General features: G+C 34.7%; 1 protein-coding gene across 2 annotated transcripts; it reads right to left on the bottom strand.

Moving 5' to 3' along the window:
• Positions 1–29,541: 29,541 nt before the first annotated feature.
• LOC136036413 (homeobox protein araucan-like) lies at positions 29,542–67,609 on the bottom strand. 2 transcript variants are annotated; one of them, XM_065718628.1, is made up of 7 exons: positions 67,394–67,609; positions 57,614–57,781; positions 52,144–52,299; positions 39,525–39,658; positions 37,553–37,709; positions 35,476–35,605; positions 29,542–30,105 (listed from the first exon to the last, which is right to left on the bottom strand). In XM_065718628.1, exons 1-7 carry the CDS (start codon positions 67,427–67,429, stop codon positions 29,795–29,797), a joined length of 1,092 nt encoding a protein of 363 aa, XP_065574700.1. In that variant the 5' UTR covers positions 67,430–67,609; the 3' UTR covers positions 29,542–29,794. The 2 variants fall into 2 exon arrangements, with proteins under 2 accessions (XP_065574700.1, XP_065574701.1); XM_065718629.1 differs by lacking the exon at positions 67,394–67,609 and adding an exon at positions 60,886–60,968.
• Positions 67,610–72,089: the final 4,480 nt, after the last annotated feature.

The following is a 72,089-nucleotide window of genomic DNA, read 5'->3' as shown; positions in this document are numbered from 1 at the left end:
TTCTATTGTATAGAATGTTTTCTATACAAACTACTTCTCCTTTGAAAAACACCCACCCCCACACCCTCATAAATGTAATTATTCGAAAATGCCTGGTTTACAGGGTCCAGGGATTTTCATAGAAAGTGAAACATTGAGAAAATAAATCTTTTTGGGGTTAATGGTGCATCTCAAACTTATCGATAAAAGACTATTCTACGTCTACAGATGGATAAGAATTTAATTTAAGAGAAGGAGGAATCTTTTCTCTTTATTAGTGAGTTTTTCCGAAGCCAATGTTTTGGTAGCTTTACCCAGTTTTGTCTTATAGCAAAACAGGAAATTCACGAAAGAAATCCAGGAAATTCAAAATCCATGAAAGTTTATGCACCACTCTACTTATCCTTATCCTGTTAATAATTAGTACATAATGAACTCATTTACTGTTTATCATAGCTGCCAATGTTGTAGGCCTACATAAATTTATGGCTATATTTTTTAATGTCTATAATGGTGGTACCAATTCACAGAAATATTGAGGGAGAGAAGAGGCTTTTTCTTTTTAATGAAGATAAAAAAACGCATTTTTTTTTTCCAGACTTAGGGGGTTTGTGACTTCTGTTTCATTTCTAAAGAAAACACCAAAGAAGGGTATCAAACCTTAAATTTAACCTCAAACCTTAAATTTCCTTGAATTTCTGGTCTGCTCTATCTGTAAAAATTTATTTTGTTGTCCTCTTCCCCCCCCCCCGAAAAAAATCCGGTCTTCGTGCCTTGCTCTCTCCCATAAAGAATAATTATTATATACGTTATGTAAAAGAATTTGCTCGTCTCAATCAGGATAATGAACATGTCTGAAGAAATTCCACTGGTTTTACTAATAATAGTGTTAATACCTTGGATGATGACAATGAAACTGCAACCCAAAGTTGAGGCAACGGGAGGTCTCGCATTGTCCGGAATGAACAGCAGCGAATTCATTGATAGCACGAAAAAGATACAATACTGTTTGCAAGATATTGTGTTCCCAGACCTATATGAATGAATGACAACTATTATTCAGAAAAGACACTAATCTGACAAAAGCCAATGGTAGATTGTGATGAATGTGATGTGAAGTCATTCAAGACCATGGCCCGATGACTTGGCGTTTGTATTAGAACATCCATAAATACATTTTAATTACTACAGCTGGACTTTTGGGATTTTTGCAGGAAAGAGTTAAATTCATGTTTATAAGATATATTCAATAAGCAATTGGAGCAAAAGGTGTATTCCTTAGATTTGTACTTTTTTATGTATTTTCATTTATATACTTTTTTTATTTATATATTTTTCATCTATTTTAGGTACGGTCAAGGGTTATGAATAGCAAGGGGCCATCCAGTCTTAAAATCTATTTAATTATACAATTTTCCTAGGTCCTACATAATTTCTGTAAAGTTCATTGTTCTCATTAATTTGCCCCTCCCTCTTGCTGGGGCTCTTTTTCCCCTCCAACGCTCGTCTAACTTCAAAATAAACCTATAAAACGTATATAAGAGGAGAAAAAGGTGCAGTGCCAATTTCCCCTTTCAAAATATCCATTTTTACGACTTTATTCCGATACTTTACACGCATATATTGTGTTTTGTGCAACTTCGTTTTTTATTCAGCTTCTGACCCTCCAGCCCCCCCACCCAAGATACTGGAGCCGTTCCTTCCAAGTGCTTTAAAATTTTCTTTCGAAGCTAGAAAGAATCTATATCATTAGTTTTTTTCAAGTTTCTTGCTCTTTATTTCAAGTTCCTTGTTCCCTGAGTCTTTATGAGGTAGTTTTAACGTTCACAAGCACGGTAACTTTTTTTTCCTTTATATACGCATAAATTTATTTCGGAGAAGAATGACAAAATAAAAATAAATGTAAACGATATGAAATAAATATGGATCTTCTGTACAAAGAGTAAAAAGCTCGAGAATTTATGGAGGGAGCACCCAGTTAATGTTTAGAGCCGTCCTGGCCAAGTGGGTTGGTGTGCTGGATTCGGGATGCTTCGTCTGAGAGGACGTGGGTTCGAATCCCAGTGTACCCAATTCTTCAGTTTGGGACGGGGGTCAGTGGTGTGACTCTGTAAGCTTAGCCAGAGTCGACCCAGCTCTAAATGGGTACATGGAGGAATCTGGAGAAGGTAAACAGGAAGGGTGTGCGAAAGCACAGAATGGCTGGCCCCCAGCCCCCCATTGCACTTCCTGGGTGAAGGGCCAAGAAAAGGAGATCAGCACCGCCGGTACGGACTGTAAAGTCTAGTGCCGTATCCTTTACCTTTTTTTTTACAGTTAATGTTTATCATGGCTGCTGTTTAAATGAATTGAAAAAGAAAAAAAAAATCAAAGAAAATATTTCAACGAAAATAAAAAGTACTATTAAATCCTAAGACGAACAGAAGCGAAAAAGAATGGTAATGTTATTAAAAAAGGACTAACCATATGCATTTACTATATGTTCTAGAAATCTATGAATGGAAGAAATCTAGTCAGCTACGTGCACTGACCTCGTCTAGTGTAATTTTGCCAGTTGTTTTCGCTGTTTGAAGAATTTGGCCTTCCCTTAAACTAAATTCTTTCGTTCGGGATTGGTTGCTATTATCCAATATAGTTTGGTTATATACTACAGAAGATTTTATTGTCAAAATACTTAGTTCGTCTTGCCATTTTTCTTTCTTTTCTGAAAATCACTGTATTTTAGTAAGGTTGTATCCAGAAGTTTTGTTCGGAGGGAGGGGGAATTTATTTTTTATGTTTTTACGAGTTAGGAAAAAATTTCGGGGGGGGGGGGGTACTAACTACAGAGATGTGGCCGTTATTTTGTGCAAAAACTGATGTTTCTGTGTTTCATATCCAAATATCATTCAATGAAAAAAAATTGGAAACGTAAACACGAAATATTTCCATAAAAAAGGAATGTAAACACGTAAAATATAACTGATAACATTGAAAACTCCCGCCCCTGGATACGGCCTTGATTTGGGGGGATTTCTTTCTTTTTTTATCATGGAAAGGCGGAGCCGTCATTATTATTGTATATATTTTTATGATTCTCACTAATGTAAAGAAGTGTCATTATCAAAACAAATGCATCGCTCAGAGGCCAACCATACCTCCATCCAACGAACTACAGAAAAACTTAAAAAATAAAGGCCATTGACGGTTAATTTTTAATCCAAAGACCAAGGCGAAAGAAAAAATATGTGGCTTGTTCATGTCTTTGGCTATGTGCCAAAGACATGAACAATGTAATATATATTAGAGCGAGTTTAGTCAAATTGATCGTATCGTAGAATATATGCTGCTGAACGGAAAAAGTGAAGCATCAATCAAATACTTGGACTGGAATGGCCTCTACTAATGGATTAATTACAGAATTATAAGCAATCCTGTATTTTTCAACTAATCGTAGTTAAATCGTAATGGATTTTCACTGCTCAAAAATCATACATATAGGTTATATAATAGACACTCGGGAAGTGAAGTTCGATTAATGCTAATGAAATGAAACAAAATATGATAAATATATAATAGTTTAAAAACAAATTTGGTCTATATATTTGCACCTTAGGGGAATGGGGGTAAAGCATAGCATATATTAAATACGTAAACTAACTATTGCTGTATTTAATATGTGCTATGCTTTAACCCCCCCCCCCCCTAATGTGCAAATATATAGCCCATATTTGTTGCATAAACCAAACCAAATCAAAATACAAACTAAATGCTTAAATAAAATATAACTACACTTTATTTTGCAACCAAACCAAAGCTAATTGTGTGGTATAAAGAAGTTGCTTGACCAGTTTCTTGTGTCATTCTCGCATCATTCGCTAAAATATTTTAACGTACGATAAGTACGTTAAAAATATTCGTGACGGAATCGTAAGAGTGTGTTTCTTACAACTAATTTGTCAATTATACATAAAATAAAAACAATTAATCTTAAGATGTTATCTTAAGGTTCATCTGGCATGCGCTTCAACACTAGTCTCCTTGCAACCTCGGATAACCTTATGAATATGCACATATTTTATTATTGAAGTTTTCCTGGATATTGCAGAGTTCGGATTATTGGGGTAATAAAGCTGGGTGTTGGGACTCTAACAACCTTCTCAAATCTTGAGATCCGTTTACTGCGTTTTAATTTACTTTGCACATTCAATTGAAAGGCATTTGATACTGAATTAAGAGATTGTACTGATTGAATTGTAATTACATGAAAAAGCATACGGTAAACAATAATTGAAGGGTTTTTGTTTGAAAATAACAACTTTAATCGCTGAATTTACCAACTCAAGTGACTCCTCAATTGTACGTCCTTAGCTTGAACCCTAATCTGTTGCAAAATTTAAAAAGTAAACTGTTTTAATTAACTATCTTGTCTGCAGTAATTCGATAATGTTGTTGCACAACATAAATTTTACTAGAGAGTGAGTCAAACACCTGTGAAGTATGTTTTTGATTGTTTTAATGATATTCATTAAGAAATTTGGGGTAAAAACAAGATATTTTTTTCTGGTTTTTGGCATCTGAAATGCGGCAAAAACAGTGTTAATTTCGAAAGCTTCAATTTTGGACTATTTGGACTCCTAGGGCAAAATATTGATTAGTGCCCCCCCCCCTGTCTCCCAAAAAATTTTTAGGCCAAACTTTAACAAAATTCTCATTGTTGAAAAAATTTTCCTCTAATTCATCAGTATGAATTCCTCTAATTTCCATTTATTTACTCTTCCCTCTAGTTTATAATAGTATAAAAGCAAAAGTTAAAAATCTCAAAATGATCAAATTTGTTAGATTATTTGATTGAAATTTGGCACCCCTAAGATTTCTAAGACAAGGGCAGGTGTCCCCTCTGCCCCCCTAAAACCGCCACTGGGTAACCAATTATGATAAGAGAAAATAAATTTAACGAATAATTAAATTTCACTTTGTGTAAGGGGATGGAGTTGTGTCCTTTGCCCCCCCCTCAAACAAACAAAAATATTAAGCCTCTTGAATAACCTAATCTTAGAGGGTCACATCTGAGACTTATTTATTTTATTATTATTAATTGCTAACTAATAAAACAAAGGTGAGAATCGAGACACAAAGGCCCCATGTTTCCACCTCACAAAAATAACTATCCCCACCTGAGGCATTAAATATCTGAAGTATTGGGCAAATTTAAACCTTAAATATATCCATTTCATCTGTCTTTTAAATTTTGAATTTATTCAAAATAATTTCATTGTGTTATTACATTAGCTTACCTCTGAATTCGACATCTTTGCGTATTTAGTATTAATATACTAATCCGAGGGATTATAGCTTAAATAAATAATATTATCATTGAATCGGAAAGTACATTTTATAGATAACAAGTCTTGTTAAAACTATTTAATTTTGCTCTAAGGAAATCACCCTCATTAAAATTTAAAGCTAATTTTTTTAGCTGGCCAATCGTTTGGCGAAAAATGAAACTGCAATAAGGATCTCAGTATGTCTTGCCCTTCATTTGTGTCCTTTGGAGATGGTAAATTAGAATATATTTTTTTTTGACGGTCGTGCGGAGGATTTGGTATTTACTAGATAATAAAATTCCTGTCTCTAAAAATCGTTCAAGCATACACAGGATCAGGCCCGTATCCGGTGGAGGGTTCGTCGGTTTGAACTTGACTTACTTGACTTAGGTCTCCTGCCAGGTGCTGCTCAGCATAGAGAGTAACTTCTGCCTCCTCCATGCTTCGGTCCAGCGCGAGCGTTTGTGCGTCGCTCGGTATGAGGTTTGCCATTTCCAGAAACTTGGACAAGCTGTCGGACCATCGTTTCTTCGGTCGGCCATGGGGTCGCTTCCAAATGGCTTCTGTAGGGTCAAAATCAAAGACATTCTGGAGCATTCGAAGTAAATGTCCGAACCATCACAATGTAGGCTCAGCTGTATAGATAGAAAACTGAGACTGCTTGGTGAGCTGCAGCAGCTTCTCATTACTCATTAAATTGAACCACCTTAGACCTTCGATTCTTCTCAGGCTCTTCGTTTGGAATACATCGGTGGCCTTTTATATTACGGTTGATGCAGGCCATCTTTCAGCTCCGTAAAACATTATAGAACATACCAGAGCGTTGAAAATTCACAATTTAGTTGAACGATTGGTGTTCGGTTTTGGCCAAAGATGACGGTTCAGCCAACCCATGGCAGAAAATGCTTTGAATATCCTTGCTTGCAGCTGGAGGAGAAGTGATCCCTCTGATGAGATTGTAGAGCCTAGGTAAGTGAATCTTAAAAAAATATTCCCGACTCGCCAAAAAATAACAAATGCATATAAGCCAATTTTCCATGCACTTTGCAAAGTTCCCCCCCCCTCATGAACAAAAATCCTGGATCTACTCCTGCACAGCATGTACAGCGAAATTTTTCAGTTAAATACAAATTATTATACAAATTCACAACATATCCAGAATCACATAGCATTTAACTACTTCTTTTCAGTAGAATTTTGAGAAAGTATCCATGCGGTTATGATTCAAATATTTTAAAACGACTTACCCGTAGAAACTAAAATTATCCACCCATGTTGAACGCTTGATTGCAGCTTCGAACCGTCCTTTATCTTCTCATTAATCACAAGTTATTACCGGTTAAAGTGTTGCTTAAATTCATTTCTCTTCAAAGTATCAAACTAAGCTGAAACAGCAGAGCAGGGGACCCCCCCCCACCCCAAAGTCTTTGGTCACTCGGTAAAAAAAATCTGCTAAATTTCTTTGGTTAAACCACAAAAATACTTCATAAAGACCACAAAAATACCAACATGTCATCTACAGAAATTTTGAACTTGATCGGTAAACGCAGCAGTGTCATTAACTCCTGCCGTGATTTTACAGATGGTGCCGCGTCTTTCAATTTTTCTGAAATAATCAGTATTAAAATAGTGACATGATATGTACCGAAATCTAAATTTCAGTTGGTAAACGCAGCAGTTTTACCGACTCGTGCAGTGATTATGCGTATTGTATTCGAAACGGACATTATGCTAGCTATTGACAAAAAACGGTCGGTAAAAATGACCACCAAGTCGGTAAAATTTCTTGCCCCCCTCCAAAAATTTTGGCTAGTAACAACACTGAGAGCAGGTATTATTTGCATGTCAAGTGTACATAAGCCGTAGGGTGAATCTAAATTTAATTTTGGTTTATTATTATCAATTTAATTTGAAATTTTATTTGAACATTAAATGGTTTTACAGAGATAAATATAACTAGTTTATTTATTTCATTTTGAGAATACATAAACTACTCTGCACCGTATGATCTACTCTGCACCGTATTTTATTTTAGTACAAGGTTGGTATCCTTTATTTCCCTTTCGTTTGTCTTTGTAGTTTACAGTTGGTTTATTTTAGTAAAATAATCCCTTTGTAAGGTTAATTGCTCAATAACTTAATTCAAACCCATTGATTTTAGGGTATTGTTTACAGTATTTTTGGTATTATTATATATGGAGTATTTTTGGTACTATTAGAGCATTACCGGAGAGTTATTTTTAGAGCCTTATAGTTTTTTAGATCCTCTTCATAATTTAGAATTTATTATTTGGGTCTTTTCTATACGGGCTTAGTTTTGGAAAAAGTATTTTTGAATATGGGTTATAAAGTTGTTAAATTAGATTTGCGAATTTTACTTTTGGTTGAAATTTCGTAAGATCAGTAAAATTATAAAACCCGCTTACTTGGCTCCACTCCAATGGTTTCTACAAATTAACATTCTGAAGTCGGTGGCATAAACTAGAATTCTTTTTATTGGTGGGAGGGGTGGGAGGGTTCGAAGAAGTTCAAAATTTCCAAAAAAAAATTGAAAATGTGACTATTATATTTTAAATAGGCTATGGTAAGTCTATACTAATAATAATGGATTTCGACGCTGTGGGGAGAAGGGATACTGGTCAGAAGGGACCTTTCCCACCGTATGTAGGCTACCCAGACTATGATTGTATTTTTTGTCATAAAGGTTTGGAAGATCCAGTCTATGTTTTACATGTTCAACTCTTTCAGGACATTTAACAAGTTATAACTCATAAATATACCAACATATTTCAGCGGGGGGTGAAGATAGATTTTTCAGCATCCAAAAACACTGCCGATTCCCTCTCCACCTCATAACATACATAAGTGGTCCTGCCTTTCCTGAAATATATGTAAATGGCGTCCAAAGGACGATGCGCCAGGTAACAAGTGTACCTTATTGTCTCTCCCCAATTGCCCCCACTTCCTGCTCCTGATTAGCTGAAGAATCAGATAATTTTGTGTCGTGACTAAAATAAATCGATTTTGCATGGTTATTTCTCAATTTATTTTTCTCATCTTTTACCGAATAAATAAAAAAACAAGTTTTTTAAATGAAAGTAAGGAGCGACATTAAAACTTAAAACGAACAGAAATTACTCCGTATATAAAAGGGGCTTTTCGTTCTCAACGCCCCGCTCTTTACGCTAAAGTTTGACTCTTTCTCTTAACTCTACATTTTAAAACAGTAAAAAACTTTAGCATAAAGAGCGGGGCGTTGAGAAGGAAAAGCCCCTTTCATATACGGAGTAATTTCTGTTCTTTTAAGTTTTAATGTCGCTCCTTATCATTTAAAAAACTTGATTTTTTTATTTAATTTCTGAACGTTTTTGAATCAATGCATGTTTTGATTTTGGCTCTCCGCAGAGGAATAATTAAAACGAAATTTGTATATTTATTTTTTTTTGGCTAAATGGCTTTCTCATAATATTGATCAAATGATTTTGAGAAAAAAAGAGCGGGGGAGAAAGCCTGGTTGCCCTCCGATTTTCGGTTAATTAAAAAGGCAACTAGAACTTTTAATTTTTTACGAATCTTTTTATAAGTAAAAGATATACGTAACTTATAAATTAGCTTACGTAAAGAACTTTTGTATTCTCAAGTTTTTATTACATATATGAGGGGGTTCGCCCCCTCGTCAGTACATCGCTCTTTGCACTAAAGCTTAAATTTTGTCCCAATTCATTAAGAATGACCCCTGAATCACAAAAGCCGCAGAATAAATAGTTAAAATTGCTAAAAATACTTTAGCGTAAAGAGCGAGGTATTAGGAGGAGGTGAGCCCCTCAAATGGTTAATAATTTCTGTTCGTTTTAAGTTTTAATGCTGCAGCTTACTTCCAGCTGAAAAAAAAACTTTTTCATATTTATTTTTTCCTTGTTTTTTTAAGTAATGTTAGTAAATCCTGCGCTCCCTTCATGGAAATTTTCTTCCCCCATGAAAAATTCCTCGATGGAAAGTTCCCCCAGCATATCCACCTCTTCTCAACCCCTGCCTCCATCCAAAAAATCCTCCTGAAAACGCCTGTACATTTCCCAATAACCATTACTATATGTAAGCACTGGTCAAAGTTTTGAACTTGTAACCCCTCCCACGGGGACTGTGGGGGTGTAAGTCGTCCCCAAAGACATCGTTATAAGGTTTTTCGACTACGCTGAATAAAATGGCTATCAGAATTTTGATCCGTTGACTTTGGGAAAATAATTAGCGTGGGAGGGGGCCTAGGTGCCCTCCAATTTTTTGGTCACTTAAAAAGGGCACTAGAACTTTTCATTTCCGTTAGAATGAGCCCTCTCGCGATATTCTAGGACAACTGGGTCGATACGATCACCCCTGGGTAAAAAAAACAAAAAAAACAAAAAACAAACAAACAAACAAACAAACACGCATCCGTGATCTGCCTTCTGGCAAAAAATATAAAATTCCACATTTTTGTAGATAGGAGCTTGAAAATACAGTAGGGTTCTCTGATACGCTGAATCTGATGGTTAAGATTCTATGACTTTTAGGGGGTGTTTCCCCCTATTTTCTAAAATAACGCAAATTTCCTCAGGCTCGTAACTTTTGATTGGTAAGACTAAACCTGATGAAACTTATATATTTAAAATCAACATTAAAATGCGATTCTTTTGATGTAGCTATTGGTACCAAAATTCCATTTTTTAGAGTTTTGGTTACTATAGAGCCGGGTCGCTCCTTACTACAGTTCGTTACCACGAACTGTTTGAAACATTTCATTTCGTAGCCATAGCTACTCTAGGACCTACTTCTCATTCCAAAACCGACCTGAAGACTACTCATAGTTTTCACATAATTATAAAAGAAATTCTGGGACTCAATTTTAGCTTTTCAACCTCGAGCCTATGTCTTGAATTATTTTATCGGAATGTATCCAACTTAAAAAAGACTAACAAAATGCCACTGAGCCTTGGGAGTAAAAGCTTATCTATCTTACTAAACGAACAATAACTGTACATATGTATATCTATAAATTGTTTCTCAAAAGCAGCATTATATTTTTTCTTAAAATTGCCATAGGCCACTACCACTTTATTTTGTAAAAAAAAAAGATCTAATTGGTCACGACTTCGAGAAACTTCTGTCCCCTGTTCCAGGTCCCTTAATATTTTTCATAAATCGTGTGCTGACTGAAATTAAAGTCTCTTAAATATTGAAAGCCCCGAGATTGAACAGGAGTTTCAGATTTCAAAGCACAATCTGTTTATTGACAAATCAGTTGATTCTGATTTTTTAGGGAGAGCCATTCCCCTTTCATAGCTCTGAAGATGGTTTTATATGTTATAGCAAATATAAATAAAATAAAATGAAAGTCGTTTTAAAAAAGAGATAAAAAAAACTGTCTTTGTTTTTACCGAGCAAAGCTCGGCCCCCCGGCATACAATATACCTATTTTTATTTGGAGTAATATTTTGTACTTTCTTATATTTATAAAGAATATGCTGGGCTATTTAAAAAAAAATTATTGTCACTGATGATTCAATGCCAACGAATATCTATATGTAAGCAAGAACAGGCACCAACACAAAAGAAGAGATGCCAACTGGTAGGGAAGGGATTTCCCTGATCCACCCCCACCCCCAGTTTTTATATAAAACTTTTTGTATTTTGATTGTAAAAAAGCTCTTTCTGCATTTTGAAAAATACATTTTGCCCCCATCCCTCCTAAATCTTCCGGAAATCGCATCCCAGTTGAGAGGAAATTGTACGTACATTGTTCAAATTTGTAACATAACCCCCTCCTCCCTGGGAATCAATTCACGGTTACACTTCTAGACCCTAATGTTGAATGCTCTTGTTTATCAAATATATTTACATTCATGACAAAAATGCGTAAATCAGAGCCAAACACGCGTTCCATTATAACACTTCAAAGTTTACACAGTGATCTCCCATACCGATTTTATTATTATCGGAGAAGCCATGACCGGGCTTAAAGCCATTATTCAGTTTCTTCCCATTGTTGTCCTCACTGTGTCTGTTTACTCAGGACAAAGTTTATGAGCTCCGCGAGTGTCATTAGTTTAACCGTTTATTGCGTTTAGTAACACAAGTAAACTGAATTCCAATTGTATGTGAAATAGTCTATTTAGTTTTTATTTGGTCATCGGTCGATAAAAACTGATCAGGAAGTTTGATTGCCTCAGGATGCTAAACTGTATGATCTAAACGAAGTAGGATGAAATTCTCAATGAGGGAAGGGATACTGACTATCCGCCCCCTGGCCTACATCTCAGCATGCCACTTATGCCATATAGTTCCGCCACGCTTGGGACGCACAACCAGGAGTACATGTTTTCTAAGAGAGAGAGCGACACTTCAATATTAGGATTTATGCTAAGATACATTTTCCAAATTATTTAAAAACCTTTTAAATAAGGGTTTAGCAAGGTTAAAACATTCAAAAACAACCTTACTTATGTCTCATTTGTACTGTAAATCTCTTTCTGAAAGTTTCACTTGGGGAGAGTGTAGAGTTAAATACTTCAAAAGACCTTCCCGGGACATAATTTAGATTCGGGACTTGCTGCTAAAAGTTGCATTCACTTACCTCAGCTACTTTCTAAGATGGTGAAAAGCCCGTCATCTTAAATTTTGTCAAGACAACAGGTTAAAGAGAAATATTTTGTAGACATCGGTTAAAATAAGCCTCAAGTGAATATTATGACTGTATGACTGCTATGATTGTATGTACAAGGAAGAGACGTATAAAAACATCTAACTTTCTCTAAAATTCTTCGATAAAACAACCATGAACTAAAAACTAGAAACTTTGAATTTGCTGAAGTTTTTTCCTCATTACCTCATCGGGCACTTTAGTGCTCTCATTTAGCCTATGTGGTGCTGAATTGTAACAGTACCTATAGCATATTATTTTTTTCATAGTTTTAGACTTTATATTCGTTCTTTGCATTGAAGTCGGCTTGCTTTACACAAGCGAAACCTTCGCGTCGTTTTAGTTTGTCTTTTTCTTCTACTGGTCATAGTCCCGTTTGTTTCCTTCATCTTGAGAATTTTTTCTCTATTTGTTTTTATTACCTCATAAGAAACTTAACTAAGACTGATAAAAGGGTATTGATTCATGGCAGGGCCGTAGCAGTAGTACTCCCAAGATAGCTTTAAACGAATCCCTATCCCTGCTGTTAATTGTATTCCTATCCTTGGATTCCCTATCCTGCCATTTCATGAAAGCCAGCAGGTGTTTCTAAGTAATAGGGATTGTTTTCTAAACAAACCATGTGGTAATACCTAATAGTTTCTGAGGGCCAAGATTTCCTTGCTCTAGGATTTCTAAGATTATTACGTAATAGAGAGTCTTTAAAAAACATCAGAGGCTTCTTTACCCCAGGATTTCTCGGAATATTCTTTTGAAAAACTACGAGACCTTGCCTAATCAGGATTTCTCTAGGTGATACATAATAGTTTCTTTAATTCTTAAAAAAAACCTTCAGGGCTTCCTTACTCTAGGATTAGTGTGATTGTTACTAAATAGAGTTTAGGTGTTACGTAGTAGGGTTTGTATGTTACCTAATAGAGGGCCAGGAAAAAAATCTGCTACGTAATAGGGTTTGTTTACTTTTGGTTGTTATGTACTAGAGTTTGTTTCCTTTTGGTTGTAACGTAATAGAGAATGTCCACTATCCAAGGCTCAGGGTGCTTTGTTAACACATTTTTATTCAAGACATTTTTCAAAACGTTTCAAGACATTTCAAGACATTTTTTTAAAAGACATTATTCTGTAAGACGTTTTCAAGACGTTTTAGACATTTCAAGATATTTTTAAGACATTTTTCTTTAAGACGTTTCAAGATATCACAAGACGTTTTCTAAGAAATTTTTCCTCAAGATGTTTTCTTCATGATTTCTTTTGTTCTCACCTAATACTTTCTCTTCTTAAAAATCTTAAGGGTCCACTAGTAGGAGACCTTCAAGATGCTGGACGATAGTGAGTGATTCCAACGGGACCCCTAGCATCCGATTTGACCGGGCCCCCTAACCTAACGTAACAACTTGGAGCTCTAGCATTCAATTTCACTGGGGGGAAGGCTAGCATTAAATTCCATTGGGGACCCTAACCTAGCCACCAAGGACCCTAGTAGCCAGTTCAACCGAGGGTCTTAGGAGCCCTAGCAGTCAATTCCATCAGGAAGGCCCTAGCAACCAATTCCAGGAGGGGTCCTAGAAGTCAATTTCAACGCCCCAGAATCCGATTTCAATGGTAGCCCTTGACCTAGCCTCGCAAAACGACCCTAACATCCAATTCAACTGGGCACCTAGCAACCAATCCCAGCGGGAGACCTAGCAACCAATTTCACTGACAAGCCGTTTTTCAAGATGTTTCAAGATTTCTATGGTTGCTATGTAATAGGGGACTGTTTACTTATGTTAAGGAAATGCAATCTCGCGTGATATGTTAGACTTCCGGGCCCATAGGAGACCCCCACTTTTAACTGAGCAAAGCGCACTCGTGGGATGTTACGCAATGACGGTGGACACGTGGGATGTTACATAACACTCTGAGGGATTTCATTTTCTTTCAGACGTTTTTCTTAGGAAACCTCTATATTCTAATGATTTTTATGCCTATTAGGATTCAAAATGGCATTTTCATCCAATGGAATGGAATAATAACCAGGTCGATTTTGAAAACCTTTCTAACATTCTCATTAGGGAAACAGAATCTAAGGAAACCAACTCCACACGCGGAGAATTCCTATGTCAAACTTAATAGAATGATTAAATTGCTCGAATATTTCCAACTCTTTCCATATTAGAGCGGAAATGGATCCAAATACTATTGGTTTTTTCTCCATTAGATGCACCTGCCTAATAAAGTGGTATTAACTTTCTAGTGTGATCTAGACAGGTTGAGTTACATAGCAGATGCTATATAGCATTGATTTTAGATATTTCATTACGTAAATGATTCCGTATTGAAGATTCACCCCGGAAAAAGTAATCCGAAAAATTAAATTCTACTGTAAATAAAAGTTTTACTAATAGAAAAACCTTATAAAATTATGAAATCGCAGAAAAAGCAGTAAAAATCAGGAAACAAAAAAACAAAACGTGAAAAAACCTGTTATGACAGAAAATGTAAGTGAAAAGAAAAATGAAATCACAGAACGAGAGTTGATATTCAACGAATCGATAAACAACACGTGAAAAAAAACCGATAAAAGATAAAATATAAGCAAAAAAACAATGAATTAAAGTGAATTAAATTAAAGCTCTAGCAACCAAGTCCAGAGGGGGTGGCTTGTTATTAGAGGTAAATTGAAACCATATTAATAGCCATTTCAGAGAGGTAATGGAAATGCCACGCTTCCTTGAGCAAAGACTATGCATATTTCACGCCACCGTACACATATATGGCTAACCCACCCCCTAGTGAGAAATTCCAGCAGGGCCCTCGAACATCCTATTCCAACTAGGGCCACCTAGCAAGCAAATCCAGAGAGGAGAGGGGATTATTATTAGAGATAAATTTAAACAAAATTAAGTGTTATTTCTGAAAGGTTTTAATTGAAATGCTACCTTTTTGAGCCAAATCCATGCATATTCACTTCACTGTGGCAACATATCCCTGATCTAGCCCCTAGATAGAAATTCCAGCAGGGCTCACTAACATCCAATTCAAGGGGGGCTAGAAACCAATTCCAGAGGAGGGGTATGTTATTACAGATAAATTTAAACAAAATTAAGAGTTACTTATAAGAGGTTTGAATAGAAACTCTACTTTTTTTTAGCCATATCTGTGCATATTCACGCCACCTTGGCAAAATATCCCTCACCCAACTCCTAGCGAGCAAATCCAGCAAGAATCCCTAACATCCAATTCCAACAGAGGCCCCTTAGCCACCAATTCAAGAGAACGAGTATGGCATTTGTAATAAATTTAAACCAAAATTAAGATTTATCTCAAAGAGGTTTTAATGGATAGGCTGCTTTCTTTGACCCATGGCTATGCATATTCCTGCGTCTGTGGCAATATGTGGCCGACTCACCCCCTAGTGAGCAATTCCAGTGGGACATCTTAACATCCAATTCAATAGGGGGGCCTAGAAACTAAATCTAATGGGACCAGAGCGAGTAATTTCAGTGGATCTCTAACATCCAATTTAGAGAAAAATTTAAACCAAATTAAAAGTTGTTTCTTAGAACATTAATGGAATTGCTACGTTTCTTTCAGCCATGCCTATGCATATTCACGCCAGTGTGGCTATATTTGGTTAGCTTACCCTAGAAAGCAATTTCAGACGGGGGGGGGGCTTGGACCAAATTATGAGTTATTCCTATGATGTCTTATTGAAAATACCTCATTTCTTTGACTGGATCTAAGATTTCAGTCCCACCACCGCTTAAAAATTCTTTTAACACCTCCCACCTTAACTTTAAGCTGTAAAACATGTTAGTCTAAGTAATTAACGTTACCATGTCACACAATGGATGGCATATGGCGCCCTTCAACACCAATCAACGTGATGGCCTCCACGGCAATTCATGTCACCTTGACATTATGGGACTGCCCCCCTCCCGTGACAACCCTTTGATGCATATTATCATTCCTAAGACATTTTTCAGGTATTTTCTTAATAAAGATATGCTAAAAGTCCATTGGTTCATGTTTTTTCCAACCCACTCCTCAATGTGATACCCTCCATGGCAATTCACGCCACCATGCCAATACGTGGCTGGCTCGCATCATCCCTATGATACATCTTATCATTCATAAGACATTTTCCAAATATTTTCTTTTTAAAAATTATGCATGAAATCCATTAATTCGTGTTTTTTCAAGCCAACATTCTGAAATGTACCACGTCATTTCACGCCATTGTGCCAAAAAATGACTGACCCTCCGGCACCACATCACCATTCTTAAGACATTTTTTTTGAAAAAGTGATATCCAATTCCCCTTCCCCCACTTCTGACCCTCTGTTACAACAGTTTCACCTACGAATCTATTCTTTTCGACCCTGGATCAACGGATACCAAACCTGGCTCCGGTTATGTCAGTTCCACTTCCCCCACTACCGTCTCCAATTCCCCTATTCCGATTCCGTCAACTCCACTCCAAGTTTTGTCAATTCCAAGACTTTTTATGCAGCTGCCTCGGTGGTAATTTATGGCTGGTCTTCAGCAATGGGTAGTTTATTATAGGTTTTTGATCCGAATGATTTTTAGATTGGAAGGGTAAACACCCACATGGAACTTGTTGCACGCTAATTTTTTCTTTTTGAAACCTGTTGAGTGCTGATTCTTTTGTTCGTGGAACTTTTTGCATGTTGACTTTTCTCTTCATGATACTTATACATTGATTTTTCCCCTCGTGGAACTGATTTTGTTCATGGAACTTGTTGCGTTTGATATCTGTTCATGGAAATTGTTGCAGTCTGATTTTTGTCTGTGAAAATAATTGCATCTTGATTTTTCTCTTCGTGAAACTTATAAATTGATTTTTCTCCTCGTGATACTAATTTTCTTCATGGAACCTGTTGTCTGCTGATTATTATTCATGAAACTTGTTGTATGTTAATTTTTATCATCGTAAAATTTGTTAAATGTTGATTTTTCTCTTCATGGAACTTGCGCATTGAATTTTCTCATCGTGAAACTGGTTTTGTTCATGGAACTTGTTGCGTTCTGATTTTTGCTTCTGAAACCTATGGCATGTGAATTTATCTCTTCGTGAAACTTGTATATTGATTTTTCTCCTTACGAAACTGATTTTGTTGAGGGATCTTCTTGTGTCCTGATTTATGTTCGTGGAACTTGTTTAGTGAAACTAAACAAGTTTTTTTGTGAAACTTCTTGCATGTTGATATTTCTCTTAAAGAAACTTAAACATTGATTTTTCCCTCCTGAAACGGATTTTGTTCTTGAAACTTGTCGTCTGCTGATTTTTGTTCGAGGAACTTGTGCTTTTCCTTCTGTGAAACTTGTATGTATATTTTCCTTATGCTTGTGAAGCTAATTTTGTTTATGGAACATGTTGCGTTCTGATATTTGTTCGTGAAACTTGTTACAGGCTCATTTTTCTCTTCTTGAAACTTGTACATTGCTTTTTCTCCTCGTGAAGCTGATTTTATTCACGGAACTTATTGCATTCTGATTTTTGTTCGTGAAACTTGTCGCATGTTGATAATTCTCTTCGTGAAACTTTTACATTGGCTTTTCACCTCTTGGAACTGATTTTGTCCATTAAATTCGTTGTGTGCTGATTTTCATTCCTGGAACTTGTTGCGTCCTGATTTTTGTTCGTGCAACTTGTTGCAAGTTGACTTTTCTCTTTGTAAAACTTCTATATTGATATTTCACCTTGTGAAACTAAATTTGTTCATAGAACTTGTTGCTTATTTATTTTTGCTCTTGGAACTTGTTGCGTGCAGATTTTTGACCATGAAACTTTTCGCTTGTCGATTTTTCTCTTCATGGAACTTAATTTATCATGATATGCTTGTATATTAGGTTACCCTAACCTACACAAGATAGGTCATGTTAAGTTAGGTAAGATGAAGCGTCATCTAACCTAACCTAAGCAGGATAGATTAGGTCAAAATAATTAATTAAATTAAGTAAATTAAGTTCCACGAACAAAAATCACCACGCAACAAGTTCCATGAACAAAATCAGTTTCACGAGGAGAAAAATCAATATACAAGTTTCACGAAGAGCTAAATCAATATGTAACAAGTTTCATGAACAAAATCAGCACGTAAACAATTCCATGGACAAAATTCAGCATGCAGGCAGTTTAATGAACATAATCGGTTTCACGAGGCGAAAAATCAATTTACAAGTTAGCGAAGAGAAAAATCAATATTGTAACAAGTTTTATGAAAAACAATCCAGCACATAACACGTTCCCACGAATAGACATTAGCACGCAGCAAGTTCCTTGAATAAAATCAGTTTCACAAGGAGAAAAATCAACGTACAAGTATCAAGAAGAGAGAAATCAACTTGAAACAAGTTTCACGAACAAAGAATCAGCTTTCAGCAAGTTGCACGAACAAAAATCATCAGACAACAAGTTCCCTGAACAAAATTAGTTTTACGAGGAGAAAAATCAATGTACATGTTTCACGAAGAGAAAAATGAACATGCAAAATGTTTCACGAACAAAAAAACAGGACGTAGCAAGCTCCATGAGCAAAAATCAGCACGCAAAAGGTTCCATGAACAAAATCAGTTTCACGAGGAGAATAATCAATGTGCAAGTTTCACGAAGAGAAAAATCAACATGTAACATGTTTCACAAACAAACAATCAGCATGCAACAAGTTGCATGAACAAAAATCAGCATGCAGCCAGTTGCATAAGTAAAATCAGTTTCACGAAGAGAAAAATCAATGTACAAGAGTCACCAAGAGAAAAATAAGCATGCAACAAGTTTCACAAACAAAAATCAGCACGTGAAAAGTTCCACTAAAAAAAATAAGCACGCAACAAGTTCAAAGAACAAAATCAGTTTTACGAGGAGAAAAATTAATATGCAAGTTTCAAAAATCGAAAAATTAAACATACAACATGTTTCACGAACAAAAATCAGTACGCAACAAGCTCCACGATCAAAAATCAGCACGCAATAAGCTCCATGAAAAAAAGTCAGTTTAACGAAGGTCTTACGAAGGGAAAAATCAAGATGCAACAAGTTTCACGAATAAAAATCACCATGTAACAAAATTCATGAATAAAATCAGTTTCACGAGGAGAAAAATCAATGTACAAGTTTTGCGAAGAAAAAACCAATTTACAATCAGTTTCAGACACAAAAATCAGCACGCAACAAGTTCCACCAACAAAATGAGTTTCACGAGGTGAAAAATCAACGTACAAGTTTCGCGAAGAGAAAAATCAACACGAAAAAAGCTTTTCTAATAAAAAATCAGCACGCACCAGGTTCAAGGAACAAAAAAACGGCAGATAACAAGTTCTATGTGAGTGTTTATCCTTTCACTGTAAAAATGATACTGATCGAAAACGTATAATAAACTAGCTATTGTCAATGACCAGTTATAGATTGCCAGGAAGGCAGCTTCATGAAAAATCTAGGAATTCGTTGAATCTGGAGTAGAATTGGCGGAATCGGAAATGTTGAATTGGGGACGGAAGTAGGGGAAGCGGAACTGACGCAGTCGGAGCCAGATTTGAATCGGCTGAACGGGGATGAAAACCAGCATAATCAAAGATGGAACCGTTTTAACCGAGGGGCAAAAAACCCCTAACCCCCTTTCCCTGGATACAGTCTTTATTCATGGCCTACAATTTTATTAAAAATTTGTAAAGTCTTAATTGTCTAATTGTCTAAAATATCCAATTTTAATTGGTTAGTAATTTTATTTATAGTGCAGTTAATCGTTGTTTTGCTTTTTTTTAATTTGGGTAGATAGGTTTAGTGGGTACTTGCTGAAGTCTCTATTTAAGAATCCATTGTTGTACTTACCTCAAGTTGCCACGTCAAATTTTGAGCCAATAGAAAGAACAGAACATCGGTGCTTTTCTACGGAATTTTAAGCTAGCAAAAAGAAGAAAAAGTTTTTTTGCAAGTAAAATATATGTGTGTCTGTGGCTTGAACAAAATTTATAATATGTTGAAACCTTTAAAGGAATCAGTGGGGCCTTTGTGGCGTGACAGTCGTACCAGATATACGATGGTCACCTTTTGTTTAAGTTTTGTCACTCCCTTTCTACTTTCATTTGAAAAAATGTATTCCATGTAGCTTCCGAATGGGCTTGAATAAGGTCATAAGGAGGGAATTAGTGGAACATCAAGCTTCAAAGGTGGCATTGAAGAGTTAAGTTTTGAATAGGTTGGGATGGAGCTGTGTTGGCCTTAGGTTTCTTGGTGCTACAGTTAATTGTTAGTAGTATTAGTACATCAATGTTATTAGGTATTTTACGTGTTTACATTTCCATCTTTTCAAATGGAAATGCTTTGTGTTTACATTTCCAATTTTTTCATTATATGAAATTGGATATGAAACACAGAAACATCAGTTTTTGCGCAAAAAAAACGGCCTTATCACCCCATGGTTAGTGCCTCTGCTAAATCATAAATTACTGAGTGACATATATAGTTAAAAAAGTTTTGAGAAGATGGCATTTTATATTCAACCAAATCTTTTCAGAATCAAAAAACATGTCAATCACAAGGACGATGTTCGCACGAAATTCGCATGCAATGAACCCAGAATTCGCAAGGATGAAATTTTTTTGCTTTTGTGTCAGCTGGCCTGCAAAGTATTTTCTTAATTTTAGTTGATATACAAGTTCAAAAAACTCAAAGACTGAACTAGTGGCAATGATGACTAGACAATCTATCACCCTTCGTATACTGTACTATTAGGTAAATCATAATGATTTTTTACCATCATTTGAATCCGTCTGCTCTATCATTTTCACATTCAACTATTCATTTTTAAGTCGACCATTCGCATTTATGCAAATGCCAAAGATAGAAATCGCTTTGGTAATGACTCTATTGCGTGTGAATATATAATACGCAAGATTCAGTGAAAAATCGTGGTAAAGCTAAGAAAAATAAAAATAAATTAAACAGTATAAAACATTAGAAATTTATAAAATAAATTGGGCTTTATGGTAACAAGTAAAAATGGGAAGGTTTGTAATCTAAGCAATGTGTTTTCAGCTCGTGCTAGTTATTAATCTTACGTAAGGCAAGCATCGAAACCATACAATCATGCAACATTTGCAGGAAACCTCTTATAGTTCAGCCCCCTCTCAAGATTCAGGGAATTGTTCTAAGACAGAGAAATTTTGACGAAATTAAATGTATATTTCGGCTCTATGTCCAATAGTCATCTTAGGCGAAGTGAATAAAAAATTATAACTTTTATGTTTAACATTTATAAAATACATTATTTAATAGCTATCATGTCTTAAAATAAGTTCAAGTAGGATTAAAAAAAAGAAGCCATTTATTCAGATAAAAAACAAATCTAAAGCAAGTCGTTAATGCCATTCTTTTTTTTTGGAGCAGACCTTATAGGTTCTATTGATAGAGGCCTATTAGAATTAGCTGTTCGATTTGCCATGTAATATATTCGATCTTCTTAATAAAATTTGTGTTTTTTTTGTGGGTTCTACCAACATAATAATTGCCGCAGTTACATGGTGTTTGATACAACAATCTTTGACAAGTAACTGGGTTATTATCTTTCCCAGATTTGTAGAGTTTCATAATTTTTAAATCCAACAATTCGTGGTAACGACCTAACTCAGGAGCGATGCGGCTCAATAATAACCAAAACTCTAGAAAACGGAACTTTGATACCAAGAGATACATCAAACGAATCGGCTTATTATACTGACTTCAAAAATACCAGTTTCATTAAGTTTAATGTTACCCATCAAAGGCTACGAGCCTGAAATTTTTTTTCGATTTCCAAAAAAGGGTGCAAACACCCCCTAAAAGTCAAAGAATCAGATCAGATTTACCCTATCACCATCAGATTTATCCTATCAGAGAACCCTGCTTTAAAGGTTCCTCGCTTCTATCTGCAAAAATATGAATTTTTTTACTTCTTACCAGAAGAAAGATCACGGATGTGTGTTCATTTTTTTGTTGTTTTTATTTTTCCAGGAGTGATCGTATCGACCTAGTGGTCCTACAATATCGGGAGAGGGCTCATTCAAATAGAAATTGGAAGGTTTAGTGCTCCTTTCAGTGACTAAAAAGATTGAAGGGCAAATAGGCCCCCTCCTACGCCCCTTTTCCCAAAATCATCCGACCAAATTTTGAGATAGCCAATTCGCTAAGTATAGTTGAAAGGCCCAATAACTATGTCTTTGGAGATAACAAGAACCCCACAGCCCCTGAGGAAAGGTCTTTAAGTTATAAAATTTGCTCATTGCTTACGTACAGTATTTGTTGTTCAGATGTATGCATAGATTTTTCCGGTCGGGGTGGAGGTTAATTCTATGCTGGAGGGATTTTCCACGGGGAGCATCTTCCATGAGGAGGGAAATTCCCAGGAGGTAAACTTTCCAGGAGAAACACTGGTGGTTTTTACCAGAATTCCTATACGAAATTAAATAAAAAAAATAATAAGTTTTTTCAACTGAAAGTAAGGAGCAACATTAAAAATCAAAACAAGCCGATATTCCGTATACGGTGGGAGTTACCTCCTCTTCAACACCTCTCTCTTTATGCTAAAGTTTGAATTTTGTGTCTTTAACTCTTTAAGAACGACTCCTGAAACACAAGGGTCTTCAAGTTAGAACAACCATATGTTCTTCTAAAAGTACTAAAAAAAACTTTAGAGTGAAGAGCGAGTTGTTGAGGAGGGAGAAACTCCCCCCTCCGTACTCGTAATAATTTCTGTTCGTTTTCAGTTTTAACGTCGCTCCTTCTTTTCAGTTGAAAGAACTTGTTTGTTTTTTTTTAACATAGAAAAACCATATACACAGTATTATTTTGTACCAACGTTTTGATTCGTTGTAATTTTTTTATGTAAGAAAGGCAAATTACCTTTGAAGGTTTATGGCAAACATCACATGGTTAGGAATATTTGATTTTAAGGGAATGTCTTTTTAGCCTACGCCCGATTGTGTTATTGATTAATGGAATGGGGTAACCATTTCCAAAAGGTATGTTTCTGATAACAAAATCTTTCTTATGTGATATAGCACCCTTACATTAAGCACACGATCCACTAAATATTAAGGACGCAATCGAAAAGACAAGTTACAACACCTCTTTTAACTTGTAGGGGATTACTAGATTTAAAATGGAGGCATCTCTTGTTCTGTGTCAGCTTTCTGTAGACGGTAAAATCTAGCTTATTAGTTCTACACAAGGCTGTATCTAGGTCAGTTTAGGAGGTTGACCCCCCCACCTCTGGAATGTTTGTCCGATTCGTAAATGTAACAAAATCCATATAAACAAACTTCTGATGCGTTTTATAAATTTTTATTTTGTAATTAGACTGAGCACCGAAGTTATACGACCATCCCTTCCATATAAAGTTTATATGCTAAAAATGGGCAACCTGCACATACTTACAACCTTGTCCTAGTGGTTGGAGGGGGATTGTCAACCTCCGAGCCATAGCTAGTTTACCTTTTGACTATCTTCAACAAAATGGCTATTTAAAAATTTTGATCGGATGCATTTGGGGAAAAGAGGGCTTGGGGAAGCTATTTGTCCCCCGATCACTTTTGACTCATAAAGCAGTTTAGGGCTGGTTATTAGTATATTTTTATTAATTTTGGGCAATAATAAAAAGTTAATTAATAATTTTCAAAAAAAGTTGAGCAAAAAAAAAATTCAGTATCAACATTAAGATCTTTAGCTGACTGTGTCATTCTAAAAAGAAAGAAAAATGCAAACTTTAGCCAGAACAGCCTTGAAAAAAAAAGAAATAGAACTTGAGAAATTTAGCCTTGATTAATGACATAAATATAATGCAATGGGGAATCTTTTTTCAGCTCCTATTTTTAAATCATTCAGTAAATATTTGAGAGACAAATAAACTGTAGTTTAATTTGGTGAAAGTACCTTCAGGGGAAAGTGGTTGACTAGTGACCCTGCAATCACTTTTGACTCTGCAAAAGGCCACTAGAACTTCTTATTTCCAACCAAATGGTCCCTCTTTGAACCTCTTATGAACTCACTTTTTTATACGGAAAATACTACATTGAGCATATCAGATTAATAATTTTGAAGACGTTATTTTGTATCGTGTTAAGTATCCTATTTTACCTATCATTCTTCACATTAATAACGTTATTTTCTAGGAGCGTCTTGTTTTTCCCCGAAGGAAATTGAAATTAGATTTATACATTAAAATTAAAAATGCAGTATTGAAAAACACCATAAGTGATGAATAATAAATCCATTTTTAGTACAAAGAATGCAGTTCCACTACAACTTTTAAAATAAGAGGATTAAAACAGTTTCAGCCTGTCTTAGGAACTCTTTAAAGGAGATTCTTGCGGGAGGAGCTCCAGTACATATTCAAGATGTTTCAAACAGAAGAAAGGACAAAAAATAAATTTACCCCTAACACTTGCCTCAATTTCTAAGAAAACTTTTAATTAAATAGGGTCAGTAGGCAAGGTATGTCAATCGCTAAGCAGAAAATTCTAGCCCTATCTATTTGTGAATGGTCTTTGCTTTATTCTGGCTTGGTTTTGTTTGTTTGATTCAGCGTTTCTTCTAGTCAGTTTGAGTTTTTTTTTTCAAAAAGTTTGTTTTCCTTTTTTGGAGCACTGAAGACGACTTGGTAGAGGATTTTGCCAAAATATCATATTTTCCTTTTTGCTTCTTTTGCTGCAGGCCATACCTACAGACAAAAGAGGAAATAAAGGGAGTTCATGTTAGGACAATTTAAAAATTTCTAAGTATACTTTGTCGTGTTTCACCATTATTTTAGAAAAATTATCTGATTAGCTCCTTTTTCACCGCCCCCTTTGTGGTTAGACCTGTGTGTATTTATGCTATAGTCCTTTTCCAAAAAATCTCAACTTTAGCCCATGTTTTCAGAAAAAAGCAGTAAAGTTGGAAAGAAAAATTAAATATTCCAACGACTTAGAAAAAAATCTTTGTGCTATTTTCTTCTTCTAATTTAGCGTCTATGTCCAATTACCAACTGGAATCTGTGGAAAAGTCCAGCAGGAATGTCAACCATACCATTTTTTTATGGTTTTACTTTCGATATGTCAAGTAGCAAAACCTTGTCGCAGTCTGTCACTTAGTTGAATAAACTTCAATATTTATGTTTCTCGTTAAAATTACAAGAATGAAAACCCAAGACTTTTAAGTCAGTATGAATAAAAAGAAAAATTTATTAGTTAATGGCAAAGGTTATTCCAATCCAAAACACTTTAGTTTTTGAAGTTATGTCAAGAAAGGGTAGAGAAGTTTCTTAAAATCACATTTAATCGGGTCACAGAATAATCACAAGTCAATGTAAAAAGGTGCATAAAAAGACTAAGGTTAAAACTTATTATTATTTTACATGGTAATGGGCTATATCGGTTAACCTTGTGTGACGTTAGATGTCGGGGTACTTGTATCGTAACTATCCAAGAAAGTTTTAAGTCTCAAGTAAAAAGGACAAGTTTGCAAGTAGCTCGTGAATAAGTACCTCGTCACAAGTATCTCGTCAACTAGTCCAGTGTACTCGATGCTCTCTCTCCAATATCTGCTTTTAAGTACGCTCTGGGACAAGTTTAACTGCCGACGACGTTGCGTGCCACTCGCCTCTTTTTAAGTGAGCTATCTTGTGAAATAGCTATTTGTGCTCACATTAGCTTTTGTACAAGTTGCTAGCAACATTGGTCTGGAAGATATTTCAGTGGATTTAGACACTAGCCTTAGTCGGATTCGATATCAAAACCATTTTGAGAAACCCAGCGTAGGCTGACCATCCGAGAGAAAATAGGTCAATTAGTGAATTCCCCCAGGGGACTAGCTATCATCGAGAGCTATTGATAATCTTTGGCATGACCAAGAAATTAGACTGAAAAGAAAATTGAAATTGCCCTCCCCTGTGCCTGCAAAGTTTTCAATTAAAAACGGGTAGCACAACGGGGAGCTTCCATAGCTGCCAAGTTACTTAAATGATACTTCCTGCAGATACTAACGCTGAGTTTTTTACGCGCCAGCGTCGTCAGCTAGTTGGCTACTAAGCCAATGAGAAATCAGATGTATCCGACTACTAGCGCACTCGCCGACTCATCAGCTTCTTACAAGCCGACTTGTAGCCCTAATTGGACCAAATTGATGATGAATTGAAACAGATGTCTAGCTAAACACACATGAACGAGACTTTACTGAAAGCATTTATGAGTGCAGCAAATAGGGCTATTCAAGTGCTTTACGTGGTTGCCTTTGCAAACATTTTAGTTGATTTTTTTTTATTTAAAACAAATGCCCGTCAACAAGTTTTATACGCACACACAAACTTTATTGTATACTTTTCATCAAAGTCTGTTTTTTTTACCCTTTTTCCTCAAAATAAAGCTAAAATTTTATGCGCTAATAACTTTTGTGAGAAAATTCAAATGCAGTAATTTTCTTATTCAGAATTACAATAAATAGCATATTTCGTCAAGGCAAATATTGTAACCCATGCTTCGTTTTAAATGGTTTTATTTAATTTTGACGAGATTTGTTTATTCTACGAATTATGGGAATCCATGGCTCTTAAATATAAGGGAGGATGAACCTTCATTCACTCAAGTCCTTTTTATTTCTTGGAAAAAATACCTGCGTATGTTGAAGATAAAGATAGAGAAAATACAGAAAGCATAAAGATGGAAAAAAAATTGTCTCAAATCCTGCAAAATTCGGCACTCGTTTTTACCGTTAATCCAGAGCCACGCTTTTTATTTGGAATGAAATTTTGCTACAAAAGAATGGAAGAAAATACACCAACCAACGAGGATTAGTTTTCTATTTCTTTTTTATATCTATATTTTAAATGTGACAAGACAAACCTGTAGGTAAAGCGTTCACTTTGATTGTCTAAGGAACGTAAGTTTTAAAACATTTTTATTCGGCATCGTATATTTTTTTCTGTAGCTTGACGGGATTATCCCATCAAGCCCAGCTCTTTGTTCAATCAAGCAAAGACTCTACAGATACATAAAACCCAATGATTTAACTGGGTAAAAAGACGACCGTTATGTGGGACACTTTTCACGTGCCTGTCATCACAAAATGTGTGCATGCTAAAAAAAAAAGGAGAATACAAGGACAGCAGTAGATTCAAGCTATAGCTTACCCACCCTGCTCAGTAGCTTAGCCAGCGAAGAGTTTTGTGGGTCTCCTTCGTCGCCATGAAAGTCTAAAATTGCACTAATGTTTTTACTTTGTCAATTGTCAGAACCCTTTCCCTGATATGGGTTGCAAATATGCCAACAGTGAGTCCTGGCAATTTCCTCGGTTCTATAGCCAAGAGCTGTCGATTAGAGAAAAAAGACAAAAATGATTTGTTTGTCGGTGATGGTATCTCTTCCACGAGCTCTTCCACAATATTTGCTGCACATCATCCGAAAATAAATCCCAAAAGTCACTAAAAAGTTATTGATTACAAAAAGAAAAGAAAACTACATTTTGTTCCTGAACATTCTTCCAGGATACCTCTTCCGCAATAAAAGTAGATATAGGCTACACATTGTTTTTTTTTTTCAAATTGTTCAGAAGAGCTGGGATACAAGGTTTTCGCGGACAATATCTTTGGTCATGGTAACCCCATAGATTTACTGCCTGAATAGATACCGAATACTTTAGAAATAGAATTGCTTTGCACAAGTGGGTATACAATCGCCAGGCATTTGACACGAATGTTTGCAGTCAATCAGCCAATATATAATCAGACTTTGGAAACCTTTTTTTTCTGCTTCAAACACCGAAGAAATTCACCACCTTAGGCAATCAATCAGAAAATACCGATACAAACTTGAATAACCGGTTCTTTCTGCATCAAACACTGTAGGAAATCTCCGCTAGTTGTACAGACAAAAAAACACAAGCAGCTCTTAAAAACTTGCACTGCCTGTACTTTATTACAAGTTAAATTTGAGAAAACAGGTTTTGTTTTAACTGGAGGGAAGTAGCGACATTAAAACTGAAAACGAACAGAAATTATTCCGTATATGAAAGGGCCTGTCCCCTTTTCAACGCCTTAGTTTTTATACTAAATTTTGACTCTTTGTCGCAACTCAAGTTTTTAAAGCAATACAAACTTTAGCGTAAAGAGTGAGGCGTTGAGGAGCTGACAGCACCTTTCATATATAGAATAATTTTTGTTTGTTTTGAGTTTTAATTTCTGAACGTTTTTCAACTAATGCAGGTTCGAATTTGGCTCAACTTACATAAGAAATTAGAACAAAATTTTCATATTAATTTTGGATTTTTTCCATATATGCAGGGTTTCCCCCTCCTCAATACATTTCTTTTTGCGTTAAAGCTGTTAACACTTTTAAAAAAAGCTTCCTATTGTAATTAAACGGCCCCCGTGTTTTAGTTTTAGTAAACAGTCTAACTTTAGCGTAAAGAATAAGGTATTGAGGAGGGGGCAACCCTTCATGTGTGGAAGGATTTTTGTTCGTTTTTCAAATAATGCCAGTAAATCTGGATCACCCTCTATGAAAGATACCCTCCCCTCACGGAAAAATCCTCTGTACAAATTTCATCCAACGTAAAGTGCCTACCCCCTCCGTCAAATTTCCTCCAGACAGTTCCATCCTTGCTGACAATCCCCCTCCCTGTAAAATTGCTTGCGGACGATTCAGCCTGAAAATTCTCCTTAGCATTCTTTTATTTGAATGAGACTTTAATCTCTGATCGGTTTCTCGATCACTCCAGAAATGCCTTCTTATGGGAATTTTTTTTTCACAGAAAACGAAACACACGGAAAAAGTCCCTGGATTATTCATCCGGAACATCTTCACATGAAAAATTTGACAAAGAGAATTTAAGATAATTAAAAAGAACTTCGTATAGTAATTCTGTCAAATCCCCAGTGTAAAATTTCCCCCAGAATATTCACCCCCCAGAAATTTCTCTCCCCAAGGATGATTCTACCCGTAGCGATACAGTCCAAGCACACCACTTAAAAGGGGCACTAGAACTTTTTATATCCATTTGAATGATCTCTCTCCCGATATTCTAGGACCACTGGGTCGATACTGTCATCCCTGGAAAAAAAATGAAAAAAAAAATAAACACACCTCCGTGATCATTCCTGAAATACAAAATTCCACATTTTTGCAGATAGTACCTTGAAACCTCTATAGTAGAGTTCTCTGTTACGCTGAATCTGATTGTGTGATTTTCATCTGATGGTAAATCAGATAGTGTGATTCTTATATATGTTTTTCCCTTTTTTCGAAAATGAGGCAAATTTTCTCAAGCTTGTAATCTTTGATGGGTAAAACTAAAGTTATTTGAAATCAACATAATGATCCGATTCTTTTGATATGTTTATTAGTATTAAAATTCGCTTTCTTAGAGTTTCTGTTACTATTGAGCCGGGTTGCTCCTTACTTACAGTTCGTCACCACGGTCTGTTTGATTATTATGTTTATTCCTAACCCTTGGACAAACACACGCCTCAAAGGTAGTGATACGGTAAATCAAAGGTATTTTGGGCAAAAAAAGAATGAAGGCATGGTTTTCACTGCCCCTGTAACCTAAAACAAAAAATAAATTAAAGAAAATTGTCATCTTACAAGTTTATTTTCCTTAAAAAAGGTAAGTCAATATGAATAGCTAGTGGCAAAAAAGAACTCTTGATCAAAATGACTGGAACATAATCTACTACGAAAAAGGAACTCGATGAGGTCTATAAAAAACCAAAAATAGGAACAAACAAGGAAATTACTCATTAAAAGCAACAAAAAATATCACAAAATCAACAGCACCGTGCCAAAGCCATTATAAGCATACTTCCAACAAGGCTAGGCAAAAAAGTTAATCGTTTTTCTTTTCAGGTCTTTGATATGGCTGAAATCTCCCACTAAATCTACCTACTGGCAATTTACCACTAACTAGCCCTTCGCCCCTTAAGAATGGCGGGTACACACTAGGATGCTGAGTGAGGGGTAGTCTTTCATGTCCATTTGCCATGTCTGCTAGTGACCAAATCCGGGGTTTTTCAAGTTCAGCAAGACGAGGTGAGGAACATACGTCTGACTCATCACTATCGTCATTTAAGTGAGCTGGGTTGCCATGTGAAGTGGAACTTTGAGTTCGCTCGAGAAGGCTGGATTGTTTTTCTATGCCTGGAAAATGACTTACTTTGATTGATTGAAGTGTATCCATCAAAGCCAATAACGATAATATTTAAGACAGGGGTGGTTAGAATAAAGAATGATGATGATAAAACACTTAGAGGAATTTTCTTACGGAAAATACTTAATCAAATCAATCTTGTATCTATAATTCTATTTCGCTTGATCTTTTTGAAAAAAAAAACTAATAAACGGCCATGATAAAAGGTAAAAATAATGAGGATAAAGTAATTTAAATTCTATTAGGCACGTAAACAGAAACGTGTTTCCAGGGATGGCGGGAGGGGGCAAAAAGTTTAGAAAGTGAAATTACAGAAAATCACGAAAAGGCATATGACATTGAAATATAGTACAGCATGGCAGAAGCAAAAAAAATAACAAGATTCCGGGAGAGAAATGGGACCAAATGCCGGAATTTTGAATATCATTTTTTTTTTAATAGTTACCATGAGAATGCACAAATTCTAGAAAACAAGCTTTACATTTGTAGAACCGATTATTTCTTGTTGTGTGCAATTTTTGGTGCTCAACTTCAAAAAATGCAAACATAATATTTTTAATCGCTCATTATGCCCAAACTTTTTTTTTATAACAATGGTTGTAGAGTACATCAGGATAGTGAACATGAATAAATTTTTAATGCTCATTTTAATAGTCAAATTCTTTATTGTAGAGATCTTTGACTTTCGTAGAAATTGAACTGTTTATTAATTCTTTTCTATTAAATAACAGGATAGATATTGAGAACTATAAAAACGAAGCCAAAAACTGTCAAGAGCTTCTAGAGTTGCATGATTTTGATTAACTTTGAGTCTCAAATGTTGTCACATACAGGGAATCAAATGGCTGAAACATAATATTTTAGTCTTCCTCCTTTCTGTGGGCGTGTCTTCTCTACTAGTATTTCTCAAATATAAAAATTGAGTTTACCTGGACTGACAGCTTTTTCTCTGAAATTTTATCTAACAGAGTGGAAATTACAAAGCATCAACAAGCTTCGACATGGTTGCCAAAGTTAGATATAAAAGGTCATAAAAGCATATTGTGGAAATAGCCTTGACGGACAGCTTTTTATAAGATTTGTATCTAGCAGAATAGCGACTACGAAGCATGAAGTACCTTTGGAAAAGGTTGCTAAGCTTAGTTATAAGCTGTACATGTCCTAAAACCATAGCATGTTTATTGTCTGGACAGTCAGTTTTTTCTATAAATTAAATAAAAAAAACAAGTTTTTTTAACTAAAAGTAAGGAGAGACATTAAAACTTAAAACTAACAGAAATTACTTCGTATATGAAAGGGGCTGCTTCCTCGTCAACACCCTGCTCTTTGCGCTAAAGTTTGACTCTTTCTCTCAATTCTTTATGAGTTTATGTGCTGATGAGGAAGCAGACCCTTTCGTATACGAAGTAATTTCTGTTCGTTTTAAGTTTTAATGTAGCTCCTTACTTTCAGTTAAAAAAACTTGCTTTTTTTATTTAATTTCTGAACGTTTTTTAATCAATTTGTGTTTTGATTTTGGCTCTCCGCAGAGGCATAATTAAAACGAAATTTGCATTTTTTTTTTTGGCTAAAGGCTTTCTCATAATTTTGATCGAATGATTTTGAGAAAAAAAGAGCGAGGGAGGAAGCCTAGTTGCCCTCCGATTTTTTGGTTAATTAAAAATGTAGCTAGAACTTTATTTTTTACGAATCTTTTTATTAGTAAAAGATTTACGTAACTTAAAAAATTAGCTTACGTTAAGAACTTTTGTATTCTCATGTTTTTATCACATATATGAGGAGTTTGCCCCCTCGTCAGTACCTCGCTCTTTACACTAAAGCTTAAATTTTGTCCCAATTCACTAAGAATGACCCCTGAATCACAAAAGCCGTAGAATAAATAGTTCAAATTACTAAAAATACTTTAGCGTAAAGAGCGAGGTATTAGGAGGAGGTCAGCCCCTCATATGGGTAATATTTTCTGTTTGTTTTAAGTTTTAAGGCTGCTCCTCACTTTCAGCTGAAAAAACTTTTCATTGTCATTTTTTAGATAATGCTAGTAAATCCTGCACTCCCTTCATGGAAATTTTCTTCTCCCATGACAAATTCTCGATGGAAAGTTCCCCCAGCATATCCCCCTCTTCCCAACCCCTCCCCCCAACCAAAATAAATCCTCCTGAAAACGCCTGTACACTTCCCAATAACCATTACTATATGTAAGCACTGGTCAGAGTTTGTAACTTGTCGCCCCTCCCATGGGGACTGTGGGGAGTAAGTCGTCCTCAAAGACATAGTTATAAGGTGTTTCGACTACGCTGAATAAAATGGCTATATCAGAATTATGATCCGTTGACTTTGGGAAAATAATTGGCGTGGGAGGGGGCCTAGGTGCCCTCCAATTTTTTTGGTCACTTAAAAAGGGCACTAGAACTTTTCATTTCCGTTAGAATGAGCCCTCCCCCGACATTCTAGGACCACTCAGTCGATATGATCACCCCTGGATAAAAACACAAAAAACAAACAAAAAAACAAATAAACACGCATCCGTGATTTGTCCTCTGGCAAAAAATGCGAAATTCCACATTTGTGTAGATACGGGCTTGAAACTTCGACAACTAGGTTCTCTGATACGCTAAATCTGATGGTGTGATTTTCATTAAGATTGTATGACTTTTAGGGGTTGTTTCTCCCTATTTTCTAAAATGAGGCAAATTTCTCAGGCTCGTAACTTTTAATGGGTAAGACTAATCTTGATGAAACTTATATATTTAAAATCAGAATTAAAATTTCATTCTTTTGATGTAACTATTGATATCAAAATTCCATTTTTTAGAGTTTCGGTTACTATTGAGCCTGGTCGCTCCTTACTACAGTTCGTTACCACGAACTGTTTGAAAATTTGTACGTACCAGAATGGAAACTAAAAATCATCAAGTTGATTTGGACAAAAGTGTCCTACTAAGTTATGGGTTGAGGAGATGTTAAAGTTATATTTTATGTATTATCTGAACTGACAGCTTTTCATGAAATTTTTAATTGAAAATTACAGTGTCATATACAGGGCCGTATCCGGGATTTTTTTTTTGGGGGGGGGGGTTAACAAGATTTTTTTTCAGGGGGTACAAAAAAACTCAAAAAGCATAAAAAATGTGTTTATATCCATTTTTGTTACTTTTTTACAAGTCAGACAAGCGTTTCGGGGGGGGGGGGAGTTCAAACCTCCTAAATCACCACCCCCTGGATACGACCTTGGTCATATAGCTTTTAACTAGTTATAAACTTAGTTATAGTTAAACGAGCATTAAATATATGTTCTTAGTGCCGCCCAGTAGGATTTTCAACAACATTTTATTTAGAGTAAAAACTGCAGAGAATAAAAGCTTGTGACAGGGTTGTCAAACTTTGCTTTGACTGACGTCGCTTATAAAGACACCTTTTGTAGGAAAAGGCTGATTTTTCAGCACGCCTGGAAGTTGAAAATGTGTTAACTTCTAAGCATATTTAATTTTTATATGCAAATTTTAATAACAAATAAACTTTTATTTTAGTAACATTTATTTAGTAAACGACTTAAAAAGATTTGAATAGAAACTCAGTTACAAACTGAAATATATTCTATAATTTGCCTGGACTTAGAGTTTTGTTTCTCAGTAATTTTATTTTAGGAGTGGAAACACCAAATCATCAATTAGCTCTGAACAGGGCTTTGAACTTACTAATTTATAGTTAGCTATATATACTAATCTACTAATTACCCTTTAGTTGCCCTTTACAGGGCAACTAACGAACAGGGCAAAACTTAGCTATAAATTGAAGAAGCGCTGAAGCTATGTGCCAGTCATGTCTCTTCTTGTCAATATCGTTATATCGTCAATAAATATCGTCAATAATCGTTAATAAAACGATTGCCAATGAAACGAAATGTACTTCTTTATTCTTTCTTCAGGAAATGCAAAATAGTCAAATATGGACATATTCAATCCGAGGGCCCAATTGCTTCCTGACACATATTGCGCATCTCGGAAGGTCATCTATGTCACGCAGTTCCACCACCCTTGACACAGTTTTCAACGTTTTAAAAAGTCTCCAAAATGCTTGGCAGAGTTCCGCCACGCATGGCACGTGCCACTGAATTGACCCGATTTCAAACAGTTCGTGGTAACGAACTGTAGTAAGGAGCGGGTTGACACGATTTCCGCCGGGTTGACTCGATTTCAAACAGTTCGTGGTAACGAACTGTAGCAAGGAGCGATCTTTCCATGGAGGAATTTACCATGAGGGAAGAGAATTTCCATGAAGGGGGCGCAGGATTTTCTAGCATTATTTGAAAAAAAAATGAGAAAATAAATAATTTTTCGCAACTGGAAGTAATGAGCAGCATTAAAACTTAAAACGAACATAAAATATTACCTACATAAGGCGGTTCGTCTTCTCCACAATACCCTGCTCTTTACGCTAAAGCATTTTTAGAAATTTCAACTATTTATTCTACGGACTTTGTGATTCAGGGGTCATTCTTAAGGATTTGGGACAAAATTCAAGCTTTAGTGTAAAGAGCGAGGTACTGACGAGGGGGCGAACCCCCTCATATACGTAGTAAAAACACATAGATATAGAAGTCCGTTACGTAAGTTAATTTGTAAGGTACGTATGTACATTACTAACAAAACATTGGTAAAAAAAATTTAGTCGCACTTTTAAGTAACTAAAAATTGGAGAGCAGCTAGGCCTCCTCTCCCACCCCATTTTTTCTTATCAAAATAGTACAATCAAAACTATTAGAGAGCCATTTAGCAAAAAAAAAAATGCAAATTTCGTTTTAATTATTCATCTGCGGTGAGGCAAAATCAAAACATGCATTAATTCAAAAACATTCAGAAATTAAATAAAAAAAAGTTTTTTCAACTGCAAGTAAGGAGCAACATTAAAAATTAAAACGAACAGAAATTATTCCGTATATGAAAGTGGTTGTCCCCTCCTCAACACCTCGATCTTTATGCTAAAGTTTTTTATTGTTTTAAAAATTAGAGTTGTGAGAAAGAATCAATCGTTAGCGTAAAGAGCAAGGCGTTGAGGAGGGGACAACCCCTTTCATATACAGAATAATTCCTGTTCGTTTTAAGGTTTAATGTCGCTCCTTACTTGCAGATAGAAAAAACTTGTTTTTTATTTAATCTTGAGAGAGAGCGACCCTCGATTGAATCAATTTCCACTGTTAACTGGATTAGTTTTTTTTTTTTTTTTTACCTTGCAGAGAAATGTGAACTTCCACGCAATTTCATATAAATTTTAACATGGATACCTTCAAATTGGCAGAAAAGTTCAAACGGAAATAATGTAATGACTCCAATGGGATAACTCCACTGATAAAATTGATTTACCTGAGCATGGTTTATCATCATTATCACTATCATCATCGCAGTCGTCATCCTCATTTCTATTTTTTGGCTCCCAAGTCATTTTGTTCTCCTTTTTTAATCGTCTCCGTGCGTTGGCAAACCACGTGGAGACCTGAAAAAAAAGTTTTGTAAATCCTTTACCCTGGGTTTACTTGGAGCGAAATTTAACCATCACCACAATTTAATTGTCAATTTAGATGAGTTTAGTTGATTTGTCAAGCAATTATGAAGTTGGTAAAGTTCACTTTCATCGGGCAACTGAGCGATTTTTTCGTCGATTTATGAACCTCAGCTTCCTTGCCCACTAACGTATAACTTTTCTTTAGGCACAAGTTTCAATTGACTGTCGGTTGACAGTTTGAAAATGTATGGTGATACCCTTCGGTGAAAGCTTCAGTAGGCTGTACATGGGCAGTTGAAACTCACGCAATGACACCGTGTATGGTGTCATTTTCATTAATTAAGATTTTGTACCACATTCGGTGAGAACCTTGATCACCTATGAAACCAATACCAACTATGAAACCAGGATAGGGACAAAGGTAGGATTTTTTCGGGAGGGAGGGGGATGAAAGTGACTGGGAGGGGGATGAAAGTGACTGATTTAGAAAATGCAACGAAAAAAGCTTAAAGCAAAAATAGGATTTATGCATTTGAAAACATATATCTCCTAGAGAAAGTAATCGGAGAGACGCAAAAAAGATTTGAAATTTCAGAATAGGGTATGACAAGTTGTCCATGTGTGCGCATCTAAAATCTTCTTTTCGCTAAAACCATCATATACTTTAAGCATATAAGCGTTATCCTTTATCTTACCTGCCTCTCCCTGTCTCCCCCCTCTCTCTTATTCCATACGTGAAGGGTTGCCCCCTCCTCTTCGTTTTGCTCTTCACGCTAAGGCTGTTAGCACTTTGAAAAAAGCTTCCTATTCTAATTAAACGGCCCCCGTATTTCAGTAGCCGCTCTTAAGAAATTGGAACAGCCTGAAAAAGTCTCCTTAGTATTCTTTCATTTGAATAAAAATTAATCTCTAATTGGTTTCTCGATCACTCCAGAAATGCACCCCTTCCGTGGAAATTATTTTCTAGAAATCAAAACACGCGAAAAATATCCCCCTGAAGATCTCCACATGAAAAATTTGGCAAAGAGAATGTAAGACATATAAAGAGAATTTTGTATTGTAATTCTGTCAAATCCCATCAGCGTAGCATTTCCCCTGGAAAATTCACCCTCCCCCTGAAATTCACTCCCCAAGAAAATGTCTATATACTTCTCAATAACAAGGACTATACAGAAACAATGGGCTAATTTCGTAACTTACTGGCCTCTCCCCACAGGCTGTTGGGGGGAGTCACTTTACACCTAGAGACATAGCTATTAATCTTCTAACTATACTGAACAAAATGGCTATCTTAAAATTTTTGATCAGATAGCTCCGGAGGAAAATGGGCGTGGGAGGGGGACGGTCACCCTCCAATCTTCTTGGTCACTTAAAAATAGCACTAGAACTTGTAATTTCCATTAGAATTTACCCTCTCTCGATCTTCTAGGACGATTACTTCAATACGATCGTCCCAGGGCGGAAAAACAAATAAACACCCATCCGTGATCTGTCCTCTGGCAAAAATAGAAAATTCCCACATTTTTGCAGTAGGGTTCTCTGTCATGCTGAATATGATGACGTGATTTTCATCAAGTTTCCTTGAATTTTAGGGGGTGTTTTCCTCCTATTTGAAAAATCAGGCAAATTTTCTCAGGCTCCTAAGTTTTGATAGGTAACACTAAACTTGATGAATTTTGTATTTAAGTGTTTTTTTGTGTTTGTAATAATTAACATAATAAGTAGATTTTTTTGATGTGTCTATTGACAGTTAAATTCCGTTTTTTAGACCTTCGGTTATTATTGAGCCGAGCCAGTCCTTACTTACCCCGAACTGTTTGATTCTTCCGCTGTTAATTAACCTTGATAAGAATGGCAAAATATATAAATGAATAAAGAACATTACCTACAGTAAAAATGTTTTTAACAGCAAAATATGTTTGGAAATTGGAAAATTACCTGAGTGAGTGTCATTTTAGTGATGATGGCTAGCATAATTTTCTCCCCTTTTGTTGGGTAGGGGTTCTTTTTGTGCTCTGATAGCCAGGCCTTAAGTGTCGAAGTTGTTTCTCTGGTTGCATTTTTTCTTCTTGCACTATTTAAATCAAACCCATACCTGAAAAAAAAGATTAGAACGATGAAACCTTGGTGGGACACTTTTAAAATTGTATTTATGTTGCTACTTTTTATATGGTAAAGATGCAGCGTAGGCAAAAGTCTTGCCTTAATTATGGCATTTTCAGGCAAAGTTGTCCGAGTCAAAACAGTTTGCCATTCACTGGATTTGACTTTCCTGAAATTAAATGAAAAGAACTAGTTTTTTAACTGAAATCAAGGAGCGACATTAAAACTTAAAACGAACAGAAATTACTCCGTGTATGAAAGGGGCTGTTCCCTTCTCAATGCCCAGCTCTTTACGCTAAACTCTGACTCTTTCTCTCAATTCTACTTTATTAAACAGTAAAAAACAGTAAAATGCGTTATTAAACAGTAAAAGGTTTTTGCTGTTTTAAGATGTAGAGTTAAGAGAAAAAGTAAAACTTTAGCGTAAAGAGCGGGGAGTTGAAGAGGAAAAGCCCCTTTCATATACGGAGTAATTTCATATAAGGAGGTATGCGTATATTGCCTTTTCGTCAGCTGTACATCCCCTCATCATGCCCTAAAAGTTTCCATTTAATATTCTTAAGTCATTCATAAAATTAAAAATCTTTATTTCGATCTGAATGTTTCTATTTCTCACAATATCAGAAAAAAACATTATAACCGAGATTACAAAAAAAAATGAATTTCATTCAAAGAAGATGCCTGCAGCATACTGATATGCTGCAGTATTGAACTAGCTCTCAAAGGGATTACACCTGTTTGAACTTTTGAATTGTTTGAACTTGATTCCTTAGCCAAGAATAAATTCAGTGACTACAGAAATTGTGCAATCTGATACTTGAATTTATCACACAATCAGATTTTTGGCGTTTTGAATTGAGAAAATTAGATACGACAGCCAAGTGTGGTGTGTAGAGAAAATTGGATATAATTTGCCTGCGCGTTAATGACACTTTTTAGTGTAGAGAAGGATTAGCAGTTGGGCCGACCTCGCACAGTTTGGACTGATTGTTCATTTGGATACATTAGTGAGGCTCGACCCTCACGAAAAGATAAGTTTCTTTCACTTTATAATCTTTCATTTACTAGGCATGAATCCTGCAAACATTAAAATCGGTGATTTATTCCTAGCCAAATTTGCGGGCTATCACCTCTGGCCAATTCGAATCCTAGAGGTAATGAGGACGAATACTGGAGACTGCAAATTTGCTGTTTTTTGCTACGGCAAAAAAAGGGGCTGTTCCCTCTTCAACGCCCTGCTCTTTGCTCTAAAGTTTGACTCTTTCTCTCAACTCTAATTATTAAAACAGTAAAAACTTTAGCGTAAAGAGGAGGGCGTTGAAGAGGGAACGGCCCCTTTCATATACGGGGTAATTTCTGTTCGTTTTAAGTTTTAATGTTGTTCCTTACTTTCAGTTAAAAAAAACTTCTTTTTTTATTTAATTTAAACATGCAAAACTTTACAAAACTTTAGTACAACAAAACTTTAGTACAAAACTTTAGCGTAAAAAAAAGTGCAAAAAAAATATGTTTTTTAAGCATATTGATTGTTTTTGGTGGTCAATGAAATAAACTCGTTTGCATTTGCTCCCAGCTATATTTTAGTTGCAAGAATGCGCTAATTATTTGAGCATTAGTGCCAACAGGCACATGCGTGGGGATTCCTTTTAAAACAAAAAAAAATCAAAAAGTCCCAAAACAGGCAAATTTTATAACAAAGACACACAATTAGAGGATATTCCTGTATAGATTGGAATTAGGGCTGTACTGGATTACATCCCCCTCCACATGCAGTGATGACATCCGAAATAAACTGATAAATGCTTACCCTCCAAGTTGATACTGGGCAGCAATGGCAGGGTCATAAGTCCCGTAGTAACCTGTAGAATACGGCCACCCAGGAAGAGTAGCGGGATTTAGACCACAGAGACTGTCTTTTAGCTCCAGTACTGGGGACGACGTCTGTAAAAGAACTATATATAAATTCTTCTATTTGAGGGTGTATAAACTGATTCTTAAAACCAAACCAAGAAAATGGCCAAAAGTTAAATACAAAAAACAATAAATTTTTTTAAACTTAAAATTAAGGAGCCCATTGAAGCTTAAAACGAACAGGAATTATTCCGTATTTGACGGGGCCGCCCTTTCTTCAACCCTCGCGCTTTCCGCTAAGACTTTCTGTTACACTTTATTAAGAAACGCTACTCAAACACAAGGGCTGATGAATTTTAATAATGCGCATTTTTTAAAAACTTCAAGAGCATCATATACGGTTTTTTGTTAATTTGAAGTTTCAATATTGCTCCTTGCTTTAGTTTTTAAGAAAAATGTGTTTTTTTTATTTAATATCACCAAGAACAAAACAGAACAGTGTATAAAACATTTTCATAATTGCAGGAGAGTGAATGAGAGAGAGTGATTTCCACTGGAAATCCACTTATGCTTTCTTTTATGCTTTCCACTTTTATGCTTTCCACTTCTACGCTTTCCACTGGAGCAATCTTTTGCCTAGAGCCCTAGATGATACAAAAGAAAGTATGCACAAACGGTTGTGTGTAATTTGGCTTCAGTTAAATAGAAAAAATAAATAAAAAAAAACAAGTTTTTTCAACTGAAAGTAAGGAGCAACATTCAAACTTAAAATGAAAAGTAATTATTCCGTATTTGACGGGAGCTACCCCTTCCTTAACCCTTGCACCTTATGCTAAAGTCTAACTTTCTGTTACACTTCATTAAAGGCCGATGAATTTTAAAAAGGTGTATTTTTAAAGAAGTTCAGGAGATCTGCGTAAGGACCAAGGATTGAGGAAGAGGCAGCCCCATCATATACGAATTATGTTAATTTTAAATTTTAATATTGCTCCTTACTTTATTTTTTTAAAAACTTGTTTTTTTATTTAATATTACCGAGAACAAAATATAATAGTGGAGCAATCTTTTGCCTAGAGTCAAGGATGATACAAAAGAAAGTATGCAAAAACGGTTGTGTGTAATTTGGCTTCACTTAAATAAATAAAATGAAATAAAAGAAAACAAGTTCTTTCAACTGAAACTAAGGAGCAATATTAAGATTTAAAAACAAACAGAAAACGTTACGTCTATGAGGGGGTTCGATCTTTTGTCAGTACCTCGCTCTTTACGCTAAAGTTCAAATTTTGTTCAAATTCTTTAAGAATGACCCCTTAATCAAAAAGGCCGTCTAATTAGAATAAATAGCTCTTTTGAAAGTACAAAAGAAAATTTAGCGTAAAGAGCAAGGTATTGACGAGGGGGCGTACCCCCACAAATACGTAATAATTTCTGTTTTTTTAATTTTTAGTGTTGCTCCTTACTTTCAGTTGAAAAAACTTGTTTTTTTTTATTTAATTTCTTATCTTTTTTTAATAATGCTGGGAAATCCAGCACCCTTTACATGAAAAATTTCCTCCCTCCTGAAAAAATTCTCTATTGAAATATTTTCCCACTTAGCCCTCTCCCCCAGCCCCCCTCTTCCCCCCACCAGAAAAATCCCCCCAAAACGTCTGTATACTTCCCTATAACCAATACTATATGTAAACAATGAGCAAAGCTCGTAACTTGCAGCCTTTCTCCGGGGGACTGTGGAGGATTAAGTCGTCTTCAAAGTCAAAGTTACTAGATTTTCGATTATGCTGAACAAAATGGTTATCTCGAAATTTTGATCTGTTGACTCTGCGAAAATAACGAGCGTTGGAGAGCACCCTCCGATTTATTTGATCACTTAAAAAGAGCACTATAACTTTGAATTTCCGTTTGAAAAAGCCCACTCGTAACATTTTAGGACCACTGGATCCATAATATCACCCCTGGAAAAAGAACCAAAAAAACAAATAAAGTCGCATCCGTGATCTTTCTTCTGGCAAAAAATACAAAATTCCACATTTTTGCAGATAGGAGCTTGAAACCCCTACAGTAGGGTTCTCTGATACGCTGAATCTGATGATGTGATTTTCATTCAGATTTTGTTACTTTTAGGGGATGTTTCCCCCTTTGTTCAAAAATAAGGCAAATTTTCTCAGGCTCGTAACTTGATAAAACTTACATATTTAAAAAATACAGAATAAAAATCTATTCCTTCTGATGTATCCATTAGTATCAAAATGGCGCTTTTTAGAATTTCAGCTACTAATTTCAGTTATATATATATATATATATATATATATATATATATATATATATATATATATATATATATATATATATATATATACTAGCTGTTGGTGTGGCGCTTCGCGCTACGCCAACACCTAGTTGGTGGGGGGCACTTTACCCCCCCCCCCCAAAGCCCCCCGCGCACATTAGTCGTTACGCGCCATATTAGTTACGCGCCATTGTAGTTGTGTCCCTATGTCCCACCTGTGAATATAGATAGATATATATATTTATATGTTTTTAACTAGGTAAAACTTGCGAATATACAACATTCTTCGCTGTCCCATTGTCTGTGCATATAAATAGAATGTCAGGTTTACCGACTCTTGAACATGCAACATATAATTGTCCATGGGAAAAACAATCCGTATTCAGATCTATACCGCATTTTTCTAATGATTGCCCTTGAGATTTGTTGATGGTGATTGATAATCGAATATTCCCTGTGTCCCCGTCGTCATTTATATATCCCCCCGTGTCCCCCCGGCGTCCCCGTTGTAGTTGTGTCCCTGTGTCCCGATCATCATTTATATTCCTTGTGTCCCACCTGTGAATATATATATATATATATATATATATATATATATATATATATATATATATATATATATATATATATATATATATATATATATATATATATATATATATATATATATATATGTTTTTAACTAAGTAAAACTTGCGAATATACAACATTCTTCGCTGTCCCATTGTCTGTGTATATAAATAGAATGCCAGGTTTACTGACTCTTGAACATGCAACATGTAATTGTCCATGGGAAAAACAATCCGTATTCAGATCTATACCGCATTTTTCTAATGATTGCCCTTGAGCTTTGTTGATGGTGACTGATAATCGAATATTCCCTGTGTCCCCGTCGTCATTTATATATCCCCCCTGTGCCCCCTGGCGTCCCCGTTGTAGTTGTGTCCCTGTGTCCCGATCGTCATTTATATTCCCTGTGTCCCGGTGTCTTGGTCGTCATTTGTGTCCCGGTGTCCGGGTCTGTAATTTCTCTTTGAGTGTCCCGGTCGTCATTTATCTTCCCTTTGTCCCATTGCATTGATCTTGATTTTCGATTTGGGCACGAAACGACGTCATTCGGAAACATGAGTTATATTTTCTGATGTTTAATAAAAAAAAACGCTTAGATTCTGACGTAGTTTCAGTAAGCAAAGTCTTCAATGGACCTGGTGGTGTAGCCAGTTGAGGAAGTTTAACTATTCCTGAGGCGCAACACATCTACTTAAGCTATAATCATCGAGGGGCTGTACCTGATTCCTCGACGCGCTTTCTTTTGGCATTATCTCTTTGAACTGAAAGCCTGTTTTCACGTTGTTCTTGTGATTCCTCGTCATGATTTTTTTCGGTAATTTCTCTTTGAGCCACAAGCCTGTTTTCACGTTGCTCTTGTGATTCCTCGGCACGATTTTTTTGGGGGGTAATTTCTCTTTGAGCCGCAAGCCTGTTTTCACGTTGTTCTTGTGATTCCTCGGCATCCTATGTGTTGTTACTTTCTCTTTTAGCCGCAAGCCTTTTGGCATTAACTCTTTGAGCTGCTTCCTTGGCTGTTTCACGACTGCCTGTCCATTCTTTATGGTTGATTGTGTATGGCTATGCTGTTTGACCTATGTGATTGTATGGATGAGTAGGGTTAAGGCCTCATTCAAGTGCTGGTCTATATTAATCATTAATGTAGGAAAACAGTCTTCCTTTTCTCCTTCTGTCTTTTTTTTTTAATGTGTTTCTGCTGTTGCATTGGTGATTTCTGCTTTCATTATATAAGCTGAGTAGCTTAGCTTAATATTTCAGGGGAGGAGATAGATTCTATCTGGGAGACAACTCCCATCGCTTATCCAATAATTTGCTTCATTGTCCAGGCTAGTAGACAAGAGAGAGTGAAGTTTTGGATGCACATTCTTCTAGAGCCTCAAGATTTGAACATTTTTCCGATAATGTTCTATAAATTATTTTCTATATTACATGATTTATGTATTTTCGGGTTTTCTCCCTCCTCTTGTTGGAATGCCACATTTATTTCTTGGATTTTTTTTTTATTTGCAACGTTATTTCTGACCGGCTTTCCAAACCGTAATAAGTATAATAAAAGGTCTATGAACTATTTTGTCGACCAACTAGAAAGTTGCAATCAATCTTCGAAAAAAACAGAAGATCATCAAGACTGCCCAAGGTCAAAATAATTTATCATGTATCATGATTATTCTTGCATAGGTAAATGTGTCCCAGTAGGGAAAAAAACAAAGTCTGAAACTATGGAAAATCCTAAACTGCCGTGTTGACAAATTCAGGACAAAAAGTAACACCACACCCGTGGACTTTGAAAGTATTGCATGCATTACTTATCCCTATTTAATTTTGGACGAGAGAGACACAGTGACATATATGTTAGGCTACGCCCTGGTTTGAAATCGGTTTTAGGAACAAAAGTTTATTCTATTGAAATTTTGCATGTCAAAAACCAGCAGGGGGGCGGAGCATACAAAAAACCACCTTTCGTGATGAATTCAAAAAACCAGAACGGAAAACATGGATATCACTTCAGTTCTAACCAGCTAATGATATTGGAAATAATAATAGCTTCTTTTAATTTGGGCAAGGACACGAACATGGGTATATTCGTATATTATGCACGCTTGATAAATAGAGGATAAAAAGCTGAAAAAGAAATGATACGACTTCAAATAATAATGAATTAACAATAAAACAGTGATTTTCCGGAGTAGCCTAATAATCAAAGCAAATTTAATTTAAAATTGTATACAACGTGGCTTTATTAAATTAAATTATGCTAAAAATAGTGTGACAAGTTTTAGAATATTGGAAGCTACAGTGATGACAGTGGTCAAATATGGCTCTGAAGCATGGGCACTCCGAAAAGCAGATGAAAATTTACTAGATGTTTTCCAGAGAAATTGCCTACGGATTGTTCTGGGTACTCGGCTGACTGACCGTATTTCAAACAGTAGGTTGTACGAAAAGTGTGGTTCAATCCCGCTTTCTGGGGCTATAATGAAAAAAAGGTTGAGATGGGTAGGCCACGTTCTACGGATGAAGGATGACAGATTACCGACGATTGTCCTCTTTGGTCAACCGTCTGGGGCTACACAGAAAGCAGGTCGTCCTTGTCTGGGTTGGGAGGATGTCATAAATAAAGATTTAAAGGAAATGGGAACTTCCTGGGAGGATGTAAAGAGGGAGGCTTTAAATAGGTTAGGTTGGAGGAGGAGCGTGCGTAGCTGTGTTGGCCTCAGGCGGCTTGGCGCTGCAGTGAGTTATTAGTAGTAGTAGTAGTAGTAGTATATATAACCATCAAATATATGTGTATAGTTCAGGGGTACGAATTCACGTAAATATAGGATGTCATAGATTTTTTCCGATTTTTCTGTGAAGATAGAAAGAAAAGTAATTTTCAAAATGTAAGTGGAGGGCAATATTACCCCTCCCCGAATAAGCACCCCCTGGTAACGCTATCTTAAGTTGTAATTATAGATATCTTGGCATATAAATTAAATTATAACAGTGTACCAGCTTTAAACTAAAACAAAAGAAATCTGAATTCCAATTTTTAAGAGATATTTAATAGCTATTAGTGGAAACAATTTTCTTCTAACTCGTGATTTTATTTAATTTTTTTTTTTTTTTTGAAAAAGTCCTGTCTATTGATTTTTTGTAAGACGGTAGAAATGTTCCATTAGCCCACACACGCATGTGTGAACATTTTTTTTTGGGGGGGGGAGGTAAATAAAAAAAATAGTTATTTGAATAAGACGTGCCCTAAAATTCATTAAAATTCGCTTTTATAGGGATCCAGACCCTATACTCCTCAACCTTGTTTGCTCGAAGGCTAAAAGAAATATCTATAAACACCAATCCACTACATTTACGTTCCCATGGACGAGTTACAGAGACAAGCTCCTATTTACTTCTAAGAATCAATGGCCTTGGTACATGCACATGAAAATTGTCGGGGGGGGGGAAAAGAATTTGAGTAAGAACTACCCAGAAATTTGATAAGTTTTGGGGCTTCAGGAGAGAACGAGCCCTAGAACCACCCTCCTCCCTGTGCACGTTCTTACTAAAACCTCTATTAACCATTCTAGCAATGGCACCAATATATACAGTTTAAGTATAATGTTTATTTAAAGGACTATGAATGGAACCGAAAAAATAAAGATTTTTAAGGGCACTATTTGAGGTGGGGGCATGTTTCAAGTTACGTTATATCCATCATTTCTTGGAACAGAATACAAAGTCAAACTATAGATGTTAACTATATTTTCAATTTTCTCTTTATAATCGTTAAGATTAAAGAAAGTGTTTGAAGCAGACCCATATATTTGTGTGCGTTATACATTGCTCGTTAAATTTTCGATACGATCTTAATCGATATGTATTCATGTGCATGTCTAAGAATGTATGCATTAGTTTGAATTTTGTCACTAAATAAATCTGTTGTGGAACATAATAAGGCGACAGCCCAAGTCTAAACAGAGATTGTTTACAACTGTATTTGGTCATGTCGTCTAGAATTATTAAGTGGGTTTTGAAATTGTTTAATATTCCATAGGCTTGACAAGGAAGATGCATTTTTGAGGAGTAAGAAACTCGGAAAATTCTATCAATTTTGAAAATCGAATTCAAAACATGTCGTTAAAATGTTCCCAATAATGGATGAGGTATTCAATTATTGCTGACTGTTCGGTAATATGATCTCGGAGTTTAGTTAACTAAACTATGGATAATCTTGTGAGAATAAGTTGTTCCTATCGAATTACAGTTTTTGAAGTGGGATTTATAAAAAGATTTGACATGTTGTAACCTTCTAAGAAATAGGTTGGTCATCACTGCGTTCAAAAGTACGACCAAAATCCTAAAAGAGGCCATAATGGCACATAATTCCGTCATTTTGAAAACAAAATTCGAACAAATATATTTATTCCATCCTGCTACCTAGTTCCTATAATTTATTTAGGGAACGATGACACATTAAAAAATTAAAAAGGCGTATTTAATAGGAAAGATCAAAATGACAGGATAAACCACATAAAAATTAATATTCTTTTATGGTGGGGGGGGGGGGCTGAAAATCAAGAGGCTTCCTCTCATTTTCAACTGCCTGAGATAAGACCAAGTTTAAAAATAGACCGAGTGAAGGAACCATAACAGCATTTTTAGGGGGAAAGAGCATTGCCTCAGACTGTTCTAGCGGAAGGGGCAAAAATTCTAGAAACGTTTTTCAGAAAACAGTACTTTTGTGTTCTTAGGAGGCATAAAGTTCATGTTTTCAAGCTTCCAGAGATGCATATAGTCCTAGGGGTGTCGAATCGACGGGACAATTTCCCCTTATATTTTGTTGTTATTGAAAAGTATATATAATACTGACATTGAAAAAAACAATTATGGTATTTGCATACCCCTAGACTTTAAAAATTGCATTTCTCCCCAATCACCTATATTCTCTTTAATTAATACCCCTCTACGGCTCCCTAGTCTCCTTCCATAGATGCATTCGCAAGAAGACTCCTTTCTAAAAAGACTAAACAAACTTATATTTATAGAAATCTAATTACAAGATAGACCTTGAAAAGATATTTGAAGAATGGGTTAGCAAAGGAATGAGTTTCACCTAGGTCAGATTTACCGAATACAAATCAATGAGACACTATAGCTAATTCCAGTTTTAACTAATATTTAAAGCTCTGCATAATATTAAGAAAGTTTCAAACATTGTGGCGGAGGTGACCTTGGCAAAAGTGGGTCTACTTATAGACCATGCCCACCTTGTTATTACCCATTAATCATCTGAAGCAACAGAAGACACTAACGATTCAACTTGGTTATTGCAAATTCGATAATAGGCTATTAATTTGCAGACAAGATCGATGACGTCAAAGGGAAACTTATAGTAAAGTGCAGTACAGTTTAAGGGTAAAAGTGAAGGCACCAAATATATTGGAGGGTGCATAGCGTAAAACAATAAAGATGGATACATTATGAGAAAATATAGTAAACGTGTTAATACTACATTGATCAATCCCTTTACTTGATGTTATAATAAAAGTAATTAATAGAAAGATAGGTAATTAAAGAGATTTTTGTCAGATTAAATATTAGCATGAATATATGGCCCCTCCACCAGTTGACACACCAGGATACCATCTTTTAAGTTATACTACAGTATTTGTTCTCACGTTTTCTTTTGTTGATACAATTGTCAATGACAATCTTAATTAGAATCTGAAGCATTAAATAAGAATAAGAAAATTTCGAAAACCTTCTGACACTTTGACAGAGGTGACTTTTACTAAAAGTAGGTGTACTTGTAAACCATTCCCCTCTTTTCTCATTGTTGATTAATCATCTTAAGCAACATAAAACCAATACACACTAACAATACAACACAGTTATCACTAAATGGATAGTATTCATTTGTAAATAAGACGAATTACGTCAAAGAAAATTCACAATAGAGTAGGCGTAAGATATAAGGGCTATTCTATGTTGTTAACTTTGAGCATATGTATTAGTGTTCCCTCATTGTTGGTAACTAGATCTTGCGAGATAAATTTGTTGGAGGATCATAAATTAATTAAAATGGGGTAATCTTCTTCGGTCATGCATCAGGATAAACAATCATAGCATGCATACCAATATAAAAGCTCAAAATTTGTAATTTTTGGTATCACACACACCTTAGGTATAGTGACCTCCTTTCCTTAATAATGGGTTTGGCCAAAGGTAACTTATAGAATCTTTTTTTAATAAGTACACCTTTGGTTTTGAAATTTTACTTTGGCAAAAATTGTCCATAATAGCATAAATATTACTTCATGAAATGACAGTATAAAATACCCGGCGGTATATATTTTGGGTTTGAATTTGGAAGAATTGTTTTACTGTGATAGGCTGGCTATGTGTCAAGCCCTCCCATTTCGTAACACATTATTTGTATTGTACATTGTTTTAATTTTCAATTTAATAATTTTTATCAAGCCAAAGACTATGGAAAATAACACAAATGAACCAGCAAACAAAATATCAAACAGTTCGTGGTAACGAACTGTAGTAAGGAGCGACCCGGCTCAATAGTAACTAAAACTCCAAAAAATGGAATTTTGATACCAATAGCTACATCAAAAGAATCGCATTTTAATGCTGGTTTTAAATATATAAGTTTCATCAAGTTTAGTCTTACCCATCAAAAGTTACGAGCCTGAGAAAATTTGCGTTATTTTAGAAAATAGGGGGAAACGCCCCCTAAAAGTCATAGAATCTTAACGAAAAGCACACCATCAGATTCAGCGTATCAGAGAACCCTACTGTAGAAGTTTCGAGCTCCTATCTACAAAAATGTGGAATTTTGCATTTTTTGCCAGAAGGCAGATCACGGATGCGTGTTTATTTGTTTTTTTGTTTGTTTTTTTTTTTTTTCCAGGGGTGATCGTATCGACCCAGTTGTCCTAGAATGTTGCAAGAGGGCTCATTCTAACGGAAATGAAAAGTTCTAGTGCCCTTTTTAAGTGACCAAAAAAATTGGAGGGCACCTAGGCCCCCTCCCACGCTAATTATTTTCCCAAAGTCAACGGATCAAAATTCTGAGATAGCCATTTTATTCAACGTAGTCGAAAAACCTTATAACTATGTCTTTGGGGACGATGTACTCCCCCACAGTCCCCGTGGGAGGGGCAACAAGTTACAAACTTTGACCTGTGCTTACATATAGTAATGGTTATTGGGAAGTATACAGGCGTTTTCAGGAGGATTTTTTTGGTTTGGGGGAGGGGTTGAGAAGAGGGGGATATGCTGGGGGAACTTTCCTTCGAGAATTTGTAATGGGAGAAGAAAATTTCCATGAAGGGAGAGCAGGATTTACTAGCATTATTAAAAAAAACAATTAAAAAATAAAAGTGAAAAAGCTTTTTCAGCTGGAAGTAAGGAACAGCAATAAAACTTAAAACAAACAGAAATTATTACCCATATGAGGGGCTCACCTCCTTCTAATACCTCGCTCTTTACGCTAAAGTATTTTCAGTAATTTCAACTACTTATTCTACGGCTTTTGTGATTCAGGGGGTCATTCTTAATGAATTGGGATAAAATTTAAGCTTTAGTGTAAAGAGCGAGGTACTGACGATGGGGCGAATCCCCTCATAAATGTAATAAAAACATGAGAATACAAAAGTTCTTTACGTAAGCTAATTTTTAAGTTACGTAAATCTTTTACCAATAAAAAGATTCGTAAAAAATTAAAAGTTCTAGTTGCCTTTTTAATTAACCAAAAAATCGGGGGGCAACTAGGCTTCGTCCCCCGCTCTTTTTTTCTCAAAATCATTCGATCAAAATTATGAGAAAGCCATTGAGCCAAAAAAAAATAAATATGCAAATTTCGTTTTGATTATTCCTCTGCGGAGAGCCAAAATCAAAACATGCATTGATTCAAAAACGTTCAGAAATTAAATAAAAAAAACAAGTTTTTTCAACTGAAAGTAAGGAGTAACATCAAAACTTAAAACGCACAGAAATTACATCGTATATGAAAGAGGCTGCTTCCTCATCAACGCCCCGCTCTTTACGCTAAAGTTTTTTACTGTTTTAGAAAGTTTTTTACTGTTAATAAAGAAGAATTGAGAGAAAGAGTCAAACTTTAGCGTAAAGAGCGGGGCGTTGATGAGGAAGCAGCCTCTTTCATATACGAAGTAATTTCTGTGTGTTTTAAGTTTTGATGTCACTCCTTACTTTCAGTTAAAAAAACTTGTTTTTTTTTATTTAATATAACTAAGAACAAGAAAAATCTAGAGAAAATAGTTTAACGGGAAAAGCCTCCAGCTGAATCTATCAGGGAAGTTCATGGTTGGACTTTTATTTAAACTATTTCCACTTTTTTACAGGTAGAGAATCTAGCATCAGGATTGACAATTCACAGAAATATTGGGGGGGGGGAGGGGGCAAGGAATTTCTCGGATCTTTTTATTGAGACACAAAAGAGCTCTTTTTTCAAAATTTAGGTAGCTAGACGTTTTTTTTTTTAGAAAATATCTAAAAATCGGAAGTTGCACCCACTTCAATTTGCACCCCTGTCTCATGTCCCTTTAAAAATTAAGAAGCATTAACCTATAATAACAATACCTGTAAGTGCATTTTTTGTTCCATTGTGAAAACTTAGTCTAAGTTTCATAGCACAAAAAAGCCTAAACAAATATTTTGTTGACGTAAAACATGAAAAAATCCTTAGCTGTCATATATCTTGGAAATAATATTTAATAGTATAGGAAAAGCGCTATAGAAATGAGAAGTGATATGTTTATCAAATATCACTTTGTAATACAATGAACTTAAAGAGCACAGTAAATTTCTGCTGAATTCGAGTCACAACTGATACGTTTCGAGTAGATTTGACATTTCTTCAAAAATGGGCTAGCTTGTGAACAGAATTCGTAACGGTCGAGGAAATCTTGTCTATTCTACACTTACTGCATAGTTTAGTTGTATTGTCTAAGTCGCTGAAATGTTATTTTTTCTCTTGAGGTATTTCTTGCTAGTGTTTTCATTTTTTTTCTACTTTCCTGTATTTTCGTACTCCTCTAAGTACATTTCATGCTTGTAAAGTGGATTAAAATAGATTATTATAATTATTATTATTATTGTTTTCATTTTTTCTATTTTCCTGTACTTTCGTACTACCCTAAGTACATTTCATGCTTGTAAATACTCCTCTAAGTACACTTCATGCTTGTAAAGCGGATTGAAATAAATTATTATTATTGAATATCCTGCATATTTCTTATAAACATTGTACGTTAGAATTTTTAGTACTTGCTAATTATACAGAACACATCCAAGAAGTGAAGTTAGGTTAATCCTAATGAAATATACCAAAATATGATGAAAATATAATACTTTAGTAACTAAACCATGGGAACTACAACAAAAAACTATGGAAAGCAGGCCACCCAGGACGTATTATATTAAATATATAACCTAACCTAACCAAAATAACAACTTTGTATTAAGTATATAATTAAAATATACCTAGACCATAGTTTTTCACTGAGCTTTAGCTATTTGTCTCTGAATACAGATAGCTCAACAGATGTTTGTCAGATCATGCAGATTAGAATTCTTGAGTGTATTCTGGATAATTTACAAATATACAATTATTTACAATTATTTACATATTATTACAATAATTATTTACAATAATTTACAATTATTTACAATAATTTACCGAACTTTTATCAATTGTAACCCTTACCATTCCATGTGTTCCAAACACGTCTCCACTGATTCCACCGGGCATAATGCCCTCTGTCCCTCCTATGGATGGATTTAGACTTCCATAAAAAGAATTCAATCCATTAAGAGTAAATCCTGATTGGAATCTGTGCAAACCAAGCAAGGACGCAGCAGCCTGTAACATAAGATTTTATATATAAAAAACATAAAAATATTTTTACGTTTCTCAACAGTTAAATAAAAGAAATGCACTTGATAAATATATATTATTTCAAACGCAATAGCTTACTTTACTTTTACTTTCGGGGGAACCAGACAAAGAACTGTCCTACCAGGCACCAATAGGCTTTGGAATTATGTCCAGCAACCACTTCGATCTATCGATTACAGCTCCCCAGCTTCCAGTCTCTGTCCCATCTCCTACCATAGGCTACCTACGGATACCTCCCCATGGCTCAAAGTCCTCTTGGAATTTTTGTCAAAAATATTTGTCATCTGTCCACCCCGATGTCACAAAAATTTATTTGGGAAAATTTTTTTTTTCTTTTTGAAAATGAAACTACTAAGAGAAGACAGTTTTAACATAAGCGAGAATATAGCCCTATTCCCTTCCATTGACACTTCTGAGGCTTACATGGCCACAGAGAGTAGTTTATATATGAGTGTTTCACTCAAGGTCTGATTCAAAGATATCTAAACCAGGAACGTAAGTCAGTTGGTCTTCTCCCCTCAAAATGTAAAGTTTTTTGTGTGTTTTCTAACAATTTTCCTTTCTTTCGTTATTTCTAGTTCGAGTTCTTCTCTAAATAACTTAAGTTTAGAATATCACAATATTATATAGAGATAAAATAAATTCTTCAGACCAAAGGACGGAGTCTATGATGATAACATACATGTCCCCTTCTGTTTATTCCTCTCCTGGGACACCAATATTTAATCTCATAATTTAATTCTAACAATGGCAAGAAGGCTTTCTTATTGTGTCAAACAGGCAATCAGTTGGGGAGGGGTAGAGGGGGTAATTGTCCTCCTAAATTTTGAAAATAAATTGTCTGGTAGTTCCATTGAAAATACCTGTTATTAGTATTATATTTAAAAAAGTGGCAAAATATAAAAATTGCCCCTCAAGATTTTTAAAAATACATTTGGCCCTTCCCTCTATATTTTAGTGAATTAAAAGTTCTGATGTCTAAGGACTTACGCCAAGCAATTACGACAATATCCTTTTGATTAGGGAATCTTCGAAATCTCAAGAATTCATTTACTGAAAAAAAAAATCATGTTTTACCTGTGATTGGTAAGTTTCAGCACATTTTTTAGTTTGAGTCGCAGAGAAATATTTCCCCACTTTCTTTAAAATAGATTCCTATGTATGCCCCGCTTTTAATGATAAGCTTTTGTCAATGCAAAATAGGACAGTCCAAAAGGATTTTTATTTTTGGTAACTAAATTATTAACTTGGTAACTTGGCTTCTAAATTATTAACATGGTTAATTTGGCGACTAAATTTCAACGAAAATGGAGCCTGCCTGGTAATAATGAATGACAGAAGGCGGTTCCATAAACGCGTTACAATTTAAAGCTTTCAACAGAATGTTCTATAAATATATATATATATATATATATATATATATATATATATATATATATATATATATATATATATATATATATATATATATATATATATATATATATATATATATCGCTTTTTTTGATTAGCGAAATTGCCCTCCCCCTTTACTTCGATATGTGCCCCAAAACCGAAAATAATTTCCTTTACATTTATCCGAGTGCTAGTGGTAAATAGTTAGACATTTTGTTTTACTAGTTTAACAAACCAGCAATTAAAAAAAAGATACATGGGAGTAAATACCAAGAAACATCGTTATGTGTCGAAACTGCTTTTAGTAAAACGCAACACAACGGAAATTAAGCTGTGTTATAACTTCCTATACTCCATCAGATAATGTCAAAATATCCTCTCAATTCATCAGCGTTTATTACAACCGAAACATTGAAACACCAGGTGACCATCACTTGTACCACTCATTAATGAAAGTAACCATAAAAAAAGAAAAGAAAAAGGAACAATTGACCCTAAGGAAACTGACAATTAACTTGAAATATATATATACACATACACATGTATATACATACACACACATATATATATATATATATATATATATATATATATATATATATATATATATATATATATATATATATATATATATATATATATATATATATATATATATATATATATATATATATATATATATATATATATATATATATACATATATATATATATATATGTATATATATATATATATATATATATATATATATATATATATATATATATATATATATATATATATATATATATATATAGCTCAAAAACCAAAATAATATCCTGTATATTTATCTGAGTGAAAGAGGAATAAAATGTATATTTTAATAATAAAAAAAGTTCTAACCCGAGCTACAGACCCACTTGCAGCTTTTGGTTACATATAAATATTGCTGTATTTCTGGAATTGTTCAAAATAATTTGTTACGCTGGAATTATCTCAAATATAGCGAATTTATTCCATTTCTACTTCTATATTAGTAAAGAGGTCTAAAGATAAAATTTGGTGGCTCATAATTTGAACCATCAATTTTGCTGGGTGAAACAAAAACTATGGCTCACTAAATATTTTTTATTAATAATAAATTTATATAATCTAAGACCAAAAAGCTAGCATCACTAGGTTACAGGAAGAATATATCGACCCTACCTTGAGCTATTCAGAAAATGGTGCTTTTTTTACTCTTAGATTTACGCAGAAATTCAGGAGGGATAAGAAACTAATAAGTAGGTCCCCGTTAAGGCAAAACAAATATTTAAACAGATTGTTAAAGAAAAATAATAATTTTTAATTCGTAATATTTTTGAACTAAGGTTTATTTCACGAGTTTTGCGTTACCTCGAGGTCAGGAATCGAAAAAAATACTAGCAATTTATTTGGAAATTTCAGAAAGCTTTGTGAGATTATAAAAAATGCTGAAATATCAAGCAGGAAGAACAAAATTCGTCTAGTGTGCCCTGCTTAAAAAATATATTTTAAACATTTCAACAATGGAGTGAATGTTTCAAAATCGAAAGCTTGAAAAACCCACATATTGACTAATTTTCCAGAATTCTTCATTAACAAAATCACCGTTTTTAAAACTCTGGCAAAGCGAAGCGGAAAGTTCTGTGACTACAAAAATGACCTCGTAAAGCAAGAAAAAGACAAAACAAACCATTAAATTTGACACACGTGAAAATTAAAACAAGTGTAAATCACCAGAAATTCTCGGTAATTAAGCTTTAATCAGGATTCATAGCAATCATAAAAATAAAATGTATGAAGCTACACCAAGACATTTAAATAATCGTATCTTCAAGGTCCTCTGATGAACAAATTATATACAAAAGACAGGTAAACTCCTAAATGATCTCTATCTAGGGACAGATCTAGGGGGTACTTTAGGGGCATGTAGCATGCCTTTAGAAAACTTAAAGTTAAAATTTTCAGAGCATATTAATGGGGCTGCTGAAATAAAGCAAGACATTATTTACGGTCCAGCGAAGAGTATATTACATGCTCTGCTAGTGACAACACACAATTCTTAACATTCCCTTTTGCACAAAGGTATTAGTCTGTTGAATGAAGTGAGTAGTAAAGTAATGAAGTGAATAGTAAAGGTAAAAATAATGAAGATTTGAATAATTTTAAGTGTTGCTTAAAGGATAAATGATATAACAAATACATTTTTTTTAATTGTAAATATATATATATATATATATATATATATATATATATATATATATATATATATATATATATATATATATATATATATATATATATATATATATATATATATATATATATATATATATATAATATATATATATATATATATATATATATATATATATATATATATATATAAATGCAGTTTTATCGTGGAGGAAATGGAGGATGATAATGGATTGGTATTAGGTGGTTTGTTTTGTAGGTTGTTGGGCGACTCAGCTTTTATTCGATTAGTGAAATTAGGATTGAAGCAAATTTCGGATAAAGATATATTTATTTTTCCATGTTTACTGGACTGCCCCTTCGGACAGCCTTCTGTCACACTCTTGGCCAGCCCAGAATTATGTTTTTATGTTTGTTGTAGATATTTTGTTCAATATAATAAATAAATAAATACTATATTTGTATATCCAAGGTTGTCTGAAGGGTATGTCTATGATATGTCAGAAACAGCTACGGGAGCAAAGTTGAAACTTTCAGGTCGTCTTGAAGGGGCGGGGGGTCAATTGATATTTGTCTTTCCTGGAGGCTGTAACACAATGGTGGTTAGAATGGTTTCAGTCCTATAGAAGCCCAAAAATTATGCAGGTTTTAAACCCATTTATTTGAATAATGTTCCAGATAATGGGGTGGGCAAATGCCCACCCCAGATTTTTCAGGGGGCCCAAGCTTCCACCACAAAGAGCCCTTTGCTGGCCATAATAATCAATGATGTTCAACATAATCCATTATGTCCAATTGATTTAAAAATACTGCACGCCTATTACTTTCACCGACGTATTGTTTACTTAAACAAGAAAGTTTCTCGCTTGGGAGGGCCAGCCATTAGTCTGGTTAAATTTTCCACTTTCAGTTTTATCACTTAACCTCGTTAATTATGATCTTTCATGATATAATTAATGTTAGAGGTCAGTGTGGCTGAGTTCCACATTGGGTTACAGCACATTTCCATGCAACACACGGGTGCTGAAAATGAGTTTTTACTTAGAATGTTCGATCGATGTGCTGCCAAAACTCGCATTTTTTTCTTACGTGAAAATTGGGGGGGGGGCGAAATGGAGTTCATGCCCACCCCAAGATTTGGCCCAAATGGCGCTTCTGTAATGTTCCACGTAACCGTTCATCCAAAGTTCTATAGTACAGCTATTATAAAACTTTTTATTATTAAAAAGATTTTTTATTAATACACTAAAAGCTAGAAAGGAATCTGAAAAAGCTACTTTTAGCATGCTAAAGTCAGGTTGAACGCAATATCAAAGACATCAATTTTTGAAATTTAAAACGAGGGGGGAATTTGCTGTTCAATTTATAGTGAAGCAAGGAAATTTGTCGTTTTTTCTAAGGTTGTCAGTGACAATATCATAAAAGATATTTTTAAATGAAAGTCCCCCCCAAAAGTTATATTTGCAAAATTAGGGGGCGGTGAAAAATCAGTCGTTCTTATAGAATTGGGACAAAAAGTAAAACGTCAACGGAAAGAGCAGGGGGATCAAGAAGGGTTATTATTTTTAAAAAGGTTTCAAGCGAAGTACCGCATTACCATTGCTAAGATACGGGACTGCTGCTAAACATGGAGCTTCAAACAATAAAATCAAGATTGTGACAAAAAAAACAATGAAGAAAACTTACATGATGCCTAGATTCCAGCTTGCAAGAACAAATCATTTGACCTGTCAAGGGGTCAGGTATCATGGGTTTCATGCCATCACAACATTTTGAACTATTTTGAGCTGTTGTAATAGAAGTCACTGGAGGTATCCGTATCCCACTGGAACTAGACATTGCCAATCCTAACACCTGAAGTAAACGATTGAGGTATTTAGAATCATAGATGAATGAGGTCCGAAAAATTGATTTGTCATGTACAAAGCATATATGTCACGCTCCAAGCAAGCTATGCATGTTTGGTTAAAAAAGCGAGGTTTTAAGATATATCCTGATTTTTTAGATTTTTTTATTGGGTTATTATCTTAGAGTAGTTATTTTACATTTGTGCGTTGCCCGTACCCAGAGTTATAACTGGTTTCAATTCAAATTCAGATTTGTCTTAGCCATATACTATTATGTCACAAGTAATAGTACAAAGTCACGTACAAAGCATGTATGTCACGCTCCAAGCAAGCTATGCATGTGTGGTCAAAAAAAGCGAGGTTTTAAGATATATCCTGATTTTTTAGATTTTTTTATTGGGTATATTTTTTAGAGTAGTTATTTTACATTTGTGCGTTGCCCGTAACCAGAGTTATTACTGGTTTCAATTCAAATTCAGATTTGACTTAACCATATACTATTATGTCACAAGTAATATTATTTCTCTATTTATAATTGTGTATTTTTTTTAATATCTCAGGAAACCTGGCACAGAACCAGAAGGGATAGTAGGGAACCCTCCTTCCCCATAAAGCTAATGATGACTTCATTCACGTTCAAAAACTTGGAGCCCTTAGTATCTCCTCCACCCCGCTTTAAAGAATATAATTGGCCATGACTGTCTCATATGAAGCATTCCTTTTCGTCTTTCTTGGCATACTTGACAACTGGGGGTTCTGACTAGTATGCAAACTCTGTATACATCAAAAGAAATAATCAGAATATGAATTCCTTCTGTCTTTACAACGTGAGCAAGTATTATTATACGCAATTATCAAAGCATTTCTAAATTTTCAGCTAATTTGAATTTTTGTTTGAGCAAGATTGCCGGTTGAACCTACAATTTCAGGTGTAATTGATAGTAATAATTGCTTGCGTCTACTGTAACCGTTTAAATGAAATATTTAAGCATTTCATGTTTTATAAATACAGAAAAAGGGATGCTGAAGGTGTAGGTTGTTTCCCTGAAGTGGTGTAAGCACCTTTTAATTTGATGCTATCAAATGGTGTCAATTCACGGAAATGTAGGGATTTTTTTCAATGTCTTTGATGAGTGTACAAATAAAATGTATTTTCAAAATCTATGGGGCGGGCAATTTTTCCAATGAAAATTACAAAGATTTTCTTTTTAATCTAGGGGGCAGAAAATATAGTCAACAGGACAACTTTCCCCTGCTCCCCCTCCCCTAGTTTGCCTAACTCTGGATGAAATGTGGCGTTTTTTAATAATTACAGGCTATTAGTATGTTTTTTTTCAATTTTTTCAACGAAGATACGAAAAAAAGATAGATAGCACGAATATAGATATATAGAAACGAAAAAAAGAGATAACACGAAGATAGATAGAAACGAAGATAGCACGGTGTTTTTCTTAATATAAGGGTGTAATATCTAGGGCACGATTTATTGAGACAACTGCCCCTCCAATTGCTGCTCCTGAAGCTATGACAAATGGTTTCTGAAAAATTGTGCCACTAAAAGCTGTCTATCAACAAATGCAGATATAAGGAATAGCGCAGATGAGTCAGAAAGCCATTCTGCCTAACCTTGAATGAAGTGAAGAAACCTTTGACAAGTTCAGGCTAAACGGAGGTATGTGTTTCTATCCAGCCTTGGAAAATAATTTTAGATAGATGATTTACATTAAATATCATTTAAGTAGTAACATAATTATTTTTTCTTGAACTTCGAAACAGCTCTAATTTATTTGATTAGTGATCTAAGATGGAAGGTTTTCAAATAAAACTGGTCACAAGTCTAAGGCATATAATATTTTATTTAAATTTTATTATTTATTTATTTATAATTATTATATATAATTATAGTACTATCTAATTGAAATTATCATATAATAATTAGAGTTTTTATAATCGCTACTGTAATTAATATTATAACAGTCACTTAGAGGGAGTCGGACTCCCTCAGACACTTACAGGGAGGTACCCACTTTGGATAGGTTGTTCATGGCTTTTATCCGTCCTCTCCTTCTGCAAATATCAAATATATTTATATCTTGCATATATTTCATTTATATTAAAATGTATTTTCTACAGCGTTCCCAGTAATTTTTGTATTACCCATATAGTCTTTCTTTTCTTCAAAATGAAACATCCCCCAAAACACGATATTTCAAAAAGACATTTATCTGAGAGCAAAATAATAATATGGGTGTCAAATTTAAGGGGGGCTATGTTTTGCCCTGTGCGGACAGGGCAAAAGAATAATAATCTCCGCAATTTATTCCAGTTTATATTATCCTAATATAATTTGTTAATTTTTTACAGCTTTTTATCTCCAAATTATCCCCCTCCTCCCTCAAAATAAAGGTTAGCATAACTAAATGTCTAAATACAAATTTACTTACAAATAACCCCAATGCGCATCTGTGTTTATCGAGTAGGTAAATCTATGTGATTTCCAACGTCATTAAAGTCAAGAAACATGGCTTTCCATCACCTGATTCATATCATGGAGATCTTTTCTAACATTTCCTTGTGATGTTTCTTTAGAAATAATATATTGATGACGGGAGAGCCCATTAAGAGAATTTAATGCGTGAGCACAGATTAATTAACAAAATTCTTTGATTTAAGCTTCTGAAAATGGTCAAGTTATTTAGTGTAATTACGTAAATGAAGGTTTATTGCTGAAGTCGAAAAAAGGAATGTTGCATTTCTTCAAGTAAAAGCTTCTTTTTTAAAGGTTGTTACTTAGTAACAGTCAGAAAAAGAAAAAACCAATAGAATGGGGAGGGGTATTTCTTTAGAAAATTATAGGGAAGAAATGAAAAGGCTGAGGGAATGAATTCAAACCGAAAATAATTATTTAGAATACTTAAAATAGTTTAAGAAAATAGCGACGAAGACCACACTGCCTTCCCATAACAAACAAATACAAAGTAGAAACAATAGGGAAAATCTTTTTAAGACAGTGGAAATCAGTTCTGTGAATATTTCGGCCCTATGTCCAAGGGCTGTCTTCAGCACAATACGAGGACGAGAGAGAAAATATGTATATATAAATAAACTTACATTAAATTGTGAGAATTAAAACTAAATATAGTTATTTAAAAACGTTTTTAAAAAACAGCCCTAGCATCCTTACTTCAACGAAGTTCAACCAGGACTGACAAAAAGATAAAGTGAGAATATAAACTCATTCAAACTAAAGAGAACAAAGTGATTAAATGCAATTTCTCAGAGCCAACCTTGCTTTTTTAGCAGCGTGTCTCAAAGGCCTTTTCGTAGCTGGTTCAGTACTATTATATATCGGTTTAGTAAAATATTTTGTTAGATCGTTTTTAATTAAATTTGAGTATAAAGAATTTAGTGAGTATTCCCCTAAGTCCCTGTTCAAAGAAATATTATTATTTATTTTGAGATTAATTTTGATTGATTCTCGAACCACCTGTTTTATCTCCAAATCATTACTGATGAGTGAAGATTTTTCAAAAAGTACCGTGTGGGACGGATTATTAAATATATGCCAACCTAAAGCAGAATCAAAGGAGTTGTTGGAACTATTTGAAATTAATGCCTTGTCTATGTCTTTTTTATGCTGTTGTAACCGTTTTTCTATATTCTGATGGGTCCTGCCGACATAGTAATTTCCACAATCACAGGGTATTTGATAGACCCCTCTTTGGCGAGTAACTGAGGTCTTATCTTTACCAGAATTTAAGAAATTAATGATTTTAAAATTATTAGTAAAAACTACATACAGATTATTTTTTGTGCAAATATTTTTTAATTCTGTTGTGATCTTTGGGATATACGGAAGATAGACAATATTTGAGGGCTTATCAGTAGCCTCACATTGTGAAATATCTTTTTCGATTTAACAGACACCTTGTAAACTATTGCATACTTTTAATAATAATTTTATTGCCTCTTGTATAACTATCAGATTGATGTGTGTATGTCATAACAGATCGCAATCTTGGTCGTTTTCATACTGGAGCACGTACGACCTAGAAAATGATTATGTTTTCCAATTGGCCATTTTTAAAGGAAAAATTTTGGGTCATGCTTTTGTACTTTCACAAACTCATCAGCTGGCAACCATGGTACAAAACAACTTACTTACTATTCTCGTTAAGTTTCAAGTGCATTTTTCTGTTTTTGATTCAACAGCATATAAACTCCTCTTGAGAGGATCAAATCCTATCAAATTAAAGAAATATCACCTAAGTAATGACCTTAAAGCAAATTATAAATATTCCACAGTCGGTGAATTGCTGTAAAATTACTTCCAAACATAACATTATCACAAAAGATTGACCACATTTGGGTAATTGTAGTGACAAAAGGTGCCGACGGGCTGTAATACTCTTCATGAACTGATGATTGTATCACATACCGCCAAACACTCATTTTCACAACTTTTACGTGGATAGTAATTTATGATGATATATAAATCATTTTAATAATTGAACACTCATTATTCTCATAAACAAAATTAAATCTGCTAAAACCTCTATGTGGATCAAACGGAACTTTCCTAATTTAAATCTTATAGTAAATAGGGGATAGGGGGAAGCCACATTTCTCATGGATCCCCCTTTCTTAGGTTGGAAAGATATCTTTTATGGTATTTTCATTAAAAATATACCAGTGTAGACCTAGAAGTGGGGCTTTTGAGAAGGAAACATGTTAAGGAAATAATTCTTGCTTCATAATATGCAGACAAATTGTAGTTAACATATTTTGACTGCAATTCCACTGTACTTTTCCCCTAGCCATTCCTAATGTTTGAATTTATAGCTCAAACTATATATGCCCCATGCTTTTTGCCATGCGTCACTCTTTTTTCAACGCGTGTACCCTCAAAGTGAACCAACTGTGAGGAAATCAAGAAACGCAAAAACACGTTGGAGATGTATAATTTGGGCTATATATTTGCGTATTAGAAGGGAGGGTAAAGTATAGTAACGTATAGTTAAAATTAACGCAATAGGCTTTTAGCATGTATTTTTGAATGACATGATGTAGTTTATTTTTTTTAAATCAATGTTTTCTATTTTTGTCTCATTTATAAACTTGAAAAGTAACTCAAACTAAAAGTAGATTTAAATATCTTAATTTTTGAGCACTTTTTTCAAATCAAGTTAATAGCTTTTAATTGAAGGCTATAGCTTACATTATTTCGGAAACACAAAAAGTTTTATCATAATAGATGGCGTCTTCTTCCTTATTTAACTTAGCCTTACCGCAAGTATAGCTACACACAAGGTCAGGAAAGGGGTACCCTTTTGAAAAAGATAAGAAAAAATACCAGAAATTATTTACCGTTGTAATTATTTATTTTTAGCAGGTTGTTTTGTGTTTGAAGGGGAGGTGGGGAAGCAAACACTTACACATAGCTAAATATTTGGGTGAGAATCAGATAGTGGGTATTATTCCCAGCCCAAGTAGAAACTAAATTGGCCCTGGTCGAGGTCTCACTTCGGCTGTGGTATATTGAAAGACGTTATATGACATTTTCTAGCAACCTGGCATTTTTAAACCCAGTATTTTTGGTCGGTTGGTTTAATGATTTTCCAACTATCTTGTTTGATAAAAAAAAAAAAATTCTCCTGCACATATCCCGGGTCAGTAGCACACTCAGAGAACAATTATGGGGGGCTGACGGGGGTCCCTGGGCCAACCAACGGAAACCTTTTCAAAATTCTTTAGAAAAAAGTTGTATTTTAAAGAAAAATTTTAAGCTTTTCAACTGACTTTTTCTTGAGGGGGGAGGGGTATAGCCCCTTTGGCATCCTCTATGGGTACGCGCCTGTCCCGGTCATGATTAAAAAGAAAATTGTAGGTTTGTCCTATGATTGAAGCTGCTGGGGAAGTTAAGCGAGAATCCGAGGGAGAACTAGGTCTTCAATGGGCAAAATAGGCCTGCCCGAGAGCAAAGCATGGTATGGAGGGTACAACTACCCTCCTACTCCCTACTAACTTATGACCCTGAATTAGAAAGCTGGTGCTGGACTGGAACACGCTCAATTAGTTATTAATATATATTCAGCTATGTCCCACCGTTGCTATTTGACCGACGGACTGTCGTCAATTGTTCTTACAGAAATTTTGCCTTTGGACTAACAAGAAAATACCTGGAAATGCTTAGCGTATACATGTTCCATTTTTATGTTCAATATATTATAATTAGAATTTTTTAAGCTCTTTTTTTTTGTCAGTGTGTTGATTTACGGGAATTAACAATAGGACAGGGATTAGGTCATAAGGAACCTTTGGAGCAGTTGCCAAATTGACATTAGTAATGTTGGTACCTTTATGTGATTTAAATAAAAAAAAACAAGTTTTTTTAACTGAAAGTAAGGAGCTACATTAAAACTTAAAAAGCACAGAAATTACTTCGTATATGAAAGAGGCTGCTTCCTCATCAACGCCCCGCTCTTTACGCTAAAGTTTGACTCTTTCTCTCAATTCTTCTTTCTAAAACAGTAAAAAACTTTAGCGTAAAGAGCGGGGCGTTGATGAGGAAGCAGCCTCTTTCATATACGAAGTAATTTCTGTGCGTTTTAAGTTTTGATGTCACTCCTTACTTTCAGTTGAAAAAACTTGTTTTTTTTATTTAATTTCTGAACGTTTTTGAATCAATGCATGTTTTGATTTTGGCTCTCCGCAGAGGAATGATCAAAACGAAATTTGCATATTTTTTTTTTGGCTCAATAGCTTTCTCATAATTTTGATCGAATGATTTTGAGAAAAAAAGAGCGGGGGACGAAGCCTAGTTGCCCCCCGATTTTTTGGTTAATTAAAAAGGCAACTAGAACTTTTAATTTTTTACGAATCTTTTTATTGGTAAAAGATTTACGTAACTTATAAATTAGCTTACGTAAAGAACTTTTGTATTCTCATGTTTTTATTACATACATGAGGGGATTCGCCCCATCGTCAGTACCTCGCTCTTTACACTAAAGCTTAAATTTTATCCCAATTCATTAATAATGACCCCCTGAATCACAAAAGCCGTAGAATAAGTAGTTGAAATTACCGAAAATACTTTAGCGTAAAGAGCGAGGTATTAGAAGGAGGTGAGCCCCTCATATGGGTAATAATTTCTGTTTGTTTTCAGTTTTATTGCTGTTCCTTACTTCCAGCTGAAAAAGCTTTTTCACTTTTATTTTTTAATTGTTTTTTTTTAATAATGCTAGTAAATCCTGTTCTCCCTTCATGGAAATTTTCTTCTCCCATTACAAATTCTCGAAGGAAAGTTCCCCCAGCATATCCCCCTCTTCTCAACCCCTCCCCCAAACCAAAAAAATCCTCCTGAAAACGCCTGTATACTTCCCAATAACCATTACTATATGTAAGCACAGGTCAAAGTTTGTAACTTGTTGCCCCTCCCACGGGGACTGTGGGGGAGTAAGTCGTCCCCAAAGACATAGTTATAAGGTTTTTCGACTACGCTGAATAAAATGGCTATCTCAGAATTTTGATCCGTTGACTTTGGGAAAATAATTAGCGTGGGAGGGGGCCTAGGTGCCCTCCAATTTTTTTGGTCACTTAAAAAGGGCACTAGAACTTTTCATTTCCGTTAGAATGAGCCCTCTTGCAACATTCTAGGACAACTGGGTCGATACGATCACCCCTGGGAAAAAAAACAAAAAAAAACAAAAAAACAAAAAAACAAATAAACACGCATCCGTGATCTGCCTTCTGTCAAAAAATGCAAAATTCCACATTTTTGTAGATAGGAGCTCGAAACTTCTACAGTAGGGTTATCTGATACGCTGAAACTGATGGTGTGATTTTCGTGAAGATTCTATGACTTTTAGGGGGCGTTTCCCCCTATTTTCTAAAATAACGCAAATTTTCTCAGGCTCGTAACTTTTGATGGGTAAGACTAAACTTGATGAAACTTATATATTTAAAACCAGCATTAAAATGCGATTCTTTTGATGTAGCTATTGGTATCAAAATTCCATTTTTTAGAGTTTTGGTTACTATTGAGCCGGGTCGCTCCTTACTACAGTTCGTTACCACGAACTGTTTGAATCGTCATGTTTTTCAATGCAGATTCTAAACTTATCGATTTCGTACTTTTACCACTGTTTATGATTTTAGGGAAGTCAACACTTTCAGAAATGACGTAAACGAGTTGAAGGGGGGGCAAGCGTGGCAAAAATTGTGTCACACCTGGCGAATATTTTGTCAAGCGTGGCGGAACTCTGTGGCACTCTTGGTTTTCTGAGATTTACGTAAGGTTGCGGGAAGGGGGTGCCCTCTCGTTTTCATTTTACAATTTATAGTTCTCCCCGTGGTTCCAAATTTAAGGTAATATGTAAATGGCAAAATTTGTTGGTTTAAATATAATTTTTGACCGGTGAACTGTCGCCAACTATTATTCACATCAAAATAAATTCGCTTTTATTCGGGAATAAGTGAGAGTAAAATAAAATAAAATCATATGGTTTAAGTCAAAAAAGTGAAAAATAAGGAAGAGGACTCCAGGGACGCATTCAGGGAGGGCCTTCCCTCCCCTCGTCTCCGAAATATTGTATTTTTGAAATTTTCTGGGCTCTTCTTATTTAATTTGCCAAATACAAACTTTTTTTCAGAATCCCCCCTCCCATAATCAAATCCCTGTGCACCAGTCTGGACGACAGTCCAAACTGGCTTCGCTGGATGAATCTTATTACACTGTGCGCTAAGTCATTTCCCGTTGGAGGAAAAATTGAATTTTGAATTTCAAATTGAATTTTGGAGGCAAAATTCAATGTAAGACTTGTAACTTGTCTTACATATAACATTTGAGACTTGTAAAACTGTAAAAGTAATTTTACAATTTCAGTCCTTTCCTAAAATAATGGATATAAACCGAATTTTAATTTTATTTTGTTGACCTAGCTCTATTTAACGTTATGTAAAACAGGGGTATATCCAGGGGAACTATGGGCTCCCCAAGATTTTTCTGGCGCCCTGACTTGTTTTTCTTTTTGTACTCTTCTTTAAATAAACTTGTCAGTTGCCCCCCTCAATTACTTAGAGAAAAATTATTACATTGCACATGCCCCATGACCCTCCAGATGTACACCTCCCCCCGATGATAAAAATGATGGAGCTACGCTTCTGTATCCTAGTGTAATAAAGGAGAAGAGAACTTCCATAAATCACAAAATAAGAATAATCTCTATTGTAACTATCAATTCTTCTTTACGGTTAGAAACGACCCGTTGTTTATAGTTATAGGCTACAATATGTATTAACTAAAGTTAGTTTCAAAGCATTAGAGCAATTGTTACATTCGCAAGAATAATGTCATTTCATTAAAAGTATTTCAAAAATAATTTTAGAACATTAAAATAATCTATAGTTGGTGTATCAACAACCACGTACTAATGACTTAATTATATTTATAAATGCTGACTTAAATATTATTTTCGCAGGAATAAATAAAAAAAAATTTTTTAAAGTAAATGGCTTGCGCTGAAATAAAATGTTGTTTTAAAAATGTTAAATAGCCAAACTCATACAAAATAGTTTTCATTATAATATAGATTATGCTAATATATTAATAAGTACTTACCGGTGGTGAGTTAGTGGTATTTAGAAATTGTGCCATAACACAAATTACACCAATTACAAGTTGTCACTATCACTACTAAATTGTCTCTGAAGTTGTGATACACGATCAAAAACAGAGTATGACAAATCTCTTATTGTCGCAGGCTCCCCAGAGGGTAAGAGCAAAAACTAACACGGAGCTACTGGTGTAACTGAAATCACCAAAATATCAGACAATTCACGCCCTTTCCTAAGGGGAAAATTTCAACCTTTTTCACCCACTATGAGGCATATTTCCAAAGGTCCTTTTTGTTTATTGCCTGTACTGTGATTCGTTAATCTCGACTTGTGGGCTCCGCCTTTAAAAACTTTAGCCAATAAAAAATCGGGATTTAGATGATGGAACACTTAGACTACAGCTGTTAGGGCCATGTTGACACGAATCCTGTCACTCTAGCGGATCATTCTTGAACTACTTATTTGGAAAAAGAAAACCAATAAAGCTAGATTCATTTTGTCATGAAAAATTGTAACATCAAATTTAATTGCGGTATGGCAACCTTAATATTTTTAAAATAAATAAAGAGGAAAAATTTGCATGAAGAGACACTTAAAAAAACCCGCTTAGAGCGTGGGAGAGAGGGGTTGATGGAAAATATACGTTTGAAAAAACATGTTAAATTAAATTTATCCCCAAGTTAAAGGGGGCCAACAAGGTACACCACCAGACATGAATTTTTCTAACAGGGGCTTATTTGTTGGTGGGGGCAAAGGCCTTTACAGAAATTTGAAAGTTTTACTAATTACAGAGGCCAAAATAGTTCCGAGGAGCGTGATCTTCTAATCCGTAAAAATAATTTTGTAGGCTACTCCCATCCTAAAATTGTGTTGAATTGTGTTACTTATCCTTATTTAGGCCTATTTAAAAAAAAATAGCGGTAAAAATTACATGAAGATATCAACAAACCTGCCAACAGCAGCATCGATTTTTCTATTTCCAGGGAGGATTAATTTTGTTATTTTTAACTATTTCAATGAAAAATACCAAAAAAGGGCAATTTTAACAGACATATTGAAAAGAGGTATTTATAAAAATCTAGGGGAGAGGGGCAAACAAATTTAGGAGAGAAAATCTCTCCTAATTTACGCCCCTGTACAGAAAGGGTAAATATATGAGAAATGAAAAATTATCTATGGTAAAAAAAATTAATTTTTTTTTGGGGGGGGGGGAATGAAAACAATGAAGTATATTTGTTTAAATATTGAGGAATCTGAAGAATAGTCCAGAAATAAGATAAGTTATTTTTTTGTGATTTCTTCTGCTATTTTTCAACAGATAATGGATTTAGGCAGGCGAAATAATTGGTGTTGGCTAAGACCTATGGGGTCCGGAATTAATTTTATAGTGTAAGGATCCCTAGAAGTTTAATAATTAAGGATAATCGAATCCTTTAGAATTTATTCAAAAAATGAAAATAATGATTTAAAAATTTTAATTCCTTGTAATTAAGCCCACCATTCACTACTTGGTACGGACTTTTTTCTCAACTATAACATGACAATTTGTTTTTGTAAGCGGTAGTGAATTTTGGCCTTGCTGCGTATGATCTTAAATTTTAGTTTTATTTGCGAAAGAAGGATTCTTAACGAATAAATCACTAAAAAAAGGATTTTGTGTCTGATTTTTCAATTTCCGGGTGAAAGGGGCTGTTAAGGCAGCTAAGCCATAATAACTTAAATTGAAAATTTTTGAACTAAAATTTCTATTTTTTAGATCGTCATGCACGAGACACTAGCCTTTTTTAATTAAAAATATTAGGTCACAATTAGATGCAATGAGCCAATATTAATCTATGCATTCATGATGAATAATATTGAACTAAGTGCTCAGATAATTAGATAATTACATGATAGCACATAAGTTATTTTAACATTTCATAATAAAATATATTTTTTCCATAAATTATTTTTTTTCTGGATTATAGAATTAAATCCTTGAAAAATATGAGTAAATTCAAATATTTTGAAACGGTAAAATAATGAATTGTAAAAAACTGAAATGGTTAAAAATATATTTCGAAATAGTAAGTGTCTTAGTCACCACCCAGTACGAATGAGTATTAACCAATGAAAGTAATTAATATAATTAATATTTTTATCATATTTCCCAGGCATTCGAAAGTTTCCCATAATTATAAAGTAAAAACAACTGGAAATATGAATCAAAACCTGCAAAAAGATATTGGACTTACTCAATCATTTGCTTATTCAACATAAAGTTATTATGATATATAACCCAGCCATAAATTAATTAGTATTTCAGTTGCTTATTAAAGTGCTACTATTTCATATAATAACATACGACCATAAGCCTGTTTCTATCGTAACTAACAAAAAATTTGTTATAAAAAATCTATGAAAAGTTGTGTTCCTGCAAGCAAATAGAAAATTACTAGAATAATGCTAGTAGTATCTTATAATTCAGATTGTAGTCGGGAATTTGATTTTGATTTTAAGAACAAAATACAAAATATTTAAGGAATGAAAATCACTTTCTTTACTTAAAAATCAGTTTTGCATGGTTCGTGTGTTTTAAAGTTTTCGTTGCATTTTAATTTATGTTTTCAAAATCAAAAACGCTTTTTTAGCTCTTTATTGATGTTCACTTGTTTTCATATTTATTTCCCGCAATTTATATATTTTCACGAATAGTTTACAAACAAATGTTAGTTGCAACGCATTGCTACTAAAAAGCGTTTTAAGGTAACAATTCCATTCCCCCGCAAGCTAACATAAAATTTTTGTGCTTTACGATTTTGTATTGCATTTAGTTTTATTTTAAAAGTTTGATATGATGTTTAAATCTTTGAAGGTCCTAACTTTAAAATTCAGCATCCAACTGACAAGTTTTTGCCAAGTATTGAAAACAAATATCCGTTCATTAACAATCTAGTTCTGCGAGCTAACAGAAAATTGTTAGTACCAGTTGTTAGTAGCAATTGAGATAGCAGGCGTAGACCTTATTGACAACCGAGCCTTTTCTCTGTGTCTGCTTATCCGCCTCTGTTCCTAAATCTGTGGCTCTATACTCCTGATTTTTGCTACAAAAGTAAGCTGGCCCCTCCTGCCTTTCAGGATTTTGCACACCATACGGCGCACGAAACAGACAAAGTTTTGTCGTATGTGGATTGAAGTGGTGCGGCGTAGAAAACAAAATGTCTAAATATGCTTAGGGTTTATTTGGGTTTGATAAGTATTTTAATTTTTTTTCGGCTATTATTAAGGAAGAAGAGTTTATGGCTCTCTGAAGGCATCTAAAATCATTGTCGACGCACAAGCGATGTCCTAGTCAAGTTAGAAAGATCTCCCGTTCGTCATTTTTTTCCAGCCACTTCCCCTAGAATGATTCAGTTTTACGATGATAACAAAAAAAAATGCTAAAATATATTTCGTTTTCAGTAAAGTACAAATGGACTTCCCTCTTTTAGAGGCTTTAAAGGAGCGTTTGCCCAACTCTTACTTTTGGTAATATCTGTTCGTCTTAAGTTAAACTTGATTATTCCTTTTAATTTTTATTGGTTTAGCTTTTCATTTAATCAACAATAATAATATCTGTAATGTTTGAGTTTGATGGTATTACTCATTTTATTTCCATTAAGTTTGGGTTTAGTTTATTTATTCTTTAGTACGAGGGTCCAAACGGAAAGCAGGAAATCCTGAAATACGGGTGGGAGAGGGTCGTAAGAGACTTGGTGCTGTTGTGAGAGTTATAGGTGTGGTAATAGAAATAATATTACCATAATAAATTTTGAAACAGAAAATTCCCAAATAAATACATGGATTAATTATTTAGAGCAGGTTTTGCTATCGATTGGTAGTTAGATACAACAATCTAATAGGAGCTTTTTTTAATAACAAGGTTAAAAAAGATAGTAATAAATGAATAAATAAATAAAAGTCATGGTTATGGCTTTTGTCAAAACTTATAGGTATTCATTTTAAGCTATTTTGGAAATTTTATTAACAAGCTTCGGATAAATAATCCATCAATACAAGTAGCTCATTAGCATTAAAAGTAAACGTGGCTTTGGAATAAAGCAACCCAGCAAGGTGTTATACCCTCCTTATCACAAGTATATCTGGCTCTGTGCCTCCAACTGTGTTGTATATATCTTCAGCTCTGTCTTTCGCAACCTGAGCAGGATTTTAGCTATCTTCATCCAGTCCTACCTTTATGTATCTAACACTACGATGGACACGAGTCAACATTGTTCATAATCCCTCGCTACATGGGACATAAATTTCTTGTGAATTATACAAGTAATTTTTATGTTTGTATGCTGTTAAATATATCTAAAATTTATGTCTACCATATTTGTCATTAAAAGATAAGATCATTAAATAACAAGGTAAGGTCTTGAATAAAGTATCTTTAAACCAAAACCTACAGTATCCAAAGAGAAGATGAAACTGTTTTAAAAATTTTACAAAATCCTCCTCTTGACTGCACACATAATTTTCCTGGGGAGAAGATATCTTCTTCTCAAGTTTTTGACGGATTTTTTTGTGACAAAAAATCGCTAATTTTTCAATCAGGTCAAGGATTTAAAAACTTGTCAAAAACCTTTAACATTTTTCTGAAATGAAATCATCTACGGGATAAGAAGATATTCAACGATACTTTGAAGGCCCATGTCCCTTCTGCGCCTCTTTTGCAC

Source organism: Artemia franciscana, chromosome 15, assembly GCF_032884065.1.
Source record: "Artemia franciscana chromosome 15, ASM3288406v1, whole genome shotgun sequence".
Taxonomy (NCBI): domain Eukaryota; kingdom Metazoa; phylum Arthropoda; class Branchiopoda; order Anostraca; family Artemiidae; genus Artemia; species Artemia franciscana.
The sequence above is the reverse complement of the archived record's forward strand: the minus strand, read 5'-3'. Positions and strand labels throughout refer to the sequence as shown.

What these genes read in the sequence shown, in the direction of transcription:
- LOC136036413 (XM_065718628.1), bottom strand. Translation starts at nt 67,429, where the DNA reads ATGGCACAATTTCTAAATACCACTAACTCACCACCG. An exon ending in GCCCAGTATCAACTTGGAGG is followed by an intron (nt 37,710 to 39,524) that starts GTAAGCATTTAT and finishes CTTTTTTTTCAG; the next exon opens with GTATGGGTTTGATTTAAATA. An exon ending in CTAAAATGACACTCACTCAG is followed by an intron (nt 35,606 to 37,552) that starts GTAATTTTCCAA and finishes CTTTTTTTTCAG; the next exon opens with GTCTCCACGTGGTTTGCCAA.